The sequence below is a fragment of the Scomber japonicus genome, chromosome 3, assembly GCF_027409825.1.
Source record: "Scomber japonicus isolate fScoJap1 chromosome 3, fScoJap1.pri, whole genome shotgun sequence".
In the NCBI taxonomy this organism is placed as follows: domain Eukaryota; kingdom Metazoa; phylum Chordata; class Actinopteri; order Scombriformes; family Scombridae; genus Scomber; species Scomber japonicus.
The window spans coordinates 4481635-4553723 of NC_070580.1; the positions used below are offsets into that span (position 1 = coordinate 4481635).

Here is a 72089-nt window from a genome sequence, read left to right on the forward strand (position 1 = left end):
TAATTTCTAATTAAATCTTGGTTATCAAGACAAATGGACTGGAACTGTGCTGTTCAAAAGCAGTACAAATAAAACCTGTTTAGTTTGTTCTAACCTAAAGGCGAATTAAGTGACTCATAATAGAGCAGGTGAGCCGAGGGATAAGCTGAGTGAATGTGCTGAAATTTTAGATGGTGGTAGTTTTAATCACAACGGCTGCCATCTGCCTCAACCGGTTGGGGTTGAGAGGAGAGAGAGGAAGAATACAGAGAAAACCAGAGAAAATGTACTCTTTTTCCAAGACCTTTCTCTTTTTCAGCAACACGTGTCACAAGACATGGCGACACATATGTTTTCTGTATGTCATTTAAGTTATGTTAAAATAAAACTGATTGCCACAGTTATGTGTGCAGATTTGTATCTGTGTTGTTTGCGTATTTTTGTATCATTTTGTTATCATGAACTTCTGTTTTACTCCTGGTTCTCTCAACATAATGCAACTTAATTAAAGATTAAACACATCAAGGTTGATTAAGTTGATATGATTTTTGTATTAAATGACTACAGATGACCCGTTTGGTTACATTCAGATCAAGCATTGTACCTCAGAGGCTACGATCAGGCAACTAAAACTGCTTAGGTTTAAGTTTGAATCCATAAAGGAAAAGTTGGGAATTTTGCAACAAATGATTATTCAGTTTCTTGCTAGGGGAGAAGAAAATACCACTCATACATCTGTGTGCTAAATATGAAGCTATAGTACTGTCAGCAGCTGACTAACCTAGTTTAACAATAACTAGTGCAGTGCCTGTTCAAAATGTGCCTTTTCAGAATGGGAACATTTCATTATTACTTCTCAAGAACTGCATATGTATGTATATACTGACAAACATATAATTTCATACAATAAAGAATTGATTCAATGGGTTTAATCCAAAAAGAAACTCCACCAGTGAGACTAAACTGAGTTTGAGTAAAGTTACAATTGCCTTAAAATGGTAGCCTACTTAAGTACAGTACTGAAGTAAGAATATTCTACCTCAATCTAGTGATCTAGGCCCATTCACCACAGGTTCACAATCTTTCAGTCTGTCTTAAAACAGGAATTAAGAATCCTACCAAATAAAGCAATCATTTTTTAATGTGCGACTGAACACTGACTTAGACCTCAGCACAGGCACATTAAGAACTATTACTTACTATGCCTGTTTTATGAGTTTACATTATCATGCCTGTGTGTATGAACAGGAGGAATGATAACACGGAAGAAAATCTCTTTTGTGTTTATATTTAGACTACAGGAGCAGGTTTATAATGCAGTAATTGCTTCGACTGTCAGGAATATGCAGTATCACAAGGAAGTTATTTTAAGCTAAGATTTTTCCCATTGCATATACAGTATGTGACACACAGAGGGAGGTTACATAAGGACAGCACATTGCCTATCATTTTAACCTGACGCTGATGCAAAATATGTGAAATGAACTTTGGTTAGACCAGCTCTCCCGGTAATCATCACAGGGCGAGTCTCCATATAAAGGTCGGTGATAGGTGAGAGGTTCCAGCAGTGCCCCGGTGCAGAGAAGGGTTCTGTTTGCCTTCAAGGTGAAACCTCAAAATTGAGAGTCCACCTGATGCTGCACGATGAGCCAAGTCTCACGTTAACTGGACCAGAGTTATCCGCGATATTCCAGCCTCTGTAAACCCCTTCCTGTTTGAATGTCTTGGAACTACTGCTGAGCTGCTCACACACGTCAACGGTAATTATCATTAATATTGTTGATATTATTATTATTATTATTATTATTATTATTATTATCATAATAATATCACATGTATCATTATTAGTAGTAGTTGTTATAGTATTAGTACTTTACTTTTGTTACTTGATGGACAGTTGGGTGTAGTTGTTTTTTTAACTGGGCAACAGTCAGTAGTATTTTTTTTTGTCTTGATTGTTGCTGATTTGTAGGATGTGTATTTTACAATAGTAGAAAACTCTAGTTGAAAACTTTGCTTTAATATCAAACTCTGGTCATTTGAGCTATGTGTTACACTACCAGTATGTTATCATTAGACTGCTTGTCCTAATAGGCCAAAGAAACTTGGATAAACAAGTAAACTCTAATAAATTTGTTTGTTAGTTTGTTAGTTGGTTAGCCGGGCAACAATCATCAGTTTAATTTTTTTTGTTGATTGTTGCTGAAATGGAAGGAGTGTATTTTACAACTGTAGAAAACTCTGATCATTTGAGACATTTGTTCCACTGACTTCATTCTTAGTATTTGAAAATGCACAAGGCTGCCATCTAGTGGACATAAGATATAACCTCCAAGCAGCAGACAGTTCCAGCTTCAAATACATTCTGTAGTCATTTAGGATTACAAGGATGAGTGGAGTTCTTTTAATTTTTAGTTACTAAAACAAAATGCTTCCTCTCTATTTAACTCAATGGACTTGACAAAATTAAAGATGTCAAAATAATTTTGAAAGCAAAAATAGTGTTATTACTGGCTGCCAGGAGATGTCACACTCCTATAAACTAATAGTGGAATTGATTCATCAGTAGATAGTGCTGCAGGAGGCTGTTTTTTGTGATGTTTCAGTCAGCAGACCTGTAGCAAACACTATCACTAAGCTCATCAAGTGTCAGCGAAAACCTACTGAACCTACTGAATAATTTCAAATTGATTATTACATCAAGCAATTTTATGGTGTTCCAGGTCACATTCATTTATCAATCAACCCATTGGTATTTATATAGCATCAAATCACAGCAAAAGTTATCTCAAGGTACTTTTCACATACAGCAGGTCTAGACCATACTCAACATTCCCAATGAGCAAGCACTTGGCGACTGCAAAACTTTCCTTTAATGGAAAGAAACTTCAAGTAGAACCAGACCATCTGTCTTGACTAGAGAGAGAGAGAGTTTGAGGGACAGTGACACACACAGAGGTACAGAAACAACTTTGCTAATAATAACAGAAGTATGACTAATGATAAGAAGAAGACGAGCAGAATGGTCTTCAGAGTCTTCATATGTACAGGACATGTACAGGAAGGAGTTAGGTTAATAAATGCATTAATAGTACATGGATATGAACAGATAGTTTTTGTAGGAAAACATGTAGCTGCACACTGGACCAGCTGGAGAGTCTTAGTGCAGCCTAGAAGTAATGAATGCATGGACTAGTTTTTCTTGAAGTTTTTCTTGTCGTTGAAATGTGTTTTATGTGGGCGTTAAAAGACATATCTTGATCAAATATAACTCCTAGATTATTTACAGTGGTGCTGGAGGCCAGAGTAATTCCAGCTACACCAATTACTGATATCATTAATGATATCATTAGGGATTTTGTTGTATTTTACTAATAAGTAATGAATAATTCTGAACCACACTGTCCCTGTTTTCGATCATTCTTTCATACTTGAAAATTGCATTCTATGTGGTTTTAAATATGTCCTGAAAGTCTGAAATTCAGCTTAGTGAACCCTACAGGTACCCAATGCCAAGGTCACATGTCTGAAGTGCAACATGACCTTAGCAACAAGCAAGGTCACAAGTACTTCCTAGCACTCTAAACCTTTAATGTTGGTGTCATATTCTGCATCTTCAAGCTATGCAGATAAATAAACACAAATATTTGCCTATAAAGGGACTGTGAATGAATTAAACAGCATTCTTAAGCACAATTCTTATTTTACTTTTTTCTTTGTTGTTTCTCTTTCAGACACATTCTGGATGATTTTGGCCATTAGTTTTTTATAGATTCAGAGATTCCTTCATTTATGTCTAATCTGAGTCTATTTTAACTGCAACCAGGAAACATACTACTGAACCTCTGAGTCCACATTCCTACAATCCGCAGGGCCATACTTGAATATCCCGTATTCAAGTGCTGTCTTCAGCATTATGCATGTGTCACAATGTCAGCTGGGGGGTCCAAACTGGCTCTACTTTCATCAACACATGACCTCAAACTTGTATGCACTCAGTGCTCTGTCAAAGAGAAAGAAATTACATATTCCTTAAAATCAGTCCAGCACCAGTGTTCACATGATCTCCTGCTCTGCAGAGCCAAAGGTGGCAGCAAATGGAGGCCAGTTTCTAGACGTCCCACTTTTCCAAAGCCTAGTCAGTATATGAGATGTAAGTTCTTTGTGGAGGGCTCTAGTTGCACAAGGCACCAAAACCGATGCACCTTTGCAAGAAGTGCTGAGGAAGCAGCAGTGTGGAATTTTGAAAAGCGTCAGGGATTAGACCACGACCATCTCTGCTATCTTATATCTCAGTCTGAGAGAGGATCTGATCAGAGTAACACATCTAAACCTCTGGGTGACCTTGTAGATTTAGATTTGAAGACTGTGTGTGATCTGTGCTCTGTTAAGGAGAATGAAATAACATACACTGTTGAGTCAGTAATTCACAAGTGCAGTAGAAATCAGCTTTTAGTCAAAGCCAAAGCCACTTACCAATGGAGACCTGTCTCTGAGCGGCCTAAATGTGGAAACTTTGGTAAAAATGTCTTTTACAAAGCTTGTGACTTCTATGTTGAGGGCTCTGGATGCACACAACATGGAGAGAGCTGCACTTTTGCCAGAAGCTTCGAAGAGGCCACTGTATGGAACTATGTTAGAGGGAAAAAAATAGATAAAGATGAGTTAATCAGACATGTAGCTGAATCTGAGCATATTTCAATAACACCTGAAAGTGCAGCTGAAAGCATACTCCAAAAGTTTTCAGGGGAATTCATTGAGCTCTGTAAAGACTGCTTTCATGATTGTCCACAAAGATTAACAGTCAAAAGGTGGAACGCTACTTGCTCGGCAAATGAAGCACACACCTGGAACCCAATCTTAGTTTATCACTTATCAGAGAATAACAGAAAGCACATCTACAGTCAGGTGCGCTCACTTCCCCAAAACTGTCAGTTTAAGTACTGCAGTCATGTCAAGCAAGGCAAGCCCTGCTGGCATCAGGCCGGCCTCTGTTCGTCTGCCCAGAGTGAGGTGGAGATGGCGGTGTGGAAAGCAGAACAGAGTGGACTCTTAGTCCGGCCTCATCTCCTTCAGTTGAGCCAGCAGGAGCAGAAACAGTCCAGACAGGTCACCATGTACTGCAAAGTCTGCCTCCTGGCCCTTTCCTCCCCAGAGAGCTTCTTCAAGCACTGCTCCTCTTTGGAACATGCCCAGTTATTCTCTGATGACACCACCATCAGGTGGAAAGGTCGGCAGCCTCCACACAATCGCCGAGCTGAGTTTTGGCTGTGTGACAGGTAATCAACACACAAACATTTCTTTCTATTATTTTTATCTGTGCCAATGTCTGTTTGTGCTGAAATTTCCTTTTCATCTTAGACCACAAACATGTGAGTATGGCAACAATTGTCCAAAAGCTCATTCTATGGAAGAACTGAAGGAGTGGGTGATGCGTGCTGAAGAGGAAGAGGAGATCAGACATAACATTGAAGCCCAAGGTTACATGAGCTATAATGACAGGCTTTTGGAAGAATACAAAAACAGCAGCAATGAAGTGTGCATTGTGAGTATGAGGCTCAAATAGTTTTTGTCTGTTTGTCTTTTTCTGTTGAAGATGTTGTTGTGATGATCTTGAAGATGAGAAGATGAGGCAAATCAGGAGTTATTTCTTAATACATGTTTAATATGGGCCAGATCATCATATAGAGCAAACACTGTGATGGTTGACGAGAGCAGGCACTCAAAAGCAGACTCGTCCTCAGAGAAACAGACCATTTAATCAAGCCAAAGTCGGTACACAGGTGATCAGGCAGCAGAGGCAAAGATATAAAGATGACAGGCAAAAAGGCAGGGTCAAAAAGATGGTCAATAACACAAGAGACTCAAGGGAAAATACAAGAAAGGCTGGGCCGCTGTCACAGGGGAACAAGACGAACTGGCTCAGAGGGGAGAAAACAAACAGACTAAATACTCTACAGGGAGGGGAGACATAGGTGCAACACATTAGGGCGGGGCAGGTAATCACACAGGCGGAAAAAACATGAGGGCAGGAAGTGAAGGACCTGAAATGAAAAGAGGTGAGTTTAAAAATAAAACAGGAAACAAAAGACAAGACACTGGGAGAACCAAAAAGTAACTTGATTAACAGAGCAAGGTGTGACAAGCACAACATTCAAGAATACAGTTGATGATGATGATACAAAGCGGCTGAGAGACCAGCCTATATAGTAGTGCATGTGAGGTATTTGACAAGAGGTAACATAAACAGAATATGACATGGCATCTGATGCCCTGCCAAGTATTTTTACCCAATGTGTTGTCAGAACATGATCCATTGACCATACGGGGTATTCAGTATGGACGGTAGATACAAATAAAAATACAAACTAACAAAGATTGTTTATTTGGCAGGATGTCACACCATGTTATCAAAGAATCTTTAATCTGGCCTTCATAGCATACACATTCTCCCAATCTTTCTAAAGGTCCTAGCAAACTTAATCCTCCACTTAAAGAGGTTTTGTCAGTCCTGACATTTATCAGGTAACAAAGGCAGTTACAACTAGTTACTATCACTACTATTACTAATAATATAATTACTGTCAGTTTGATAAACTTACTCTTCAGTTCCTACCAATTCAAAGTATTTAAATTCTCCATTTCATATTTCAACAGATGTCAGAACAAGTTGATGATGTCACCATCTCTTGTGATAAAGATTTAACTTTGGAGTGTGAACACATCAATGAAACACTTCAGTGGATCTTTCAAGTTGAAACAGAGGTAAGGGCCTGGACACACAGGAAGTGTCACCAGTGTGTTGCGGTTGCAGAACTTCTTTTTTATTTTGGTGCTCACGTTAACAGAGCGGCCGAAGTGCATTTCCTCTTTTTCTGTGATTTAGTTTAAACTGGGACTTTGTTGTCGTTTTCCCTCCTGAAAATTAGCTTTGAGGTTTATTGTTTATTTGACTCTTTTGAGGAACTTTGTTTTATCTGGAAGGATTTTCTTCACTTTGAGAGGGTTAAACTGGCAGATAATCAATGTAATGAAAAAAAACCTGCCCTGTGTGAGGACTGTAGTTGGCTGACACATAAATAGCACCAACCAGACACATGTCCGACAGAAAGAAAGCTTTCACCTGGAAACTTATTGACTTTGTGTTCTATGAGAGAAGTTGACACTTCCGGTGACTGTCAGTAGTACTGCACTTTGAGATTTACACTTCAGAATTGCCTTCAATTTCAAGCTGTGCTTATTGCTGGTTGATACCAGCAGCATTACATTGCCAGCAAGAGTTAAATGCCACCTTTTAGTATTAGCCTAGTTACAGTGCCATGTGTCAGTGTAGTATACACACAGTCTTCAAATCAATCTTCAAATAATTTTATCTTTAATGTCCTCATCATAGTATGCTAAATTATTACTTTTGTGGTTGTACAGAGACAGCTTGTGCATGTGGCGCTGCTGAAACAAGAACCAGGAGCATCATTTACACTTGATGCCTTCAGTTTAGCGCCCTGCAGTCACTCCCCAGGTGAACACTTTCTCAGTGATGACATGACCTATGACATCACTGTGTCTTTCACATGCACCAACCCAGGTCTGTATGAACAGTGGTTAGTGCTAGATTTTGACATGAGACCAGTGCTCTTGAAAAAGCTCAGAGTGAGAGTGGGCCAGCCATCATTGGATGACATCGAACAACCAACTATGACCCATGGAGATGCCTTTCAAAGTGTTGAGCGTTGGCATCGAGGGAACAGGGTTATCATCCCATGTTCCACCAGGAAAGAAGAACAGGAGGAGCTGTTAAAGGAGTACAAGCCTCCTCAGATTAACTTTCTATTTGAGTCCACCTATAAGAGCCAAACACCTTTGAATCATGAGAACTACAAAGAAAGCATGCACCACTTTTTGTACAAAGAGGAGCAAGCAGAGGACCAGGTTGTTTCAAGGTAATGATATTCTGTATCTGTGCACTATTCCTTTTATGATGTTTGGAATTAGCACATATTTTCAAAACAATACCTAAGCTTTTTTTCCTATTTAGGCTAAATGTTTGTGGAGAAATTCAAACACTGGATATGTTGAACAGTCCAGAGTTTGGCAAGATATTTGCTCCTTCAGGACAACTGTTCTGTTCTGTCTCAACACCCTGTAATCTCACACTGGACACGCCTGAGGGACAGGTACTGAAACGAAGCATCACATCTGGCTTGATAGCCCCTTTAAATTCAAGTGGTCAAAAACCCAAGGTCTATGAGGCCAACATCCTGCAGTGGAGTGAAAACAAAATGTATTTGCAACTGTCTAAAAGATGTTGCTCAGATCTTATGCTCAAAAGAAATGAATCATATCAAATGGAAGTGCAGTTTCAGCTGGACCGCTACAGCTTCTGCAACATGCACAAGGCTGTAGACCTCTTTCATGATATGAAAAGAGTGCTACCAGATCTTAAAATCTGCAGTGTTCCTGTAAATGACATTCACTATGAGAAGCTGAACATGAAGCAACAGTCAGCAGTTGACTATATTACTGGGAATTCCAGTATCAAAGAAAGCGTGGCACCACTCCTCATTTATGGACCATTTGGAACTGGGAAAACATCTACCCTTGCTACAGCAGCCAGAGAGCTTTGTAAGCATCCTCACAACAAAGTGCTAATTTGCACCCACACCAACAGGTAATACATAATATTGAAAATGTATTGAAATGCTTAGTGATTGCTTTATGTGGACATATAATCCCCAAGTAATTTTTAGAATCTTGCACATGCTCCACTCTCTACTCTAAGCTGTTGTTGCAAATACATTCAATATGATGACACAACTATAATTTTGTCTTTGACATTTTTGTTTCCTTTCAGTTCTGCAGATCTGTATGCCAGAGATCACTTCCATCCATTCATTATCAAGAAAAATGATGGGATTAGGCCAATTCGAATAAAGGCAAACACCAAAAGTGCTTTGTCTGCCACAGATAAGATCACTTTGAAGTACTGCTTTCTTTCGAAAGACAGCATGGATTTTCTACCACCATCAAAAGCTATTCTAGATTGCCACAACATAGTCATAACCACCACAACAATGGCAATGCATTTTCATGACCTAAAGCTCCCAGAGGGATACTTCACCCACATCTTAATTGATGAAGCCTCTCAGATGCTGGAATGTGAAGCCTTGATTCCCCTTGGTTTAGTTGGGCCAAGCACAAGAGTTGTTTTAGCAGGAGATCACATGCAAATGGGGCCAAAACTTTTCTCAGTGGATGATCATCACCGTTCAAATCACACACTCCTTAATCGCTTGTTCCATTACTATCAAGATCAAAAGTGTGATGCAGCCCAAAAATGCAGAATCATTTTCAGTGAAAACTATCGTTCAACCAAGGAAATTGTGGAGTTTGTATCCACTCATTTCTATGTTGGTAAGAATGATATTATCAAAGCTAGTGGAAATGTTCCATCTCCGGCCAATGGCCCTGCTCTAAACTTCTACCATGTTAGGGGAGAGTGTCTCTTGGACCCTGTGTCTATGTCTTGGTATAACAAAGAAGAGGTTTCCACAGTGGTTGAAGCAGTAAACGAAATTCTCAAACACTGGCCATCAACATGGGGACCCAAGGACCAAAGTTCAATCTGTGTTCTATCAGAGGGATGTCAGGTAAATTAAAACAAATTAATTAATTCCATCAATGATAGAGGGTTTGGTCAGAGTTGTAGACTAATATTTTAATTCTCTTAATTGTTCCTTAGGTTCGACTAATTCGGACAGCACTTAAGAGAAAAGGCCTATCAGATATCCCTGTCCAGAATCTTGCAAATGTACAAGGTAATTTTGATTTAGCTTTAAGAAATCCAGTATGTTTATCCCAGTTTGTTAAACATAAAGGATGACTAGACTCAAACTGAACACCTGTCTGCCTATTCAAACATTAAATTACACTAATATCACATTTCATATATGTTATTGTCTTTTTACATGTTCTCATTGTAAGTACTCTTTATGTGTCGACAGGCAAACAGTTCAGGGCTGTCATAATGACAGCTGTGAAAACACGTGATAGCCTAAGAACATCACATCTGCCTGGTCTGGAGCTGTTCAATGATGCTCGTGTGTTAAACACAGCAATGACGAGGGCTCAGTCCCAGGTGGTTGTGATTGGAGATGCTGCTGCCCTCTGTTGCTTTGGGAAATGCTCAGGAATCTTGAAGAGCTACATAGAACACTGCATCAACAACAGTGGTGTTGCACCACATCATTTCACCAGAGATTTTTTTGAAAAAGATGTCATGGAAACTGCAAAGTTTCAGAAGTCTGAACATGTGGATGAGAGCAGCATTCTTACTGATTCAATTCTTCAAGAACTGAAAGATGAATATGAACAACTGAAAACAGAATATAGTTCAGACGAAGACTATTCAGAAGGCTTCAATCACCACAAGTCAAGTTCATCATACAATATCGCTGATGATCATACAGATGCTTTAAAGTTATGTAAAAAACAACCAGAGATGTACAAGAAAGGAACGTTGTTCAGGGAATCACATAACAGAGGTTATGTCATACCATATAATAGCCCCACCAGACATATAAGTATAACGGGATGGGCAAACCTGGGCAAGGCCTTCTCTGGAGATGAAGTGCTTTTACAAGAATCAAGAGTGGTCAGCATCACCAAGAAAGATGAATCAGCCCGCAAACTAGTGTGTGTGCTTGAGGATGAAGATTACAGCCAACAAAGACAGAATTCTGATGACAAATTTGTCAAAAAATTGATCTTACCTATTACAAAAACTGCACCCAAAATACGCATACTGATCAGCAAGAAAAAACGTAACTTACTTCCAATATGGGGGCAAATTAATGGACAGTGGAAAGTTAAAAAATATGAATGTCTTGATGAAAAGCTGAAACAGAACAATGTATTTATGGTGCAAGTGATTTGCTGGAAAGAAGATTGTCCATTTCCATTGGGGAAAGTGATAAATATTCTTCCCACTGGAAGATCTTTGGTTAATGGACTAAGGGTCCTGAATGAAGAATTCAACATTGCACCCACTCCATATTACTCAGATAAGATTGTGACCTTGGTAGATGAAGACAGCAAACACAGACAGGATATACGTGAGATAATCACTTTCACTGTGGATCCAGAAAAAGCAACAGACCTGGATGATGCCATCAGTGTCAAGGATATAGGAGACCAATATGTGCTAGGAATCCATATTGCAGATGTGGCAAGCTTTGTGAGTCGAGGAAGTAAATTAGATGAGGATGCAAAACAACGTGGTGCGACATATTACTGCAGTAGGGAAGAACCCATTCATATGTTCCCCAAAGACTTGAGCACTGAACGCTTTAGTCTTCTGGAAGATCAAGATCGTAGGGTGGTTTCATTGATGTTCAAAGTAAACAAGAAAACACATGAAGTCATTGGAAAGCCTGAATTCCAGCTGTCACTGATCAAGTCCAACAGCAAGTTGTCTTATAAAGCTGCAGAGGCCATGATCTCCAAAAGATATAGAAAGACACCTGAATTTGATTCAGTAGAAAATTGTGTTGCTGTGGCTTATTGTTTCGCAAAAGCACAAAGGAAAAGAAGACTTCAGGACTGGGCTTATGCTCAACCTGATGATGACAGAATGCCCGGGAGGCGCAAGGCCCGTCTGATGATTGAAGAGCTGAGTGTGTTATTCAACAAACATGCATCTGAGACTTTGATTGGTTCAGAAAAAGCAAGGGATTGCACACCCCTTCGCTGTCAGGCAGGACCAGATCCTGAAAAAGTTAAAAATTTCAAGAAGAAATATGGAGAACTCATACCACTGTCTTTACATCTTCATCTTCAGCACAAAGTTACCCATGAAGAACTAGTCCCAAACTGTGGAAACTTCCACATACTCACAGAAGTGTGGGACGATATCCAGTCAGCTGCAAGAACAGATGATATTGACCAAATGGTTGATCTCATCGCAACAGATGACATCCACCCTCTGCTCCAGCCAGTCATTAATCAGTTCAGAGAGTGCTCTAGCAAAGCTTATGTCATCCGTTCCAAATCCTCCCCTGAGGCAGAAGTTGGGCATTATTCTCTGAACGTTAGGTATTACACACATGCATCCTCACCAATACGGCGGTATATGGACATTGTCTTGCAAAGACTTTTGCACTCCATCATATGTGACAGGAATGTCCAGCACACTCGAACAGAGATTACAGTTTTGTGCAATCAATTTGAGCACAACCTCAAGCAAGCCAAGGAGTATGAACAAAAGGCTGAGGAAATCTCCTACGCAGTTAGCATGAAAGAACAAAGTGCTACAAAGCTAGCATTTGTTGTTAGTGCAGATCCTAACACAGAAAGTTTTGCAGTGTCATTTCCTTTTAACACAAACATATTTGCAAGGAGTTTATCAGTTATGTACAAAGATTTACAGCTGAAGGACCAACCATCTTTTGATGAAGAAAATCACTGCATCACTCTTAAGTGGAAAAGGCGGATCTATGCAGCTGACACCATGCAAATCCACCAGGAGATGAAAATGCTTTCAGACTGTGCTCCCTTTGTTGAGCTTTCACTGAAAATATGGAAAGACATTGTTGATGCAATTGTTGAAGAAAATTTGGATCATGCAAAGTCACTCATAATCAACGCTGAAACAAAGCCACCGGAAAATGAAAAGAGTCAGCCAGAATCTTCTCAGGTGCCTCAAGCCAAGACTAGCACACATACCTCTAAGGCAAATCACTATGTTGACTTTGACCTTCAGTTAAAGCCAGGGGACACTCTTAAGATCCAAATGACCTCAGAGTTTATAAGAGGTTATCCCATACCTGCTGTTCAGTTGGTTCACATTCGCCCCAAGTTTGAAGTTTGTGTGGAACATGTACGCAACTCAATCACATGCTTCTCCAGGTGTACAGATAATCCATCAATGATTGATTATAGTGATACCAAGGAGTATGTCCAGATCTGGAAACCATTGTGTGAGATGGAATCTGCTGCCACTGCAGTGAGTGAAAGTGACAGCATTATCATTGAGAACCTGGCAGTAAACTTTAAAAAGGAGCAGGAACATAGACTAACAGGAAGCTTCTTCTTACCTCTCGAATGGATCAATGAATGGGCCATTGAATGCAACCTTTCAAAGTGCTTCCTGTGCATTCGAAAAAGAGGTTTGAAGTTGACTTCAACTCTGGAACATTCTGCACAAGTGGACCCAAAAGAGTTCACATGGGTGGCGCATGCTGTCACAAACCCAGTAGAACAATGTAAAAACTCTTCAAATGATGGAAGTACAGTGAAGTTCTATGTCCATCACCTGCCTATGGAGAACATTCCTGACTGTGTGTTTCAGGAAAACACAGGTTTCACAGTTGAAATAATCCCAAAGCTCCTGCCTGACATGTAAGTTCCAGTGTAGCTCACTTTTACAATGTAACTAATTAATGTAATGCTGTTTATAGCCTAATTTGGTTACATTATTATTTTATGATTTTTTTGCAGACGGAAAGAATATGCTGTGGTCAACATTCGCTCTGCATGTGATCTTGTCAAGAGCATAGCACTTGGGAAACCCATTCCAAAAGGTATGTCCATCAGACAGAAAATAGTTGCCTAGAGTTTAATTATTCATATCCACTTGTCTCACTTTCAAAACGAAACACAGACAACATATTGCACTTTGTCATTTAAAACATCTGTCTTTGCAGTAAAAACAAGGAGGCCCATCATGAGGGAACAGCTTCCTTACGGAATGCCAGAGCTAAACCAAAGTCAGCGTAATGCTGTGGACAAAGCTCTAAATGATACATTTACAGTAATACAGGGACCACCTGGTAAGACCTAGAAATGGTATTCACCTTGATGCTTCATAATTTCTGCTATGGATTAAGACTTTTCCCCCACATGTCTCTTAGGAACTGGGAAGACAGTAGTAGGTGTCTACATAGCGTACTGGTTCATCGAGCTGAACTCTAAGAACCCAAGGAAATGTGTTGACCCAAAAGATGAGAACAAGAAACAAGTCATTCTCTACTGTGGACCATCGGACAAGTCTGTTGATGTTGTTGCAGGCAAGCTACTATATATCTCATGTGTTCTCTGGTGAAGTTTTACTTCCTTTCTGTTACTATAATCCATGGTGTGTGTGTGTGTGTGTGTGTGTGTGTGTGTGTGTGTGTGTGTGTGTGTGTGTCTTATGCTGTTTAAATACAGAGTACCTGTTGAGGTTTGGGGACAGACTGAAACCCCTCAGAGTCTACAGCCAACAAGTGGAGATGCTTGACTACCCTTATCCAGACTGCACCCTTCAGTTGTACTGTAGGACATTCCGCCAAGAACGTACCAAACCAGAACTTCGGTATTGTAATCACACCAGTTAATAAAATTCAGTTTTTAAATGCTTTCTTATTCATTTTCACTGGCATATGTTACATCATTTTTAGGAGTATCACTCTTCACCACCGGATACGGCAAAAAGAAAACCCTTATTCAGATCAAATACAAGATTTTGATGAACGCATTGAACAGCTGACTCCTCAAGAGGTGAAAGAGTAAGTTCAAATGCACACATGTATGGAATTAAGAGTTTTCTGATTAATGTTACTCACCCATTATTCACATGTATGAATGACAATAAACTTAACTGAACTGAGCTGAACTGAACAAAACTCTTTGCAGTTTTAAATATGTTGAATGCATGTTTCCTTCCTTATGGAACATAACCGAGATATTATGTCATTAAAAATAATTCAGTTGTACCTCTCTTATCCCCTTTAAAATACTCTCCTTCAGAAGCAACACGTTTGTTCCATACCTCTCCCATTCCTACCTGCATGTTATTTAGTCATCTTTTGTCACTGTGTCAGGAGCCTCCTTCATCTCTTCTTGGATTTCTTCTACAGTGACAAATCTTCTCTCTTTCAGTCCATATTCATAGGCCTAGGTTACCTTGAGGCAAATCAGAGCAGATCTACTATCAATGCACTTTATCTATGTTATGTTTACAACCTTCTTGACAAAGACTGTGGGAAAATGTGTAAATCGTTTTTTTAAACTAGCTTCACTGCATGATGAGTCAAGCTTTCATTAGTTAACATTTCTGCATTGTCAGCATTTACTCTGGGCTGTCATTGCCTTCACAGTTGAACTAGTCCTTTTTAAAAACCCTGTTCAAGGTGTAAAAGATTTTTTTAAATAGAAAAAAAAGGAGTGAGTAAGAATAGAAAAGGCAAAAAGACCAGGTCAGCTTGATTTTGAAGAATTTTATTTGTAACACTAACTGATTGTTTTTCCTCATAGATACAAAAAGCTTCTCAGAGATGCTCGGACATATGAACTTGAACGGCATGACATCATACTGTGCACATGTACACAGTCTTCCTCACCAAGCCTGACTAAGACAGTCACTGCACGTCAGATCCTCATTGATGAATGTGCAATGGCCACTGAACCCCAGGCCATGATTCCATTAGTCTGCAACAATCCAGAAAAGGTGTGCTTTTTATTTAATGATCAATAATGACCACTTTTGTCAAATTGACCAACCCTTAACAAAAAGAGTAATATGGCACTGACTAACTTGAGCTATGTTTATAGCTATTGTTACACACCGGCTCAGTTCACTACAGAAATGGGAATCACACATGACAACACGTACAGTATGTTATGTTCAAGAAAGTGCGGACGACTTCTCTGTGCTCACTGTAGTTTATTTTACATGTGCGACTACCATGTTACCTGTTGTTACATTGAATACTTTACGGCAGTGACGTCAACCTGCCGTGACTTCAGGTACTGTGGCTTAAAGTCATATGCCACATTCACCCCCCCCCCCCTTTCTAAAGTGCTGAACATACTCAAACAAGTGCGACATAACATCCTTAGGCCTGAACATAGCCAACCTGACTGGATAAACTCAAACAAGTTAGTGCAACATAACTGGGTAAACAGGGTAGACTGCTAGTTTACCCGCATAGCCTTGTGGATTATTCTGCCACGTGACAGGCCATGCACTAATCTAAAACATAGTCTCTGAGGTAAGAGGGCCTCTGGCGAGCCCGGACAGGACGGGGCCCAGGCTCCCGGGCGCCATCCGGTGCGTCAGGTTCTGGTGGGTTTTCGGGCTGCAGAGAAGAAAAGTCCCAGTCCCCGTCAGTGTGACGTGGATCAGCTGCAGCGGCCTGGTCCTGGGCGGATGGTGGCATGACCTGTCTAAGACGGCTAGCATGCCAACGGGAGCCGTCAGCCAGACAGAAAGTAGCCGGGCCCAACTGTGCTGTGATCTGCTGTGGTGAGGACCAGAAGGAAAGCAGCTTATGGGACCGATTGGGCCGGCGGATACGGACCCAGTCGGACACTGTGAGTGTGGGACATCTCACCCGACGCACCCTGTCGTAGCGCTGCTTCATCCGGCGTTGCCTCCCTGCTACAGTGTCGCTGGTAGGGGACTTCACTGGTAGAGTGTCTTCTCTGGGAGGCCGAAGTCGATCTAGGGGAAGCTGGAGTTCACGTCCCAGCATCAGGAGGGCCGGAGAGCTGCCTGTTGTGGCGTGTGGTGTAGCCCTGTAGTGTAGCAAGGTGTTCTGTAGCGCAGCAACAAACGGGAAGCCCTCAGCCAGGTGTGCTCTCAACCCATTCTTGAGGGTCTGGTTAAACCTTTCCACCCCCCCCACCCCCCCCCCCCCGTTGGCCTGCGGGTGGTACAGGGCAGTTCTGATGTGTTTGATTCCTTTCCCCTCCATGAAGGAGGCGAAGTCGCCTGAGATGAACTGGGGGCCGTTATCGGTGGTAATGGCGTCTGGCACACCCCAGCGGGCAAACAGGGAGGAGAGAAAGTCAGTGACTGCCTTGGTGGTTACCGACCCCACCGGGAGGACTTCAGGCCATTTGGAGCGGAGGTCGTAGGCTACCAGGAGGAAGCGTTGGTGATGAGGGGTACCGTGAAGCTCCCCGCAGATGTCCACCTGGATGTGGGTCCATGGTGTCACTGGCCATGGTAGGGGCTGCAAAGGGGGTGTCGGTGGCGGGCCCGTCTTACCACTGGTGAGGCAAGCTGTACAGTCCTTTACCATTGTCTCAATGTCTCTGTCAATGCCTGGCCACCAAACCAGACCCCTGCAGCGTTGTTTAACCCTCACAATGCCTAGGTGACCCTCGTGAACCATGGCCAGGATGCGTGGTCTCAAGGCACTGGGGATCACAGCACACAGCCCTCTTGCGACGCAGTCATCATTCCAGCAAGAGAGGTCGCCTTTGACACGGTGGAAAGGCGCTAGCTCCTCCGGCACCTTGGTGGGCCAACCCTCCTGGATAAAAGTGCGGAGCTGAGTCAACAGGGGGTCCTGTGCGGACGCTGCCTGGAGCTCCTGCAGGGAGACAGCTGTCTGGAGGGGCTCATGCAACATGAGAATTAGCTTCGGCTCAGAGCAATCCTGGGTGGCGTCCGGTGCGGAGGTGAGCGTGGCCCTGGAGAGCAGGTCGGCCACAACATTGTCCCTGCCAGGTGTAAACATTGTGGTGAAGTTATAGGCCTGCAACCTCTCTGACCACCGGTACAGGCGTAGTGGCTTGTGTCCCGATCCAGTCGTGGCCAGGAGGGCTGTGAGTGCCTGGTGGTCGGTCCGGAGTGTGAAGTGCCGCCCGTATAGATACATGTGCCACCGCTCGCATGCCCAGACGCAGGCCAGAGCTTCCCTCTCCCCCACAGAGTACTTCTGTTCAGTAGGGGTAAGAGACCTCGAGGCAAACGCCACAGGACGTTCAGTCTCCCCGTGGAGCTGGGACAGGACAGCACCCACTGCGGTGTTGGACGCATCACAGGTCACTAACGTGGGGCTCTGCAGGTCAAAGTGGGCGAGCACAGGAGGAGAGGTGAGCTGAGCTTTTAGCTGACTGACTGCGGCAGAGCATGCAGGTGTCCAGGACCAGGGCACATCCTGTTTAAGGAGGGCACGTAGCGGTGCGGTGGTCTCCGAGTAGTGGGGAAGGAAACGTAGGTAAAACGCAGTCATACCCAGGAATGAGGACAGCTGCGCCGGGCAGGAGGGCTCGGGCAGCCGCAGGATAGCTTCAACGTTTGAGTGGAGTGGGCTGAGGCCGTCAGCAGTCAGACGGAACCCCACAAACTCAACGACTGGCACAGAAAAGATGCATTTCTCCCCGTTCAGCGTGAGGTTGTGGTGGGCGAGCACATCAAGCACCTTGGAGAGGCGGTCGTCGTGCAAGGCTGATGTCGCTCCATGCACCACTATGTCATCCAGGTACACGACCACACCTGGGATACCAGCGAAGATAGTGGACATGATCTTCTGGAAGTAGCTGGGGGCGGAGCTAAGTCCAAAAGGCATGCGGGTGTACCTGAAGACCCCCATGTGTGTCACAAAGGCAGTGAGGTTGCGGCTCTCTGGGTGCAGGGGAACCTGCAGGTAGCCCTGGCGGAGGTCGAGCTTGGAGAAGACCGTCGAGCCGTGAAATTTGGCCGAGAGCTCCTCTGTTGTGGGCAATGGGTACTTATCAGGAATCACCGCCTTGTTCACCTGCCTGAGGTCGATGCAGGGTCGCAGGCCGCCTGTCTTTTTCCGTGCCACCACCAGGTTGGAGATCCACGGTGATGCGTCCACCCGCTCAATGATGCCAGCGTCCAAGAGTTTCTGTAGCTCAGCTGTGACATCGTCACGTAGAGCAAGGGGCAGGCGGCGGAGGGGTTGGATGACCGGGGCCACAGCTGGGTTTAGGAGCGGTTGGTGGTTAAAGGAAGTGAGGCAGCCCAGCCCAGCGAACAGCGAAGGCCAGCGGTGCAGCCAGGGTGTGGCCACCGTGAGTATGGTGGCACCCACGTTGTCTGTGATGGAGAAGCCCAGGGCACAGAACAGGTCAAACCGAGGAGGTTGGCGCCATGAGTCCTTGAGCCATAGCGTACGGCAAAGGTCGCAGTACCAACCATGCCAATTCTAACGTGTCCATAGCCGTACAGATCATCCGCACCAGGCTTAATCATCAGCCGGGGAAAGAGCCGACAGACCGTTGCTTCGTTTAGCAGGGATCTGGAGGCTGCAGTGTCCAGCAGCAGCGACAGGGACACGCCATCCAGCTCCACAGTGCACCACTTAAATGGTTTAGTGCTGGAGTCCACAGAGTGGATGGTGGTCGGGTTTGAAGCAATGGATGAGTGAGACCTGGGGTTCGCAGGTGCGGGCGCAGAGCGGCACACTTTGGAGAAGTGGTTCAGCTTACCGCAGCGTTGGCACCTCTGTCCCATGGCTGGACAGGCGGGCGCGCGTGTGGAGTGTGATGAAGAGCCGCAATTCCCACAGCTTTGACGTGCCGTGGCGCCCCGGCGTCCCGCGACGTTAACCTCGAGCTCGTCGGGGAGAGAGGTGTGCTCGGAGAGCGGGGCAGTGAGAGCTACCGTCTGAGCCAGTGGAGCGAGGCGAGAGGGGGCAGGGTCCGAAGCAGCTAGCCGGGATGCTAACAGAGCAGCCGACTCGAGTTGGAAGGCTATCTCCACTGCTTTTGATAGCGTCATGTCGTCCGGTGCCATAAACAATTTCTCTCGCAGCTTAGGGTCCGTTGTGTGTTCCGCTAGCTGGTCCCTGATCATCTCCTCCTCCAAAGCGCCAAATTTGCAGAGGCTGGCCAAACACCGGAGGTCGGCGGTATAATGGTGGACCGACTCACCGGGTCGCTGTCGGCGCTGCCTGAAGACGATACGCCGTACCATGACGCTCTGTGGGGCAGCGAAATGTCCGGAGAGCAGGGCGACACAGTCGTCGTACGTCGTGGCTGGTCCAAGAGTCCAGAAGATCCGTTGTCCCTCGCTGCCCAGGCTGTGGATTAGCATCGCCCTTAGCCGCGCGTCGCTAGCATCGGCTAACCCGATGGCCTCAATAAATGTCCGAAAAGACTCGTACCAGCGGGGCCACGGGACTGGCGGCTACCCGGGTAGAGCGAGGAATGGAGGAAGAGGTGAGAATGGAAGCTCCATCTTCGTCGCCAATGTTATGTTCAAGAAAGTGCGGACGACTTCTCTGTGCTCACTGTAGTTTATTTTACATGTGCGACTACCATGTTACCTGTTGTTACATTGAATACTTTACGGCAGTGACGTCAACCTGCCGTGACTTCAGGTACTGTGGCTTAAAGTCATATGCCACACAGTATCTATCTAAAATAATAATTATTACAAACTTAAGTTAAAATAACAATGATAATCGGTTATATCAGTCGTGACTGTAGTGTGTGGATGAGTGAAATGTGTAGTCTGATATGTGCCAACAAAACCGAAACCAAAAGTCTCACCCATCTGGTTGGTGGAGGCCTGGACAGAAGAGAAGAGATGCAAGTAACTACAAAGCAGCTAGCTAAATAGGCTGAGGCCTAAACTACACAGGTGTAGGTAGGTTCCCTGACGTCCTCTCTAGTCCCACCCACTGGCTCCTGAGCCAAGAAGCCCGAGGAAAAGGGGACGAGAGGGACGTCACATTATGTGTATATACTGTATATATATATATATATGTATGTATACAGTATATATATATATATATATATAATTGCCAGAAGTGTGGTGTAGTATAATTTGTTTACTGGATTAGGAAATGTGACAACCATGGTTATTAAAAATTAAATAAATGGCACATTCTTTTAGAAAATAGGCCTACATTTGGTGAAATGTTCACCAGAGCTGAATTACATTTATTGCTAGGATGAAGAAGATGCCATTTTTGTCATGATAATTACATGCACATTGTTAGCCTTCTTTGTTGTGTTGTCTATATATCCCCCACAAGTCTTTGGTCATGTGTTCATGGGAAGGCACTGAAAACAGGATTCCTGATGAATAATGACTAATTACATTTAGAGAACTATTTCACTCAGTTGTCTTACAATTTGACTTTCAGATTGTTTTGATTGGTGACCACAAACAGTTACGACCTGTTGTGAGGAATGAGCGTGTGAGGAAGCTGGGGATGGCTAAGTCTCTGTTTGAACGCTACTTTACAATCCATGATGACAGGGCAGTGATGCTAGACACACAGTACAGAATGGTGAGAACATGAAATATACACTATGTATACACATATTGTGTATAGTGTGTAACTCATACAGCTTGTTGTATATTATTAATGTTTATATGAACTGGTTGCAATATTGTATTACTTTTATTAATTATAATCAACAATTATAAACCATGTGCCTTCATAGCATGAGGACATATGCAAGTTCCCATCAAATGCATATTATTATGGAAAGCTGAAAACTGGTGTGGAGCAGCCAAGCAGTGTCCTACGTGTTGGTGACAAAACGATGCCAATCGTGTTTGGGCACATCATAGGAAAGACCAACAGTCTGGTTGTGAACACAGTCAAGGGCAACCAGAACTCTAAAGCAAACTCGGAAGAGAGAGACAAAGTGGTACAGTATAAATCACCCTTGTTTTTCCTTGTGTTTAAACATTAATAATAAAACACAAGGGGGAAAGTTATCATAGTGTCATTGACCTACAGTAATTGTAATGTTTTGGTTCTTTTGCAGATTGAGATAGCTGAAAAGCTGGTGAAGCAAGCCAAAGTTGAACAGCAGAGTATTGTGATCCTGTCGCCCTATAATGCCCAAGTGTCAGAAATCAGAGAAAAGCTGAAGAAGAAGAAAATGGATCAAATCACTGTTACCACAATCACGAAAAGTCAAGGTAACAGTGTAGCTCTCTGCTTCCTCTGAATGACAAATCCTTTACTGAAAGTAAAGTAGCAACACCACATTGGCAAAGTATCCAGAGTAAAACTACTCATTGTGATGAATTCCTTGCAAATAAATAAAATGTATAACATGTAACCAGTATTTTCATGTTTGTCCTACTGGTGCTGTGTCTAACTGCTCCCTACACTGCTGTGTAGCTGAAAATAGCAGTGTGTCATATTTTATGACCAGATCTTACATTTAGTATATAAAATACTAATATGTGAAGTAGTTGACACTGATAGATGTCATAAAATAAAAAGTACAGTAAACCAGTGCAACACAGAAGAAGACAGAGAACATCCTTGTATAATGAAAGTTCATCATCTAACATGAAGCATTTTGCATTTTGTCTTCTAGGAAGTGAATGGCGTTATGTCATCTTATCGACTGTGTGCTCTTTGGCAAGTGAAGACATTCAGAGTGAACCAAACAGACCCTGGCTGTCCAAACACATTGGCTTTGTAGGTGATCCAAACCAGATCAATGTGGGCATCACCAGGGCCAAGGAAGGACTGTGCATCATTGGTGAGATCTCTTTTTTTCTACCTATTCTCCAGTCTGAAGGCTGAGTGATCAAATGACCTGAAGAGCATCAACATATCTGACCTCTGCTGTCACTTATGTCTGTGTTCTCAAAGGGAACCAAGAGTTGCTCAACTGCAGTGGAGCTTGGAGAAAGCTCCTGGAACACTACAGGCTTCACAACGCAGTGACAGATGCAGACAAGATTTCAGTGTGAGGTGCCACATAGCTGATCTCCTTTATCCATGTGAAGAGACTTGATTTCTACAAGCCATAGATCAGAACTCTTACACTGACTCAACAGCATGATTTCATAAAATATGTATATTTCATGTTTTTCTATGATACTGCAATAATTTATGCTGTTTGTTTGTTTTTACAGTTTTGTAGCAGTTTTGGGTTTTTTTATATTGTATTTGATCATAAACTACTGAAGCGTATTGCATTCACTTGAATTGAAAAAAAAAAATTCTGAGTAATTTAATTTTGGTCTGTTTTTCGAGGTAATTATTTCTGTTTTTCTGAGTATTTTTGTTTCTGTTTTCCAGAGTAATTTATTTTTATACTTGGTTTTTCGGGGGAATTTCTTTCTGATTTTCTGAGTAATTTCTTTCTTTTCTGTTTTTCGGGCTAAGTTTAGAGGGCATTCAAAACATTGGACACATCCACTCTTTATTGAGAGCTCGATGTAATGGAAGCAAACATGACCTGCTTGTTTAGTTTAATGAAGTTTTACTTTGATCTGGGTTTAAGACATTGGGAGATTGTCCTGTCTTTAAGTCATATAGATGGTATTACTATTATTATATATCTTTCTTCCTCTTTGCCTGTTCTCTCTCTAATTGCATATATTGGTCAAAAGACAAAGTCCCACCAAAAAGCTCAGAAACTGGGCATATGTGCAGAGCAGGAGTCACCATAGATGGGAGTCACTTGCAGGTTGGCTGTTCTCGCGAAGTATCTCAATAATTTTAGAGAAAAAAATTACCACGAAAAACAGAAAAATAATTACCCCGAAAAACAGGAAAAATTACTCCAAAAAACAGGGAAAAAAATAGCCACAGAAACAGGAAAAAAGATTAGTCAGAAGAACAGGAGAGAAAACATTATTCAGAAAAACAGAAATAATTACCTCAAAAAACAGACCAAAAAATAAATAACTCAGAAAAACTCAGATTTTTTAAATTTATTCAAGTGAATGCAATATGCTTCTGTAATAAACTGTATGTATTTGACACAGTTCTTTTTGTTTTCTGATTTACACACCCCTTTCTTTTTTTAAAAATAAAAAAATATGTAGAAATCTGTAAATATTTAATCTTACAACAATCACACAGTGCTGATATTAACTGTGGACAGTTTATGAAAGATAGGAGTTTAGTTTATATTGTTTAGATTTGTTTTAATTCATATTCGTTTTAGTTGAAATGTAGAGAATTACCAGTGTATGGCATCACCTTCAAGTGAGTCATTGTTTCTGTATACTGATGAGTGAGTTAGTGTTATATTCAGGGAGTAGCTTTGACTACAGAATTGCTTTTCTATAATCTATAATCCTATAATATTGTTATTGATATATTTTAATGTTGTATTTTCAGGGATTCGTTTGGCTACAGAAATGTTTATAAAAACATTTTGTATTGTGTTACATTTTTATTGTTTTATTGATTTATGCATCTAATGATTTGAATAAATGTGTGTATAATCATACAAAAATATTCAATCATTTTGTGTTGGCCCTGTGTGAATGGAATTCATGAGATTTTCACAGTATTCATTTCAGTAATTTAGTGTAGGTGTAAAAGAGGTGATGGTTTACTGAGTCCCAAACGTGTGACACCAGGAAGGATAGATGAATGAATTCTTAACTGCTAATTCTGTATATTACTGCACTCTCCATAGGTTGTCCGGTAAGAACAGTAATGGCATGAATATGTCAATTACTCCAGTTATGACACACACACACACACAGACACACACACACACACATACTGACATGCCACTCATTTATTGCTGGTCTTTGATGCTCCTTTGCAGATGTATGTGTGTGGTTAATTCTGATGTATGCACAGAACAAAATAAACCAGCAAAGGTGAGGAATGAGTCCAAAAACTGTGGCATTAAGTTAACGTCCAGAACTCGGGACATTGTGGATTGGTGGAAGAAATACTTCGAAGACCTCCTCAATCCCACCGACATGCCTTCCGGTAAGGAAGCAGGGCCTGGGGACCCGGGTGTGAGCTCTCTTATCTCTGGGGTTGAGGTCACCATGGTGGTCAAAAAGTTCCTTGATGGCAGGGCCCCTGGGATGGATGAGATCTGCCCGGAGTTCCTCAAGGCCCTGGATGTTGTGGGGCTGTCATGGTTGACACGACTCTGCAACATCGCATGGACTTCGGGGGCAGTGCCTCTGGATTGGCAGACTGGGGTGGTGGTCCCTCATTTTAAGAAGGGGGACCAGAGGTTGTGTTCCAACTATAGGGGGATCACACTCCTCAGACTCCCTGGTAAGGTCTATTCGGGGGTACTTGAGAGGAAGGTCCGTCTGATAGTCGAACCTCGGATTCAGGATGAGCAATGGGGTTTTCGTCTGGGTCGTGGAACAGTGGACCAGCTCTGCACCCTCTGCAGGATCCTTGAGGGTGCATGGAAGTTTGCCCAACCAGTCCACATGTGTTTTGTGGACTTGGAGAAGGCATTCTACCGTGTCCCTCAGGGAGTCCTGTGGGGGGTTCTCCGGGAGTACGGGGTATCGGACCCCCTGATACGGGCCGTCCGTTCCCAGTACGACCGGTGTCAGAGCTTGGTCCGCATTACTGATAATAAGTTGGACTCGTTTCCAGTGAGGGTTGGACTCCGCCAGGGCTGCCCTTTGTCACCGCCGGAAAAGGGTTAAGTGCACTCTGCACTGGACGAAGTGGGTGAGAACAGGGAAGTCTGCGCTTCCCTGCTTAGGTTGCTGCCCCCGCGACCCGACCCCGGATAAGTGGCAGAGGATGGATGGATGGATATTTTGTTAACTGATCATCATGGTGTGTCTCCCTTTTGTTGAGGCAGCTTGAGACAGGTCATGACTTTATACAACACTCAACATAGTGTGTGCAGAAACATCCACTGTCCGCCATTCTCTCCACATAATTATTAGTTTTGTGCTCTAAGAGGGACGCTATCAATTTCCATCATGGGAACTGTAGTGTTTCAGAGTTTGACTTATAATAGTCATTATAAATCAGGATACCTCAGCCTATAGTGTACCAATATAATTATTTTTTCAGATATTTCTGAAGTGCAATACTAAATCACTGGAGTATCCCTAATATGCATTTGAGGATGGAGTACTTGTACAGTGTATAGAATTCTCAGATAGCCCTATAAAATATTTCAAATGACAAATTTTTAAGGAAATTATTTTTACTTTTTTGTCTTTTAAACCATGGGGTCCCAAACATCAACTTTAAGAACCTTCTTCCTTGTACAATAAATAGAATTCAGTGTAATCTCACTAAAATGAATGAAGTTCCATTGAGGAACACAAGGGTGCATGTGGCTCCTGTGAAAGAATGAGCAGCATGTTTTTATGTGTTAGACAGAAATTATTATTGCAGTTTTGATGTTTAACTACACCAACTACCTTCTGGATCCTCATGGAATTTAATAAATAGCCCTAGGAAACATAAGGATAAAGAAGGGGGAATTCTAAATAAGTAATCAAAGGCTTTTAGAGTTTCTGAGGTGATAGATTAATCTGGAAATGAAGTCATTAACATTACATCCCAGACATTCCGTCACCAGTGACACAACAGACAGATGAAGTCATTGAAGTCATTGATGTGGCCATCAAATATTTTGTTTTATAAGGGGCTGATGTAAGCAGAGGAAAAACAAAAGACTGTTGTGTCACTACATGAGGCCCAAACAAATATTGCCCACAGCACCTCCAACTGACGTCAGTCAGACTCCCTGAGGTTGCTACTACTCAGGAAGAGGAAAGTGACTTGACTTAGCGTGATATAACTGACTGACAAAACGCAAGATTTTTCTGCTCTGACAGCACAAAACAAGTCTGCAGTGACTTCCCCTGGGCTGGGACTTATGGTTTCCTGTCATTAGGCTGTGCAGCTGTGACAAAGAGTAACTAAGTACATTTATTCAAGTACTGTGATGTGTAGTGCAGTTTTGTGGTAGACTACTTGTAGTTTACTTACAGCTGTTAAACCCCTGAATTATTATTATTATTATTATTGTTAAGTCGAATTTATGTGCACTTTGATTTTCTTTTTAAATGATGTTGATTAATGAAGCCATATAATATATTTCAGAATAAATCTCCATGGTAACTTATTCTTCTCTGCTTTCATGCAACCAAGTCATGGCTAAATACAGCCAGGATAACCGGAAAATCCTGGTTTAACCGCTATCTAGCTTTTGTGAAACAGCCCTCTAGTGTAACGTTTTCAGTTTATCAACAAACATAAAATAATCATGTTTGAACCCCCCTAAAGAAAACATGTTTCTGTGAAAGAGCAGCAACACCTGGAACCATATAGCTATGTCTGTGCCTGTAGCCTAACATTCACAGCTGCGCGACACACAGGGCCTGTTTCAGAAAGCAGGTTTAGTGAAAACTCTGAGTTAGTTAACCCTAAGATGATGGAAACTCTGGTTTTTCGGTTTCACAAAGCCATTTCAGCTGAACTCTGAGTCAGTTACCCTGGCAACATACTCCGTGAACCTAACCTGCTCGCTGGTAGGTTTTCTTCAACTAACCCTGAGTTTCTCCTCCTTTTTAGTTGAAGCCCGCAGACTCACTGAAGGAGCTGTCAGACATGGTGTGTCCTTTTCTTAAAGAGTCAGTTAATATTGAAGCACAAATACGAAGCCCAAATCTCCGTCGGGATGATCAGACCCCGCTGGGATGTTTTATCATTCTCTGGTGATGTTCTGTTTGAGTGTTTCCATTTTTCTGTACAATCGATAATTTATCTGAACAATATTCTCAGCCCTCGTATCGTCTGTACGACACCACATGGACATGCTCTCAGTTCAGAATAAGTTCTCTGTTCAAGTTCATGTTTCCAAGGCAACCGTCTGTTGGGCTGTCACAAAAGCAATATTTGAAGGTGATTGATAGCCAAGTGGTTACTGCTCATGCTTCATGGTGACCGTGTTGCTGGTTCAATACCAGTGAGGAACTTTCTCTCTCTCTCCATACCAGCTACTGTTAAATTAAGGTGAAAGTGCCCAAACATAAAACTAAACTTGACTATTGCACTTAAACGTTTACATTTTTGTAATGTTGTATGTATAAAGACATGTAGGCGTTGCTTTCAAATAGACAATATTAAATACTGGCAGTGTTGGGATGGCTGAAAAATTGACTTTCTTTTTTGCTTAGAAGATTTCATCAACTACTGAAATATATATAACATGTTGAATGTAGCATTTAAATACTGTTTAATGAGGTAGGGCAGGCTAAACAACACCACACTTGCTTGTAATCAATACCTTACTTGTTTGAGCTATATTTTTATATTTCATATTCAGTTGCTGGCTGCCAAGTAGGCCTACGTTTTGTACCTGTTGGGGTCTGCATGAATGTTAAATGTGCCACACACACACACACACATACACAGAATATAAATGTTGAATAAGTCGACCACTCGAGACAAAATGTTTCTCTTTTTTTCATTAATACTCACTGTTGACTGTCTTTTCTTAAATATACACATCATCTGCATGTATTCATTAATATTTCTAACTCCTTTGGGGAGTAGTAGGAGGACTGAGCCCTTTGTTTCTCCTGTTGTCATGGTGAATCATGTTATCTGTGCTCCATTGATGAGGGCTTGGTATCTCCTCATGCACGAGCTTCACTCAGAGTTACATTGACTCAGAGTTGATTGAACTAACTGTTAACACTTGTTCTGAAACAGAAAACTCTGAGTTTGACAGCTCAGAGTTGGTCAACCTAGAGTTAAGGTTTTAACTCAGAGTTAGTTAAACCTGCTTCCTGAAACAGGCCTCTGGACACTAGACAATTCAAATATTCATATGTCAGCAAAAACAAAACAACAACAGCTACATTTAAAAATGTTTCGGCGTGTGTGTGATTAAAGTCTTAATTCTATTCATTTAAACGTGAGACTTCACGTCATCTCCCAGCTACGCTACTCTCTCCGCGTGCTGCAACACGTGTTCTCGCGGGGTATGGACTCGGGCACGTGAAGTACCATGCTGGACAAGAGTTTAGAGGAAGAAACCATCTGGGAAAATCCGACGGGGGAGCAAATGTAAACACAATCCTGTAAAAGAATAAGAGAGTCGCAAATGACGAATATATTTCTAATGCCAATGGAATTTGAGTGTTAACCACATTACAGCAAACATCTAAAGGGCCACTAGTACTACGCTTTGTTTGGCGTCTAATTCAAGCAGGCATGTGAGACACTAACAATAAAGCGTAACTAGGACGAAATAAAACACATTTCTGACATTTCCACAAACTGTAGCAAGTTGTATGTATTTAACATACCCGTTACAGTCTATTGTAAATTCAGCGACACATAGCCAACAGCCCTTCTTTGTTGTACTAAATGTACTTCGGTACCCCGTGTTCTTTGGAAATGGTACAACTGAACTCTGCAACCCCACGTCCCGCAGCTCGGTCAAGCTGCACGCACTGCGCGAACAAAGGCCGGAAGTGTCTATATTTTTACATTCAGAAATAAAAGTATTCCATTTGAACTGATAAAGAAATACAGGACAGTACGGTTGTACTAAAATATGTTCAAATAAATGGGAAATACATCTGGGATTATTGTAGGTAGTCTTTGTTTATCAGATGTCTTAAATAAAATGAATGACTAAAAATGAATTCAATCTTTTTTCTTTTCTTTTTTTAATCAATTCTCGTGTTACTTATATGTCAACTAACCTTGAACATCACCAGAAAATTGTAATAGTTCTGCAATGAATGATAAGTAAGTCCTGGTATTATTGGATTTGTCATTCTGATTTGAATTTGGTGGTGAAGTGGTACTTTTGTGGGGGGGGTTTCAATCAAAGAGTTTTAGGCACTAACAATGATTTGTATTCCATTGATTTAAAGCTGCAACTACTGGTTGATTGATCAGTCAGTCAACAGAAAATTAACTGGCAACTATGTTGATATGTGATTCATTGTTTGGGCCACTTTTCTGGCAGAAACATCAAACAATTGATGGTTTTTGGTTCTAAAATGTGAGAATTTTGAACAATACACAATCACATGAAGAAACACCTCAACGCCATCTAAGTGCTGCTGGTAGTCTTTAAAGGAGGAAGACAGCACACAGACTTTTTCATTTAATCAACTTGTAGATTGAAACAGCATTGTGCATTTTCAGGGGCTGAACAGGAATACTGGGTCATCTGTGTTACTTTTTACATTATGATACCATCTTGTAATTAAATTAAATTGTTTATCCAGCCAAAAGAACAAACTAAAATAAAAAAGCAAACTGAAAAACTAAATAAAATGTAAAAAATAATATAAAATGTAAAAACTGTAATAACCCTGATCCAGACTGTCACCTCGCTTACTGAACACACAATACAAACAACTGAATAATAAGATTTTTATTTTGACGGTCCTAGCCGGAAATCAGTTCGTAAGTTGCAGTGGCTTCCTGCTCTTACTTCACGTCCTCCTCCTCCCTCCCTGTGGAGCGGAGTAGCTTTTTTCCTGGTTCTACACAGTGAGGAGGCTGAAGCACCAACCGCAAGAACAAAATGTGGACTTATTTTTATTTAGTGTTTGAATCGTAAAGGATTCGCCATGGATACACGCGGCGTCGACAACTGGCGAAGACGCACGAGGAGCGCGCGAGCATGCGGCAGACAACAGACCAGGGCGCGAGCCGACGAGTCCGGCGTGCTGCGGTGTCTCAGCGTGGGAAACACGGGAGAGGAGGACCATGACATGGAGGAAGACATATGCGTCTTTAAGCAGGACAGTCTGGAGCAGAGGGTCATGGCCCCTCGCTACAGCCTGCTGCGGGAGGTAGGGAGGGGGACGTACGGCGTGGTGTACGAGGCTGTGGCCCGGAGGTCCGGTGCTAAAGTCGCCGTGAAGAAACTACGATGCGACGCGCCGGAAAACGTGGAGCTAGCTCTGCAGGAGTTCTGGGCGCTGGCGAGTTTGGAGAAAAGGCATCTAAACGTGGTCCAGCTGGAGGAGTGTGTGCTGCAGAGGAATGGCATGGCCCAAAAAATGAGCCATGGGAACAAGAGGTCCAAACAGTACCTGCGTCTGGTGGAGACGTCACTAAAAGGTGAGGCTCGGTCAGCTCGCTAGCATCAGCTGTTTGAGCTCAGTTACTTTCTGTTACAGTGAAATCAGTGCTGCGGCTGCCTTTTAGTTTCACATGAAAGCCAGATTCAAATACTCTTTCTAAAGCGGTTTTACAGTAGTCAGCTGTTCACCACTTAAAAGCAATGTGACGTCAAAAGTTGTTGAACTGAATGCAGTTTGGAGGTTGTGTACAAAGCTTCCTCACATTTACACTTATTTACTGTATAAGGACAAACTAAGGAGACGTGTGTCGCAGATTTAGCTACTGGAGCCGATCAGTTGAGCTTGGATGAGTCACACTGATCATTAGCGTTAGATAACACAGAGGAGATTCTGGCTCTTGTTTCCTTTTTTCTTTTGTCTTGACATGCGTTGTGTTGCAGTTAGGTTTCATCGATTTTACGTTAAAAGAAGGAAAAAACCGAATGCTTGTGATGTTTAGTTGGTAGTGTCAGCTTTAACCTTATGAAACGTCCTTTCTAGTAGAGTTGTTGTTGTCGCCATGACAGGCTCACTGGGGGATGGGTAGGTTTTTTTTTTTGTAAGGGAGCTCCCGAAGCTCACACTCACTAAAATGGAGTCTGCTGTGTTGGCTGTGTTTACATAGGTATTTTGGCACATTCCAATGACACTTCTTCGACTTTTCCCCCCAAATTCTCCACATCAGCAAAGTAATTTGCTCGTCGTCTGTCTGTATGAGCTGTGCTGCTTTCCTAGGTGCAGATTTTGGCGTGTCTTTGTTAAAAAAATCATTATTGTGGTATTGTGAAAGACAGAATGACATAATACATCTCTATCAATCCACACAACCTAAAGATTTCTCAGCATTGATCAGTGTCTGGTTGTGTGCAGTTCCTTCCTGATCACAGTGGGATTCTTCCTGTCAGAGCTACTTCTTATATACATGTCCATTAGTGACTTGTTTGGAGTTATTCCAGCAGTATAATTGGACTTTATATAATGGATAGGTTTGGAAACATGCCAAAGCGTGTTAGAAATGCTTTGAACCGGTTTCGCCAAAGTTCGGCTCTTTTGTAGTTTAGGTAAATACCACACACACACAAACATACACACCCTTATGAGGAAATGCATGTTATTAAGTTACAGTAAGTTAGTTAGTGTTCACGTTCACTGGAATTAGTATAGCATCACATACAAGTAGAGTGCATGAAATGGCAATAAAACTACATCTATTAAACCATGTCTGTAGTTGGATGCCTCGTTTCTCAGTGACAGTGACAATCATATAAGCTGTGTTAAGCACAAAGTATCTTTTCATGTTTTCTTTGTTCCTTCTTGAAGTGTTGCGTATGATTACATCACTGTGTGACTGTGGGTCCATTGCAGGTGAGAGACTGCTCAGCCCCCCAGAGGAGCCCTGCTACCTCTGGTTCGTCATGGAGTTCTGCGAAGGCGGCGACCTCAACCAGTTCATCCTGTCCCGACGGCCCGACCCGCAAACCAACAACAGCTTCATGCTCCAGCTGACCAGCGCCATCGCCTTCCTGCACGAGAACAACATCGTCCACAGAGACCTCAAACCCGACAACATTCTCATCTCAGAGAAGTCGGGGACGCCCGTGCTCAAGGTGGCGGACTTTGGCCTGAGCAAAGTGTGCGCTGGTTTAGGAAACACCAGTGAGGGCAAAGAGGGCGAGGACAAGAACAAAAACGTCAACGTCAACAAGTTTTGGTTGTCGTCGGCGTGCGGATCGGACTTCTACATGGCTCCCGAGGTGTGGGAGGGTCACTACACGGCTAAGGCTGACATATTCGCCCTGGGGATCATCATCTGGGCCATGCTGGAGAGAATTACTTTCATCGACGCCGAGTCCAAGCGGGAGCTGCTGGGAACGTACGTGAGACAAGGGACAGACATTGTGCCGGTGGGTGAGGCACTTCTAGAGAATCCAAAGATGGTTCTGAACATCCCACAGAAACGCAGGTCATGCATGTCCGACGGAGTGAGCAAGCTGCTGCAGGACATGCTCGCCGTCAACCCTCAGGACCGGCCCGACGCTTTTGAGCTGCAGGCCAGAATGGACCAGGTCACATGTGCTGCATGACGCTCAACCACATTGATTTACAGGTACGTGCGACTTCGTCTTCTGTAATCACTCCATGACCGCCGTCAAGATTTCAGAACAAGCTATCTGTCACTTTATGAATGAAACCGAAGCTCCAGTTCTCTCTGCAGTGTGCTGTTCACCCTGCAGCTGACAGCAGGGCAGGGCAATTCATTAAATTGTATCCTTTAATTACGTTTTTTGGCTTCCAGCGCTTCTGAAAACAAGATCATGGCGATAAAACGGTTATTGTTCCACATTCCATTTCAAAGTGATGCTTTGGTTCTGTCTTGTGTTATAAATCCTGTGTGTGTGTGTGTGTGTGTGTGTGTGTGTGTGTGTGTGTGTGTGTGTGTGTGTGTGTGTGTGTGTGTGTGTGTGTGTGTGTGTGTGTGTGTGTGTGCGTGCGTGTGTGTACGCGTGCGTATATATGTATAGCAGAGACATTGGCGTTCCTCAGAGAGTAACACCAGGTTAGTCTAATCTCTCACTCTGATTACACAAACACAGGGTTCTCTTTCACATGACTGTTAATTAATCAACTTAGTGGAGAAAACAAGTGTAACCTGTTTATTTAAATGTGTGTAAACAGCCTGCAGGTTAATACAAGTCAGTGACGTCTGTCACAGCTCTTTCAGTATTGATCACTCTCCACACAGCATGCATCTCATTAATCATACAATAATATGATCTCAATTATTCAGGTCTAACTTATTTTTATTTATAATGTTGTTGTATTGAATATATGTGTAGTAGTTTTCAGTAGGTTGTGGAAGTGAAGTACAGCATAGTTGATCTCATTTATTTGAATTTATTTATTTTTCCTAAAGGAGCTGCATGACTCTCATAACAGTACCTTTCAGGTAGATGTGCTTTGAGGAATGAGGAAAGGATGCTAGCATTAGATGCGCTAGTCAGTGACTCAATGTTGGGTGTTATCATGCTCGCTACGTGATATTTATTGAATTTTGATAATGATATATCAGCCAAAATATCGTTATCGGCCGAGATATTCACCTTGTTGACTAACATCGGTCAGTGTTTCCCATTAATGATACAGACTGTGACGGCCCATCATAGTCTAATTTGTGTCTCCACAGTCACAGTGAGCTGAACACATCTGTACACTTTCCAAAACGTTACGTTGTTTTAGGGCTGAGCGGTAGATTAGCTGAATGAAGTTGTGACAACTTTTTACTGTCTCTGTCTCTGCTGCACGGAGACAGAGGAGAGGAGCAGCTAACGTTAGCCTCTGCTGCTGTTTGTTGTCACCTCTGCTCTCAGAGAGTCTGTTCAATGCGGGAATATTACTACTGTATTCATCCTCACTGTTCTGTATGAAAGGTCCGGACATTGAATGGAGGACAGAGTTGCTCCGTCAGTAAGCGGCTACAGGACGCTGTTATTAGCAGCTGTGGTCAAACGAGCTAGAGAGTGAATAAAGTGAGGGAGCGCTGACAGTAAGAAAGCCGTTGAATCAGATCAATAAAACTTTATTTTCTGATTGTTTCACAGCGGTTACGTTCAACAGCACTAATAAACTTCCCCACACACTTCCACTCAACCCTGCAGCTCAGCCTCAAACCTCTGAATGTGAAACACCTGCGTGCTGTTTAAAACACAGCAGCAGCTTTATGCTGCTTTACTTGGTTCAGTTTAAAAAAGTCTTAATGAGAGATCTTCTTTATTTCCATCTGTACAATAAATCAACTCTGATCCTGATCCACATCTGGAAGTCTTTTATTGATCAGCAGACAGTTAGTTTAGTTATTTAAAGAAACACAATGTTGAAGAAGATATTTACTGAAACAGTATTTTATATGTTCATAAGAAATTAACTAGTTGAGTTCAGATAATCACTTCTGCTTTCTTAGTTTCAGAGATGATAGTTTGTTTCAAACATTTATTAACAGGTAAAATGTCTTTCTTGTGATTTGTGGGTGTGACATTTTATTCCCCTAGAGGGTCACAGTGAGACCCCTCCACCATAGTCTCTCAAAATTGTGTGGGAAACACTGTTGGTCTATCAGTACATAACATTGTATACAATTTGCTGTATCCTGGTTATTGTTGGTTGGACAGTCAGTCCCTAATAATATAATGGATCAGTCCTAATGGTTCATCTCTTATGTAACATAAATTCATCTTATCAAAAAAACAAAGCTGCTTGAATTCAGTTTGAAATGATGTGAAACACATTTAGTCAGTGTGCAGCACTGGAATGTCAAACATGTGACTGAAGGCTTTGATGAAGTGCATAAATCAAATGACTTGAAGTCAGCCAACATCTTTTACTAACTTCCTGTAGTCATTCAGTGCCAAGATAACCGAGACAACTGCATTTCTTTATCTCAGTAATATGTTTAAGTCTTAGGAAGACCTGAGACCATTTCAATAATATAAGCCCCGTTTCCACTGCAGGAACTTGGGGTCATTTTATGGGGCCGAGGCCGTTGGTGCGTGTCTCCATAGCAGGAACCTCCTCTGAAGGACAATCTCCTGGAACTTTTACGGGGGCTAAACGAGTCCCTGCCTCAGGGTAGGTTCTCCAAGCAGCCATGAAAAACTCCTGGGTGGGGCTTGAGGTTAACTCGGTGCTGATTGGGTGTACTCAAAGCGTGTGGTCAAAATAAGTGCCATTTTTAAAGCCCAGTAGAAGAAGAACAGTAGCAGAAAGCGTGTACACTGCCGGAAAAAAGTTCATAACGTCCACCGTCATGTACACGAACACACAAACCAGAAACGCAGCAACCAGCTCAGCTCCTTCCATGTTCACCTCCTCGTCGTCGTTTTCTTTGTTGTGCTTTTTGCGCGTCGCCTTGGTGACGTCACGGTCAGATTCCTGTGGGTCCTATTACAGTCCTACTCTGCTATGGAGACACAACGGTCTAGAGTACCGAGTGAAAGGACGTTCCTGTAAAGGTCCCGCTTCCTTAATTTTACCAGGAACATGTGACGGATAAACTTGATTGGTCGTTAGTCTAGCAGCATCCTTGGATACCGTGGAAATCGCTGACCTGACCTTTTCAGTTTGGCCAACAGCTGATCAGAATGCATGATCTAATATTTTTCTTAGGATCATGATGAATTTGCTGAGTCATCATGTCTGGAGCTAAACTGTCAAAATACATTGAGACTACACATATGAATATACTAGCTGCATCAACACACGTCATCCAACCTTCCTCTATGTGACCCTTCTCCTGACTCAGGCTGTACTGTACTGTTACTGAAATAAAGCAGCATCTGTGAACCAAAAAAAATGGCCTAAAAATAGGAACTGAAGAGAGATGAACAAAGGGATGAGCAAAAACGGAGAGAAAGAAACTGACAGCAGCAAACTGACAGCAGTCTCTTAAGAAGAGGGTGAAAAACTGTAATAATTCATGATGCTCTCCCATGCATTATCTGGATATAGCCGCCGTAGCCATTAGCCACAGAGAAATAAGCAATCCTCGTCTCTTCCCTTTAAATTAAATTTCCGGCCTGTGTTTCCTGTAAGTAGCCAGTGAGTCAGATGCTTCACTGTGTACATTTAGAAAGAGTAGTACTACCTGTAAACTCCATCTTGCAATGGCTTAGAGGCCTAATGACTCATTTTGCATCCAAATTTTAACCATTTCTTCTCTTCTCAATAAAATCAGAGCTCAGACAAGTCATCCACACATCTATAAATCAGTTCAAATGTATCTCTCCTGATTGTTTCCTGTGGTATTAGTTGTGCCTGGAGCAGTGACTGCCTGGCAGAATAATCAATATAATGAAATCTAATGAAAATAGATAGATAATAGATAATAGATAATATAATCCTCTAATATATTCTCTCAAAATGGATTAAAAGCAGAAATTTGATGCGGGGTCCACAAAAAAGGAATGTATCCAAGTTATTCATACGTTTATTTTCACATTTTGACCCCTTTAAATCTAAACTAAACCACATCAACACAAAAAAAACCTCATTGACCTAAATATAAATATATATAAATAAGAGCAGCTGAGTGACACACACACTCAGGTAGAGGAGGGCTGTGTGTTCTGTGTGTGAGGATCATGTAGTGTGTTTACGTTAGCTGAGCTTCAGTGTAGTTTGGCTCTCTGGAGGAGTTTTACAGTCTTGGTCCATGTCATGATCTTTGTCCCCCGGGTGTGTTCTGGCCTGTCAGTCAGGTGTTGTAAATAACACACACACATGCACGCACGCACATACATACATACATACAGTGGGAGGTGTTGTGACATGTTCCACTCCCGCTATGCTATGCTATGCTATGCTATGCTATGCTGTGGGCGTCTGACCCCAGGCACATATTTAGAAAGTGCTGTGCTCAGTGTATGTGCTCTTATGTCTTCTGTTTGTGCTGCAGCTAACCAAGACTTATGCAACTAAAGCTGCAGCCAACCCCTTGGCCCCAGGGCCACACATCCACCAACACACAGATGCTTGTGTTTTTAAAAAAAAAGGCTGAGTGAGCATTTTCTCACTCTTCCTGTTGTTTTCTACATAGATAGTCGATGTAACATTTATGAATCTGCTTGTTATAAGTAGATTTTTCCCCATCTATGTCAGACATTATATCATATGTGTTTGCCTTTTGTTTGTTCTTCCCTGTGTGCCTGGCTGTGGTGGGGGAGGGGGAAGATTGCATATTATGTGAGCAGGGTGGGGTTATGAGAGTAGCAAACACCCCAGCTGACCTTCCTTCTCTTCCCGCTCTGCTTTCCGCCTATCAGTCTGCTGCGACCCCACCCCCCCACCAACCCCCACCTCCCCCAACTCCTCCATTCATCCTTTCCTCCATCTCCCAGTCAGCCCCCTGCACGTTCTCCACTCACTCCACTCAATATTTGTCAAGAAAAAAAGAAGGAAGAGTAGTTCACACTTTCACCATACGTCATAAAGCAATGAGTGATATTATATTGGTTTAAAATGGGTTGTAGTCTGTTTTTAAAGTGAAATAGTTAGGAATGACAAAAGCACCTGTGCACAGCTGGCCTATCACAGCATAATGTGGGTGTAAATGTGGGTCAGGTTGTTTGTGTCAAAGTGTCAGAAACGGACACAGTCTGGGCGGGGGTTTCTAAAGCTGTCCGACCAATCAGGAAGCAGTTCTGATTGACTGTGTCAATGATGGGGAAACCCTTTTGTTGATATTTGGGCTTTTAAAGGCTCAATGCTAATGAGGGTTTTTTTTTGTCTTTAATGGACAGTTAATAGTGTGTGTTTTAACCACTCATCCAGCAGGACACACCTCCTTCTTTACATTATGAAGAGCAATGTATAAATCATTCATATGATGTCGTCTGGCATCTAATTATAATAATAATTATTGTTCATTTATTTTATTTATTGGCCAATGTGACCTTCAGTTAAATGTGATTGTCTGGTTAGATTTTAAACATTTTCATTAGTTTACACATATAGAAATAATGCAGATTATATACCAGGGCCTGACTCATACTTGATTTTATACCTTTAGTATGGAGCAAAACAATTCTGATGTTGATATATCAGCTGATAATGTTATATGTACTGTATATTATATACGTAAGCATGATTTGTTTTTAATGTTCCCTCAATTGTGCTTATCAAACACTATCCAGGAATATTTGACAGTTTAAAACGTTATTGTACAAAATGGCATCAGAGCTCTGAAACAGTAAAAACACAGCTGGGAATTAAATCAACATAATTAGCTATGAATTAAAAAAATACACAGAACAAAAAAACATTCATATATAAGAAACATGAAATGCTTCCTTTTATAACTTTTTTTTTTTTTTTTTTTTTTTTTTTAAATATCAGCACATATCAGACAACATATTTACTGATACATATATCTGTGATAGGTCAATATCAGCCAATAAGTTCAGCTGAGCGATATATCGATATCGCTTAGTTATGAAATAGGTGACCGTAGTAATATAACTCATGATAGTTAGTGTTAGTGTGATCTCTTCAGGATAGCAGCTGTATTTAAGCCACACATGTTTTGTTTTAGAATAAGAAGCAAAAACTGCCAAATATTCACTGATGTCAGCTTCTGTGGCCAAAAACTGTCAATGAAACAAAAACAGTGACTCATAATGAAAAGAATCAGCTCTAATAGGATGGAACATACTCTCATATAGAAAGGACGTTAACGCAGTAAATTGTAGCTCAGATTCTCTCAGATTCCAGGAGCTCAGCGGGAGCCTCATGATTCATTCATAGATAACTGGACTAATGGTTTTGCGTCAGAGCCTTTTATTGTAGAGAAAGCAGACATGCCAGCGTCTGAACCACACTGTGCTAGACCATGATGCAATGCTGATGCAAGGTATGCTCAGACATTAGCTGCAGAGACTAAAGAACAGCTTTCTTTAGGAACTTTTTTTTTTAAATCAAAGGTTCTCGTTTAGTTTGGTTTAGTTTAGTTTAGTAAGATCACCATTAGCATTTTGCTGGGCAACAGCTACTCTTCCTGGGTTCCACAATTAACAGAAAAAAACAATACGGTTATATAAACCCACAATATAATACAAAAATACAATACAATATAAAAAAAGGAAAAAACTCACTAGAACACACAAGAAAGAGGAAAAAGAAATATAAAACCACACACAGCAAAACTCATTTTTATCTCCATTGTACTGCTGACAGAAGTCTCAACAATAGACATGACCAAACGCTCAGCCTAACTGAAATTTAATCCTGTGTGTGTGTGTGTGTGTGTGTGTGTGTGTGTGTGTGTGTGTGTGTGTGTGTGTGTGTGTGTGTGTGTGTGTGTGTGTGTGTGTGTGTGTGTGTGTGTGTGTGTGTGTGTGTGTGTGTGTAAATACCATAGGGGATAAGTGAGAAAATGTGTTTGTTTAGCATTAGTCAACACTGTAAATATTAGATCTTTTTGTAGTGTTTCAGGCTCAACCGTCACACAGTTTGGATAGAAGAAAGAACATCCTTCTCAAACATGACTGAATATTTAAGCTGTGTATCACAATGCTGCATCAGTAGTTAGAGCATGTTGACGTGACCAACAACCGTGTTCTTTGATGAATTTATAAAGCGCCAAACCCACAAACTCCGTCAGCCCGAATTCCCATGCTCCATAAAAATCGACAGCTCAGCTCTAATAAAACATGTTGTCTTTACATGCTGCTGCATTAGCCTCCAAATCCACGCTCCAAGCACTTTTAAGTCTGTTATGTAACCGAGGACGGGAGGGAAAATATATGACCACAGAGTGCAGCTGTGACTGCACATGTCATGTCAGACTGAACACAGGACTGCTGCAGCTTCTGTCAGACTAAGGCTGCTCAATTATTTGAAATTTGATCGTGATTACGATTTAGGGGCCAAACGAACTCAAAACTAATAAAATCGAGGGGAAACTATTTTTAATAATAATGAGATAGCGCTCAATAACAAAGGTTTTATTTTGAAAAGCTTAGACAGGAAGCCGCCGCAGCACCGTTAGTTTGACAGAAGCTGAAACACACAGTGAAATGTTTGAACTGTAAATAAAAGTGCAGAGTTTCCAGCCTGCGTCAGACGATGCTGAGTTTACTGACTAATTATTAAAAACCAGGATGTGATGTGTGAACTATCGTCATGGTAACTCTCTCAGTCTCAGCACTAATATCTCTGCACATGTTCTGCTGTGTGTTGCATTAAGCGGCAGATAAAAGGCTGCTGCTGGGAGAGAAAATTAATTAAGCTGAATGGACAATAATAAAGCATGTTCTAAAGTTTAAAAATTGTTTTAATATTTGTGATTTCAATTTTGACCCAAATAATCGTGATTATGATTTTTTTATCGAGCAGCCCTATGTCAGACTGAACACAGGACCGTTGCAGCCCCCCGGCTGCCGCACATTAGCTCAGGATAATCCTCAACATGGCCGGTCAACAAAGTGACATGTAGTCAGACATGTAAACAAGCTCCGGACCTCCCAGGCTATTTGAAAGCGTCTGTGGCTCCCTGGAGTCAGCTATCCTGGCTGTGTGATTGACAGTAGGCCCTGTGACCTCCAGTAAAAAAAGCTCCTAATGCTCCATCCCACCTCCACAGCTCCACAGCTCCACAGCTCAGGCTTCAGTTACACCCTGTCATCTCCACTTTACTCACTCTAGCTTCACATTACATCATCTATATCCAATCATGTTTCTTTATTCTCTAAAATATGGAGCAATCAGAAATGCATGTATAGAAAGGCATCTGTGCTGCTCTGTTGATCCTGTGTGTGTGTGTGTGTGTGTCTGTGTGTGTGTGCAGTAGGCAGGGTACACTGCAGTAAAAAAAAAACAGTCAGACATCATTTGCTGCAGCAGAGTGGCGTCGCTGCACTGACTCAGCACATCTCTGTGTTTCACATCCCTGCCGCCGTGCAGTGAGGTTCAGCGGTTAGGATGAAGCTGTTAGGGGTTAGTGGAGTGTCTGCATCTCTTATTATGCCACACACACACACACACACACACACACACACACACACACACACACACACACACACACACACACACACACACACACACACACACACACACACACACACACACACAAACAAACACACAGACATGGTTTTCAGGGTGTGTGTGAAGCAGCCGGCTGTTAGGTGAAATCCTCCAGGGCTCCTCACTGTCTCCTGGAGGAATACACAGTTAGTTTGTTCCACAGCTGCTGACAGATGTTCTCCTGTCAGGGGAGCAGCACTGTTGTATTAGAGCTTAAAGGCTCCTTCCACTCAAACATGTTTTTTTTCTTCTTCTTGTTCCTACAGCTGGATGTTGTTTTCTTATCTGTACACAGTTTGTTTTTTACATTCATCTGCTGAAGGAGGAGAGTGTTTCTGTGCTCATGTTAAATCTCAGGATTTGTGACTGTAGTAGTAGAGTCTGGAGCCAATCACGGTCCAGTATTCAATTTACAGAGGTATGATGGTGAAACTTGAAGCCAAATACCAAACTAAATAACACACTTATTTTTTTTCAAAGCAGTATTTTTATGTGTGGAATAGATATTTAAATGATTTATCTATTTATTTTATTTATTTATATATTTATTTATCTTTTTTTATACATGTTTTTATTCTTTATGTATTTTATCTATCTATGTAATTATGTATTAATATTTATTTTATCTTTTTTTAAAAATGTGATTTATCTAAATGATTTATTTATAATAGTTGCAGGGGAGGTTTCAGATAGTAACTCAATGAATGGACAAGTCATTCCTCAAGTATTTCTTACATTTTCAAGACAATCTTAGCATCAGATTTCATGTGGTAGTTTTGGGCTGAAGTTGGTTGTGTGAAGAAGGTCAGAGGTCACCAGAAACATTAAACCTGAGAGTCATTAACGTGCGTGAGGCCAGTGGGAGCAGCTGGTCTTATTGACAGAAGCTGTTTGCAGACGACATTCGACTGTGTTTACACGCACACAAGAGAGCGGGTTGTGCAGCTGATCAGAGAACACAGTTTCATGCTGTTGTGCTGTGTGTACTCTACATGGAGTGTGTCACTAATCCCATTTCTCTCCTATTTATTGCAACAAGCCTCAAGCTCCCTCCTCTCGACTTTCCCACATGTGCAGTCAGACTTTAAAATATCAGTTGTGTGCCTGTTTCTCTTGTTCTCTTGTTTCTAATGACTGTTCTCTTGTGTTTCTCTGTAGATACGTGTTGGTACCTGGAGCTGCTACATCACAGAGGGTTTCCCCATTTTAATCTGAAGACTGTGAAGATAAAGGAGAAGTGAGGAAAGCAGTTAAACCTGCAGTTTGGATGCTGAAATGGGATTTTTTTTTTTGTAGTTTTCTTTGAACTTGTTTACAGTGAGGTCACCTGCCAATCATGATACAGAATGTTTCTCGCCCCGAATATTGTAACAAAAAAAACAAAAAAAACCCTTACGTCTTATGAAAGTGACGTAGCCAACTCCTCCATCAAATGTCTGGAGAAGTTCCCATCAGAAAACACACACATGACATCATGCTGAACTAAAGGGACTGTTTGCTGATTTGGCTCCACATAGGAATCTGTCTTTACTGCAGCAAGCTAATCTTGTAGCTCTGGTTGGTTTTCAATGTTCACAATTTTCACATCCTGCACTTTGATCATATTCAATGAAACACTGTGACATCACACACACACACACACACACACAAACAAACACACTCCTGCTTCATGCTATTCACTTCTGCTATTTTTTGTCCCAAAATCGCAACGAAGTCTGGTTCTGTCTCGTGTTGTATCTCCCGTTGGTGTGTTTCAGCATCAGCACCACGTGTAACCCCCGGCGACGCTTGACACAAAACTCTGTCAGCGCCCTTTTTTTCTATTGTCGGGTTGACATTTATTATTGTCTAGTTTACACTGAGGTATGCTACATGAGTCATGCTGAGTCATCAGGAGTGGATAATGTCATGACATTTGTGATGTTATATTGCTATATTAACATATATGGTGATGTAGTGTATACCCCAGATATTCAATTCAAACAGTTTTTGGCTAATGCACTGACTTAATGCAGTGACCAGTGAGTGTAAATTGTATATAATATATACACAGCATTACTCACAACATCCTGATGCAACCAGATCTTTTAAAGGGACAATTACCTCGTTATAAACAGCACAGCAGAATGATCTCACAGTAAAAACTAGTCATCATTTCCTGTTAGATATTTTTGAAACAGGGTTTAGTTCCTCTCTTCGTACTGCGATCATGTTTTCATCAGTGTGTCAGCCTGCAGGCAGCGCTGCTCTTCAGTCCAAAGGGATCAGTGGAAAACTCAGTCACACCACAGAATCAATCCAGACCTCTCTGCCTGTTTCTGACACAGCGCCACACATATTTTTTAAATTATTATTATTATTATTATTATTATTATTGTTATGATTTCCAAACCATTTCTAAAGTTCAAGTGTTGCAAACTGCGCGTCACAGTCAGCAGAGCAGGTTTCACTAAAGATGGAGTGTTTTCAGTTTCAATTCATTTGCAGTTCATTGAATGTTATTTGTGTTAGTCGGCATGGAAGCAAAAGCCAGGACAGTAAAGCCCCCCCCCCCCCCCAAACAGTCTTTACATTCATAAATGTGAAATGTGACAACAGCTCTGTGTATGGATCCAGATTGGAAAAAGCTACACACACACACAATAGAGTGAATGTTATGTTTTATATAGGGATTATATCTGGAGACGTATAAGCTTTTTAAACTGAAGTATTTTTGCATGCCCCATGTTTTTCTGTTTTTCTGTTTTTTTTGCCCTACTTTTTTGCCTTTGACTAGAAACTGCGTGTTGAAAGCAGATTATTTGGCAAATGAAATTTCGACTCCATGGTCATTTTTACACCTTTTGATTCTGCTCTAGTCTAATTCTTAAACCTTTGGTGCCTTGAAATCACTGATCAGATGGAAAGATTTGGCTCCAGATTAACTGGTGGGTTTTTCTTTCAATTTGGCAATCTAAATATTTATTCAGGTTATATGCTCGTCATTATTTATTTGACCCCCAAGATAAATATGTTTTTCTGAAATTCACATGAATTCGGAATAAGACGTGGATCAATATTATTTTAATGGGGGTTTTTTGTGTTTTTGTTTTTTTAAAATTAAGTAAAACAACATATTTAAAGAGAACTGAGGATCTGATGTTTGAACAGGTGCCATTCATGTTCAATTCTGCAGTTATTTCATAAAGTTTAAGACGCATTAAAGTTTATTTCTGGGTAGAAAAATGAAAATGTGTTTTAACAGCAGGATTTAGAGAGTTGTAACTGCACCTGTGATCAAAATCAGAATGTGAAAAACAAGTCAAGAAGCATAAAAAAAGAATAAATAAAAAGAAGCAGAATATTTGAAGCCAGTTTTTGTTTAGTTTTTTTGCCCTGGAACCAAAGATGGGAACACAGCAGAATCCTGAAATGTGAGATGAAAGAACCCTGAATGACTCAAAAGAATCCTGTTTTGTTTTTTTTTCTTTTAATTTTTTTTTTCTTTTAATTATTGTACTACCTCGTGTCTCTGCACATTTTCTTTTACTGAGCCATTGCTTTTTTTTTTTCTTCCAACAAACACACATTCCTCAGTTTTGAGACAAAACCCTGGCAGACTTCAAGAAGCTTTGAATTGAAAGTCATCACAGTATTTGTCGGGTGTGTGCAGGTTTTCCTTTTTATTTTGTCTTGACGAGAATAGGATTGTAAATGTGGGGGGATGCGGGGGGGTGGAGTAAGTGATACTGCTTTCATCTTCAGTTATTTTCCAGATGCATAGTGAACTCCGCGTTTACAATGATACAGATGTTTACACGTCTTTTTTAGATCAACACAGATCATGATGGACTTGGTTAAATTTCTTGAGCTTCTTTTGAATAATGTACCTCAGTTCCAACTTTTATGTTTTCACTAATGTATGACTATTGTATTGTGCAGGGTAGATTATGATGATCATGAGCTGGAGGTGAGCTAACAGTGGAGTAGAGCTTGTAATGAACAGCTCACATAGTTTGTTTGTTTTTTTAAAGATGTATTCAGATTTCTGAGGAATTGTTATTTTTAGAGGAATGTACGTCACCAATATCAAAAGAGATTGAAGCAAACCCCTTTCTGATGCCCCCCCCCCCCCCCCCTTCATGTCCATGTAGCTGCCTCTGGATGCTTTCCTTTGGTGTTGGGGGACGCTGGTACCTGCCTGTTTTTTTCGGGGATGTATGGTCATAATGTAGCTGTTAATGTGTGTGCGGGAACACCATGTTTTGACTAAACGCTATTTTACATGTAACACTCTTCTATGCAACTTTGCCTCCCTCATCCTGACAGGAAGTGTACTTGTTTGGACTGGACCTGGTTGCGTTCAGGTGGATGTACGAACCCTTTTTATTTCACTATATTTTCAATCCTCGGTTGTACATGTTACTAAAGCGGATTTGCTTGAATGAAAAACATGTTGTTTTTTTTAAATGCTGACTTTGTACATATCAGAGCTGTTTCAATAAAGGTTGGAAATACCTCAAATCAGTGTGTTGTTTGGGTTTGAATTCTTGAAGTATAAGTTCACAAATGTGTGTTAAAGCAGCAGTCAGGTGTTGAGATGAACATTCCTCCTGTTCATACTGACTATTAAAAGATATGTGCTTTCAGTGGAAGTGATGGAGGACTAAATCCATCAGCTTCTATTGAGCTTCATCAGTGTGAGATAATCATATCAAGTGATATCTGACACATTTACAGTCTTTTTAACATCAAATTCCCTCTTAGTGTTTCCTGTTGAGCTGTGGTGGAAGTATAGTAACAAAAAAAACTATTAAAATGTTTATTTGGGATCCTGACTGTTGTTTTAAGATAGACCTAAAAAAAAATGATGAGCTAGCCCTTTAACATTTTAAAGCCATACTTACAGAGATGACATTGTTGATTTGTCAGTGTACTGTTTTCATCAAGAGATGGATTATGAGGAAATGTTCTACAGACTTTTATGGTCCCCAAATAATGTAACTTCTTTAACACAACATCTATCTATCTCTAACTACTGGATGCATTTCTGTTCAATTTGGTTTAAATGTGGCTATTATAACTTGTTAAATTGACAGCATTAGCATCAGCCTCAGATGCTCTTTGTGTTTAGTGCTAATTAGCATGTTACAGACCTGCTGGTTAGTAGTTTAGTTTGTTATTGACAGTGACTGAAGTGTGTAGGAGGCTCAGGAGGGAATTCAATCCAGCTAGAAAGAGTGAAGAAAGGAAATAAACATGTTTTCTATGGCGGTTAGCAGGGTGTGCCTCCTCCACCCTTCGTTGTGCCCAATGGACATGTGGGAATAACTGATTCCTCACACATGACTTGTTTACTGATGAACATGAATGATGATTTCACTGTTGACTCACTGTTAAGAGCTGAAATGTGTAATCAAGGTGTCTGTTTGAACACTTCTATGATACATCTAAAATACAAAGATTTTAAGGAAGACAAATCTATGAAAGCAGCTCACAAGCACATATTTTCTTTCTTTTTTTTTTTTTTTAAAGAATGCTCTGTAAATTCCTAAAAACAGTGTTTCTATTGAATCAAACTGAAACTAATGGAGCAACAGCAAGAGAAAAACGGAAGAATTTGAAATACTTTGATGTAGGACTGGGCAATATATCGATATTATATCAACATCGTGATATGATACTAGATATTGTCTTAGAATTTGGTGTTGAAGTGTTTCTTCCTGGTCCTTAGGTTGCTTTTTTCCCACTTTGTCATTATTCTGCCTCCCTAGGTGTAACTGACTGGCTAATTTGGCATATTGTAATATGGTGATATGGCATAAGAGTCTTTTCCTGGTTTTAAAGGCGGCATTAAAGTAATTCATTATCATTTGTCATTATCTGAACTTACCAGATTGTTCTAGCTGTTCTATTATTTGCTTTTAACCCACTTAGTCAATATATCCACAATGCTGATGATTATTTATTAAAAATCGCATTGTGTAAATATTTTGTGAAAGCACCAACAGTCATCTGTACAATATCGTTGCAATATCGATATCGAAGTATTTGTTCAAAAATATCGTGATATTTGGTTTTATCCATATCGCCCAGCCCTACTTTGATGTGTGGATGTTAATGGAAGTGCTCTGATTATGTTTTCAGCTAAAACATAAAAGAAAATATAATAAAATGAGAGTGTGTCAGTTGCCTTATTGTGAAAGACAGTTCACTCTGCACTGGGCTCATGTTAAGGTTTTGGCAGGAACTCATGATGAAGATTGAAATTTCTCCAAATCATTGGCACAAAAATACAAAGTTTTACTCCTCATGTTTAAATGTGCCAGCATGACTGACTGAAACACAGCATACAGACTCTGCCTGCCACAGTGTAATCAATCCATGGCTGCAGGCATGGATCAACCTGACAAACAGACTGACTAATCCCAGAGCCCTTGACCCAGGTTCAGTAGGTCAGCCACTGCATCATCATCATCATCATCATCATCATCACCTAATACTGAAGCCATGTGTACAAAAATAGTTTTAAAACCTTAATTATTTCATTTTATACTGTACTGAAATTATCCATATTAATAATGTTTTATTCTTCAAATCATATTACTATGAGTTAATTGACGTGCAACCAACAAACAACTGAGTGTGTTAATCCAACCCTGATTAGACAATGGATGAAGTGATTAGACACATTGTGTGATGCAGCTTTAGCTGCTTTGTTACTACTCACAGATGCATCTTTAGTTTAGTTTATTAGGATCCCCATTAGCTGTATAAAAGAAAAATGCATGATGAGGTTAGCAATAAAATAATATAAAACACGTATTGATCTCCTCTCTATTTACACTATACACTAAGGGAGGAGTTAGATGGATATGATCAATAATTTATGTTTATGGCAACAGATTATTTAATTATTCATCATGTTTTTAAGATGCATTTTAGTTCATTCTACCTTTAATTTCTGTGATGTCTAATGATATATAGTTCCAAAATAGCAGTTCTATAGAATTAAAAATGTATCATTCATAAACAAAATAAGTAGAATTATGATTATTATTATTATCACCAAATTGATTTTTTTTATTCTTATATATACACAGAGATTGTTTATTTTATTTTATTTATTTATTTTTTTTAACACTTAGACTGTTGTGTACATTTTGAATTTCTCCCTAGGGGAATCAATAAAGATACCATACCATACCATACTGTTATGCAGCCCATACATCAATGGAGAGAGTAGACAGGAGTCCAGGATGTCTTGTATTGAAAAGGTTTATTTACTTGATCAAGGAGAAGCGAACGAATGAATGATCAGTACATGTTATGTTCTGATGCTTCCTTCAATTCTGAAGCTTCTCTCCTCCTGGGATAGACTTTAAACCACACAGATAATGCCCATGGTTGAGCCATGCCCAAATATGGGCAGATCCAACACATCTACAACATACAGAATTTAGTCTACTGGTCTACAGACAAAACATTGCTTAGACCTCAGTCAGGACCTTTGTCCTCCATGCAACACTATATCAAACCTCTGACTCCAGTTACCTCTAGTCAGTCAAACACATATCTGACCTCGGCTGCTATAGCACCTGTATCATAATGCCTCCTGTTTTCCCCAAAAGGAGCAGACTCACTGTTTACCACCATCTCAAGGGGAGACAGTGTCTAAACCTATCATTTGGTGAGGCCTTGCCTTTACAGCAAAGCCTAGTTTGACCCAGTGCACATTAATGATGGAAAATTCCCTAACAATCCCCTCTTATTGATCAGGAGATCAATACTGACTACCCATACTCTAGTCTAGACATTACAGTGGCAAGACTACCCACGGAGTACCAGAACAGAAGCAGCATCTACAGTACAAATCCACAAAAGTCACATAAGACAAAATCACATGGTATTGAAAACATAAACTCACACAGTAACATTCAGTTACAATGAATGTCCTTAGGGAAAAATAAAAATGAATTGAAAAACATTTCATGAAAATCATACCATTCCCCTCTTATGTACCACATATACCTATTCTGTCACATGACACATGAGTTCCACCTTCCCACCAACAAGAGCAGTTGTGAGGCTCACCCTCAAAGGAATGAAGAACCCCTGAAACACTGAAGTATTAAAGGAGCTCAGGACAGACAACATAAGTCATCTGAAAAAGCAAACAAGAACCCTGTGTTAACTACTCCTAGTCTAGCAAGGTGCTTAAGGCCACGCCTTGATGGTATGGAGGAAACAAGACCTATACGTTTACCCTATCTCATCTCAAAAGGAAACCTTTTTACTCTTTAAAAGGTGGTACATACACATAGATGTGATTACAGCAATACAGCAAAATACTCATTTCATCCCTGAAAAGCAGGCTGCTGAAAATGGATTTTCATCCCTGAAAAGCCTCCCTGCTCTCCATCTCCTGAAACTTCCAGGCCTTTAACTTGGCCCAGCCCACCTAGCAGGAGTGAAAAGATGAGTAATTGTCGATTACCTGTCAATGACCTGCACATCCTCTCTGGTGGCTGCGGGGGCAAGTCTGAATCCATTCTGCCTTGCCTTCAACATTTAAAGCTGTCCTGGTTGTCAGCAGCATCTGGTACGATCCTTTCCACCTAGGAGACAAATACACTTTTTCCAGAGATTTGATTAGTACATAGTCACCCTCCTTAAAAGGATGAATTGGTTCCTCTGATGGTTTGGAGAGCCTCTTGGATACCTGCAAATGATCTTTTCTCAAAATCTCTGTTAGTTTTTTCACATAATAATTCGTGAACTCATCAGTAAAGACCAAGGTAGTTTTGTGTGGAGTTAAAGGGGGGCTTGTCCCTGTGGACATTGGCCTCCCCATCAACACTTCATGAAGACTAAGTCCTGTGGTTGCACTTTGAATTGATTACAACACCAGAGGTAGGGCATCAGGCCATTTCAGAACCGTCGCCAGTACCGTTTTAGTCAGTCTTTCTTTGATAGTTGCATTCATCCTTTCAACTTGTCCTGAACTTTGTGGGTGATAAGGAACATATAACTGCCACTCGAATCCTAAGATAGCTGACAGTCCCTGTGTGATTTGTGATACAAAAGCTGGACCTCTGTCACTATCTATTCCCTGTGGCACCCCGAATCTTGGAATTACTTATCTTAGAAGACACTTTACAACAGTTCTGGCATCTCCTTTCCTGGTTGGGAAGCATTCAATCCACTTTGAAAATCAATATGTTATGACTAACAAATACTTGTAGCCTTGACAACTGGGCATATGTGCAAAATCTATTTGCAAATGCATTTATAAATGGACCTGATGGGGGTTCCAAATGGTCATGTCGCACAGTGCTGTGGCATATCAAGCCACTTTCAACAAGAGTTTGTGAGACCTGTGTGATACCCTGTGCAAACCGTTGTGAGCGAATAACATTGATCACCCCTCTTCCATGAGCCAGTACAATGGGAGCGGACTTATCAAGCAGAATAGCAACTGTGGCCACCGCTCTCAGGCAACCTGGCATACCAAGAACTACAGGGGACATTCGAGACGAGTAGTATGCCACAGGACGGTAGTGAGACCCATGTTTTTGTACTAGAATGCCTGTAGCAATGCCTTCTCTCTCATGTACATGTAGACGGAATGGCTGATCTGGCAATCCTAATGCTGGAGCCATGGTGAGAGCATGCTTTAAGTTCTGAAAAGCTTTGTGCATGTCATCAGTCCATTGAACTGCAAGTGGAGCTGACTGCAGTGTGGCTGCTCGCAATACAGAGTCCATAGCCACATACTCAAAAATCCAGTGTCTGCAATAGTTCGCCATCCCTAAGAATGAAAGCATGCCCTTCTTAGTTCTGGGGGGAGGCATGTTGACCAGCAGTTTCACCCTTTCTGGTGATAGGAGGCGCTGTCCATCCTTCAGGAGGTGACCTAAATATGTGACATATGTACACTGTTGGACTCTCGACATAACCCTGTGACAAACGCCGCCATGTATACTGCTTGCCTTTGAACGAGAATGCAAACAGATACTGGCTATCTGGATGCAACAATAGAGAAGAAAGCTGGACATAGATCAATGACTGTGTAGTGTGTTGAATTGGATGGTAATGAGGCTAAAATCAAATGAGTGTCTGCCACAATGGGAGCTGTGGGCACGACAATATTATTAATAGACTAAAATCTCCATTTGTCTGGACAATATGGTTTTGGGATGGGCAAAATGGGTGTGTTGCATGGACTGGTAGTTTGCACCAGTACATTTTGATCCAATAGAGATTGCATAACTCTTTCAATTCCAGCAATAGCTCTGTGAGGCAAGTTGTACTGTCTGATAGTTTGCAATGTGATATTTGGTTTCAGTGTGACTTTATGAGGTGGAGCCGAATTCACAAAACCTACATGATTTTTGTGTTTTGCCCATAAAAATGAAGGAATCTCTTAAAGCTCTGACGGAGGCCCATATTCTGCAGGGTGAGGTGGCCGAAATAAAACAAATGTGCTCTCTGGTAACTGAGTGTTCTCACTTAATGATAACAAATACAGTTCCTCGCCCAAGTGTATTATTGTTTGGTTTTGAGAGGCTGTTACAGCTCCTCTCAGTGCTTGCCATCGAACCACCATTTTACCAAGATGTTTTGCCTCTTTTCCAGGTGCAACAGCTACAGTGGTGTGTGGAAATGAATCTTTAACATGAAACAGTGTATGTTGTGTGTCAGACAGTCGAATTGGAATAGCGCACCCTTGCGGACCAACAAACAAACATTGCTCACTCTCCAACCCCTCTTATGTGTTTAGGAAATCATTAGCCAATACCTTATACTGCTCCAAAGGGTTAAAGGCTGCTGTGCAATGACAAATCAGTAGAGGCCTCATGGCAGACATCAATGACGCACATGCTCTGAATGTTGGGCACTGTGAACATAGAAGACATGTTAAAATTTGGCAATATCCAACAATACAAACAATCAACAGTGGATTGCAAAAACTGAAATGCTTGGGCTGCTCTGTGATCAGGTAGGGTTAAAAACAACCCTTCAGGGGTGCAGTGAATTGTTGCATGAAGCTTACAAAGCAAATCTCGCCCCATGAGGTTAATTGGGCTCTTTTCAGATATCAGAAAAGAGTGCTGTACATTTGTGCCTTCTACACTTGGGGAATGCCGCAGACTCTGTGATAAATCTAGGAGGTCGGAGTGCACACATGCTCAGAGATTTTTACTGTGGAGATAGTTGCTCCACTGTCCACCAAAACATCAACATTATTACCATTAACGTGAACTGATGTCATTGGCTCCTCAGAGGGATTATTGGAAATCTGAATAGTTGCTCCTCGAATGTGAAGTGGTTGTTCTGATCCTATCTCTCCACAGCCTCCCTGTGTTTGATTGTAATATGTCTGCGATGCGTGCGCAACTGGCTGAGTTGTGTGTGAGCCAGGAGGAGGAGGAGGTGGGGGAGGAGAGTAAGAGTTCGGCTCTTGAGAGTATTGGGGCGCCTGTTGGGGTTCGTATGTGAGGCGAAGCTGGTTCGGATTTGTAGGATATCTCTCCTGTCTAGGATTGCTTTGACACTCTTTGGCCCAGTGTCCCTTTTTCCCACATCTGTGACAATTTAATCTCTTTTTGTTGTATTTTCTGTAGGTGGGCTGCTCGCCACTCTGATATGGTGCCTGTTGCATCATCTTTTTAGACCTAGAAGTGGATTTTTCAGTAGTGAAAATATCACTCCTGTACATATTTTGTTGTTTTCCAATCTAGTCTTTGCCAATCTGGGGCTGACAGTTTGTATGCTGTGGAAATTTGCGGTTTCAAATTTTGCAGCAAAGTGTGAATGGCAAGGAGAGCATTCTCCTCTCGTTTCATTCCAGCATTATTATCCCACACTTGCATAAATCGCTAAATAAATTCAGGCACACTCTCATCAGGACCTTGAACACAGTCAACCACTTCTGAGAAATCACAACGCTTTTTAGCACATTTTGTTATTGCTGTTTTAGCTTCATTGTTCATCCTCATAGGTTTGACTTGCGGCCACCGGCCATCCTCCGTTGCAGCAGGGAAAACAAACTCATCCTTACACAGAGGCCAGTGAGTGTGATACGTACATTCAAGCAACATTTGGACATCAGGCATCAGACTGTTATACACCTTACATGTTTGAGACAACCACACCCAGTACTCCTCACCCTGTATTATCGGATTTAGAGACTTTCTGGCCAAATCCAAAATTTCAGCAGGTGTCCATGGTTTGCAAACAGCTGTCTCTCCAATCATTAATTTAGGAGCATTTAAGAAACCTGGCTCTGTGTTAGCACTTTGTGTCCGTCTGGTGACTCTGGGTGTTGAATTTGTACTCCCAGGTTTTCTGTCTGTGCCACCGCGACGGGAACTTTTAGCACCTCTTGGAGCTTGTGGTCCTCTTGGTTTCTCAATTAACTCTTCGTCTGTGTTAAATTCTGATTCACCTTCACAGCTCTCATCTGATGCATTTGAGTTTCCAGCCTCAGTTAAGAGAGCTGTCTTCAGACTGTTTAAGGCAGTCTTTTGATTTCTTTCTTTCTGATCCTGATTTTACAATGCTATCCTTTTCTTTTGGCCTCACAGCCTGTCCTGTGCTATCTCTCTTTTCCCTTTCTTCGGCCTCCAGCTTCTCTCTTTCCTGCTTGCCCCTAGCTTCTGCTAGCTCTCTGTCCAGTTTGTACCTGTCTGCTAGCTCTCTCTCCTGTCTAACTCTATCTGCAGCTTCTGCTAGCTCTCTCTTCTGTCTGTATCTATCTGCAGCTTCTGCTATCTCTCTCTCCTGTCTAGCCCTATCTGCAACTTCTGCTAGCTCTCTCTCCTGTCTAGCCCTTTCTGCAGCTTCTACTCTTTGTCCCTCCATCACTGCAGCGGCATGCAGGAGAAAATCTGTATCAGCTGTGGCTTGCTGTAAGCTGGCCTGTTCATCTGTGTTACTGTGTCGGACAGGATTTGTTTTAGTGAGCTTGGGATAGTTGGAGACTGAATTTCTACTTTTCTGTAGCTCTGGTCGTAAAAATACAACATCTTTCAAAGCACTTAGCAGTTCACTGGTGTTTCTTACTGCTTGACAGTCTCTCTGTCTTCTATATTTTGGTGAATCAATTTGTGTAGTTCTAGATTCCAAACTACTACCTGTGCTGGATGTGTCGTTGCCCATTTTTATCACTTTACAACATCAGATACACATACAATTCCAACAACATCTAGGACTCCAACTCCTCTTTTACAATAGCAGCAGTGTTGGTTTGAAGCTTAGAATAAACGTGTATACACAAAATTACCGGCGCCTAGGCTCAAACAGAGCAGATAATCTGCAATCTTGGTTTAAGCGAGCCAATTACTATCCCCGAAAACGTCTTTTCTTACTGTTTAAACCTCATACGGGTCCCCCTGTGCCAAGTGCAGCCCAAAGCCACCCCCCACCCTACGAGGGGTCGGAAACACCCACTCGCAGTCTGACCCTCCAAAACCACACACTCTGTTATTACAACCAATCGTTGTCAATCACATTGATTCTGATACAGTATCCATGTTTTAGTAAAATGGATATTTCATTTTGATCAATTTATGGGCTTTATTACTTTTGCCTTTGCCAATTTGCAAAATAAAAATCAAAAGGTTCTTTTCTAGTCAAACACCGACATGGTAAGGCATAACATTTAAAATTAGCACTTACCCAGTCGTTGTCATGTTCAGATCCTGCTTCGTGCCATCATTTGTTAGAGATACATCAATGGAGAGAGTAGACAGGAGTCCAGGATGTCTCACGTTGAAAAGGTTTATTTACTTGATCAAGGAGAAATGAATGAATGATCAGTACACGTTATGTTCTGATGCTTCCTTCAATTCTGAAGTTTCTCTCCTCCGGGTATAGACTTTAAACCATACAGATAATGCCACAGGTTGAGCCATGCCCAAATATGGGATGATTCAACACATTTACAATATACAGAATTTAGTCTACTGGTCTACAGACAAAACATTGCTTAGACCTCACTCAGGACCTTTGTCCTCCATCCAACACTATATTATAAAACCTCTGACTCCAGTTACCTCTACCCCATTCAGGGAAAATATCCAACCATGGCTGCTATCGCAACTATCAGAATGCCTCTTGTTTTCCCCAAAAGGAGTAGACTCACTGCTTACCACTATCTCAAGAGGAGACAGTGTCTAAACCCATCATTTGGTGAGGCCTTGCTATGTCCGCAAAGCCTAGTTTGACCCAGTGCATATTAATGATGGAAAATTCACTAACACCATACCATACCACACCACACCACGCCACGCCACGCCACGCCACACCACACCACGCCACACCATGTCATGCCATGCCATAGCATACCATACCATATGTTTTATTAATTAAATTATTTTTTTTAATCATCAATAAAAAATTTTGACACCATACGGGTCTGCATGGGTCATCCTGTCACACCAAATACACTGTGCCTTCTACAGTATGTTACATTTACTACATAATATTTACTACATTCATTTAATCATGGAGTAAATTATATGTTGAGTTTATCAAAGTGTTATGTTGTCTGCAGCTTGAGTGTAACGTCTGACTGGACTTTGCTTTGAGCTGAATACAATATGAAGTTGATGAGCCTTGATGTGTTTAATTAACCACCAACAATAGCACACTTATTCTCCATTCACAGTCTCTCAGTACTGGAAGGATGCACAGTTGGAATGTGACAGGTTAAACATTGTCAGGCAGTCAGTATGCAAAAGCTGAATCCCTCTGTTAGTGAATCTGCACTGCAGATGTCATGTTATTGATATGTAGCACTATGTGCAGTATATCCCTCAGGGCTGTTAAACCAGGAAGCAACGGATATAGCCACATGGAAATTTGTTTTCAGTGTACTTCAGTTAGACTGAGGCTCTCTGCAGCCTCTCAAAACAGGTCAGACTAGAATGGAGTGAGAAAAGGATCATACAGTTAATGCGCTATGACTGTTTCTTGTATGTATATTTCAATTATTGACATTCATCCTACTATAGCTTCCACAGTTTGCATTGGTGTAACTGAACTAAATCCTCCCTCTAACCAGTCATCTAGCAAGTGTTAAATTAATCAACTGGTGCATCATCAGTTTGAGTTGGAGTGGATTATATTCATTTCACCAACTAGAAAGAAATCTCTGCAAGTTGTCATAAAGAATCAATCAGCCACTGATTTCAAACCAGCCAATCAATCATCGCTGATAAGAAAAGCTGGGTCATTGTGAAAGTGACTTAAAAATCAGCTTTAGTGAAATCCATACATACTGTAACAAGACAAAAACATTATGATGACAAAACTTGAGAGCACAAAGCACTGCATGATATTAGTAGATATTATCATCAAATTCTGAAATATTTATTGGATTTTTAAATGATACAATATTATTAAAGGAAACAATCAACTGATTGGCACAGAGGAATGCAATATGTCAGACCTTGGATACATACGCACAATACTTGTTAGTATAATAAATTAATTCTTGGTTTGGATCTAAACATGAGTATTTGTTGACAATACTACACTTTAGTATGCTCTCAAATATGTACTTTATTTAATCTGTTGATCCACTGATTCAAAGGTTGTGTATTGCCCAACTGATTAGTTTCTGTTTGTCTGGAGCTTGTGTCTGGTAAAAAAATAAAAAATAAATCATGCCGCCTGTTTTTTGGATAATCTGCAGTTCAGGAGGGATTTTGGAGATTTACATACAAGTGATGTCAATTTAATATCCTGAATGCTCTGCAGTGCAGGGTGACACTGAAATGAAATGTCACACACAGCAGTCCCCTGAGAGTTCATCACTGAGGTCTGAAATACCAACAGGAGGACAAAATTGAAATGACCGTTACACCTCCTCAACCACACACACACACACACACACTACCAGATGCCAAAAGTCCAAATTATTCTTCAGTTGAATTCTGTTAAAGATGAAATGTGGTGACAGCTTTATCGTCAGTTTATGTCAGAAATAATGAAATGTTAGTATGTAAACATATAAATCACCTCTTCAGACACATGAACACAGTTTGATAGAGATGTAATAGCTTGATTATATCTCTGAAACTGATAAAACATTCAGTGAAGGGAGATCCAGTCAATCAGCTTTCTGTTTACAGATGTTTTCCTTTAAATGTGATCGGTGTGGATTTCCTCATTTATGACTGACGGGACTTCCTTATTATCAGCAGAAAATCACAGTCTGATAGTGCAATTAAATTCATTTCTCAGCTGAAATGTCCCCTCCATTTTTCTAAACCTCTTCCTGAATAGTTCAAAGTGCAGCCTGTTGTAGTGTTGGAAAGCAAAATATGTTCAACACTGCCCTCAAGTGACAGAATATCAGAATTACAGTACATTAACTTCCACTGTTGCTGACTCCAAGCTACCAAATAGAGATATAGTTCAAACCTCAAAATAAATACAAAAATAAAACATTGCTAAATAAAAACATTAAAAGCAACTATTTTTTTTGGTATTGTTTGTTAAATTTGGGTGATGTTATGACATCAGGAGTTCAAATTATACTGACTAGGTGTCTGAATAGGTGTTATAGAATTTAAAATACACTTATATTATATTATATACAAATATATTTTATAATTTAGGTTACTTTATCTATAGTTTAACCCTAACAAGACACAAAGACACATGATGCATCAGAGTAGTAAAAAAGGATTTTCAAAAATCCAAAAGAGCTTATGGCGTCTCACCAAAAAAGGGAAAATAAAACCTAATGATATTTAATATTGTTTTTAATAAAATATTTTTTTTTCTTGATATACATGCATGTTTATTTATTTTATATATACACTAGCACATACCACCAACACCACAGCTCACAGTACCTCCCACTTCCACTAATGTATTGTATATTTATTGTCACTTTTCAAGAATACTGTCAATTTTGAACTTTAAATTTACCCTAAACCGAAACCCTAAACAGGAGAAAACAGAAAAAAGACTTTAGAAAAACTAAATAACCAGTAATGATATGTACCAACAATAAAACAAATACATATACAAATCACTAATAACATACTATTAGCATACCATACAACTGATAGACAATATACAAGGAGAATGAAAAAATTCCACACCATTAAAACATCACGTAGTTCAGCTCATCAAATAAGCTGTAAGTTTGTGACAGAGGAAGATAGTGCTGTAACATGTTGGTATTTATTCCACAGCTGCTCCCCACAACCTGCACCTGACACATAATTGACACAGTTGTTGAGTTGAGCTCTTAGGACTTAGTTTTAGTTTTACCATCCAGTATTATAATCAGCAATCATTCCCTCAGTGAGGGTCAGCAGCATAAACGCTTCACTGGGGTCATCAGGTGGGCATCCTCCTTCCTTGGTATCTTTTCGATTGGCCCACAACACATCCAGAGTTTCAGTGATGTCAACTGGTGTCCCAGGTGCACCCCCCTCCGCTTTTATCCCTCCTGCTTGCTGATGGTCAACTTGCTGCCCAGTTCTTGTCTAAGAATTATTATATAAGGTAAACATATGGATCACTGAATTTGTATGAAAAACAAAAACAGAACTATTTATAGGGTTTGGTTGGATTTTCTATTCTACTTGAACTTGAACTAATTCCATACATAACAACACAAAAACATTATGATAAAAACAATCACAATAGTGAATATTATCATCAAATTCATGCATTGGATAAGGTTGGTGATATTCTATATTTTTCTTATTGTCAACAAATCTCATGTGCTGAGCCAGACCAACAATGAACTCATCCTACTATCAAGTATTGTGTGTGTATCAAAGTCTCACATATATCTCATTCTTCTATGCTGCATACTTCCATTGATGTCTAAAAACTGTTGAAAGCATATCATTGACTGATAACGTAATCAAGATGGTGGAGTAGAACTTCCTCTGCTGAAAACTATCTTTGTTGCAGAAAACCTTTTGATAAGTCAGCTCAAATTGACACGTTAGCATATCGTAGCAGGAAAAGCACAGCTGTAGTTAATAATAGTGCTTATTCACAAGAGTATCAGTAGGTGGAGACAAATACCCATCTTTGTTTCTGCCAGTTTTACTGAAAATAAAAACAACTTCATGCACATCATGACATGTATTTGACTGTAAATGTAGACACACACATTAGTGGGCCTGAATGAAATCTGCAACAAATATTGATATTAACACTGAATGAAATGGTGTGAAAGCAGTTACTCTGCTCTCTTGAGTTTTCTGTTTTCTTTAAAACAACATTTATGTTGATGTTTATGCATATTTTGGCAACCAATCAGCAGAACAAACTGTAAAGACATCTTGGACATGTTATCACCTAAATGCTCACTAGCCAGATGCTATGCTTTGTCTGCCAGCTGTTTGGTGGTGGTGCAGGTAGTGTACATCTGTCTGCCGCTGCTGCTGCTGGAAACAAGGTTGATGAGAGCAGTGAAAGTGAACCAAAGTTGCAAGTCATAGAATGAAAATGAGCTGAAAGAAGCTAAAATGCTCTGTAGAGCTGAAGGGAACTGCAGATTTGGGTGATGATTCTTTGTAGGTTTAACCCTTTCTTATAACAAATAGTCTTATGATCCATTGCTAATATGAAAAATTTTGATTTGTGTAGCTTTACTGTTAAATACCATAAATGAGAGACTATTCAACTAACATTTGTCAAGTGGCCAGAGGCATATTATTGCTAATGGTGCTCTGAGTCTCATGCATTTGGAAATTAGATGCTGTTTCCTAAGATTTTGACTATAAGCTTTCATATGTGGACAAAGTCTATCTGTCAACTTCTTTTGGTGTTTTTCTGCCCCCCAGTGTTTAAAAGTCAATTGCTGCAGCTTTAAGCCATTTAAGCCTATTAGGGTTCCAATGGATATTTTGATAGAGAGATGATGTTAAACAAAGGAAAGCAAGACAAAGAAAAAAGAAATAGAAGGCACAACAATGTTAATGAACTTTCCAATAAAATAAAATCCATCTCTTGCCCACAAATGACCATGTTGGCTGACTAAGCTGATACTGCAGGTAAAAAGTGTCCAGGGCATTGTGTGGCAGTGGAAAAGATTCACTGTGGGAATGTGGAGATAGTCCTGGGAGTTTTCATTCTTCTCCTGTAACTATTTACTTTGCAGTCCACTGCCTATGACATCAGAACCTAGACTATATAAATGAATGGAGGGTAGGCAGCTTTAATAAATACATCTACGCTCCTCTAGAGGAGGGGAAGAAGAAGAAGAAGAAGAAGAAGAAGGGAGGAAGGCTAGAGGAAAAAAAGAAGAGCAAAGGGGACATTGGTGATGAAGATGGACAGAAGAGACTTCCAGCTGGTTTGCTCTGTGCTGCTGTGCATCATCACTCAGGTGAGACGTGCCAAAATAAAGCTGTAAAATGATTTATGTTAATATCTGTTGCATCAGTTAAAACATTACTGAAAGACATTATTTTAGCATTAAATCTGTAGAGTGACGTGGTGAACTATGGTGACCGTGATCTGCTCTTGCTTGTTGTACGTATCACAATGATGGCTGGCTTCATTTATATTTATTCTGATTATTGGAGGCAGAAATACAAAGTCATTAATCATCACACCATGAAGAGACTTACAACAGTAATATTCTAGGAGACAGGATGGGATTTCTAGCCTAGCTGTCCTAAACTATGTATATTCCCTTATGATACCAAGGCCTCTATGTTAATGAACCATACACTGCTAAACAGTGTTATTAATATTTTCTTGGTGCATACGAATATGCACCAAAGTTGGCTTAACTGAGAACCATGAAAGGTTCACTACAGGATATGTGTAGCTTAAGTAACTAGTTACTTAATATGGAAAACAGGTGCTGACTAGGTTAGCTAGTCATAAGAAGAAGCAGTTTGTTTTATAACTATTGGTCCTGTGAGTTACCATTTGTCAGTCAAGAGAAGCAATGTATTAAATTTAGGGCAATATAACATATGGTACAGATCATTATCTAAGAAGTATAGACCCTTATAATCCCAGTTGAGATCTCAAAGTATAAACTGGAAAACCTTTGAGATAAAAAAAAACGTTATCAAGATAAATCTTAGACTTGCAGCATGCAGCATTTTCTCTTTTTTTGCTATTTGGCACACAATGTTATTGATTCTAAGTGTATATAATGTTATAGTTCATGTTTTGTAACTTTTGATGCTAGACATACAGTTTGTTGTTGTCTTGTAATCCCATGCATGATAAATCCAGACTCGTCTCCCTGATAAATCCAGAGAGACAGTCAAATAAGCAGTCAGACAGAAGAATCTCTCCAAATGCAGTACTTATTCTCAGAGAACAAAGCATATTTGTGAATATTTATTTTGAATTGTGACTCATGTTTTCCTGTAATAACTGATAAATGAAAAGCTCACTTCGCATATAAAGACCAAAATAAGTTAATCAAATATCTGAAACCCTCTGTTTCTTAGGAAATGCCACATACTGGAAATGTGATGAGAGTTTTACATGGGGCTGCCCCTTGAAAACACCCTGGGGGCTCTTGTTCTCACTACCCACTCATACTAGTGTCAGACTTCCCCTTTCTGTTTGTCTGTTGTGTACGTGCTTGTTTTGTTGTGTTGCTTTTTTCTCTACAGTCCTCGGAATGGAAAACACTATAATGAAAGTGAAACACAAAGTCAAAACACTCAAACATGTGAGTGAATATGACCAATTTATAGCATTCCTGTCTTTTATTTGGTCTTTTTTTTTGCTACTTCAAGATTTTACAAATTCTATTTTCTTTAAGTCTTTTTTAAGTCTCGTAACCTTGTAACAACTGACACTAATGTCACATCTGTACAGAACACATGCAGAGGCTTACCCTCAACTAGATGTAAGCCTGAGAAGGGCTACAAGTTTGTAGTTGTGGTAATGACCTGTGGTGTGCTACCTCATAGGTGTGAGTGTGAGTAAGTAAGTAATGCATTTTTCTGGGGGCTCTGTCTGTTTGTGGTTAAATGTGCAAATGGAAGATAGCAGGGTTCAAGAGTTTCAACAGTACGAATATATCTTACTGTCGCACTTGAAGAATAGATACGGGTTCAATTGATGCAAGTTGAACATCAGTATAAGACGATCTGCCAAGATTTATAGTATTTCAGATGTTTCTTGCATTTGCAGCATATGAAGAGTACATTCAACCAAATTACAATAAAGCAATAGTGTCATGTGACCTGAATGGTATGGCCAAGCAAATAGTCTCAGTGATATATAGGTTGTTTGTTTTTTTTGATTTATCAAGCTGTTGATGTTTCCTCCTGTACAACAGATATGATTTGAAATGTGTATGTACTGCTCTAAACATTTAAATAAGTCAACAGCAACATGTTTTCCAGGAACAAATACATGGTTACTCAGTGTAACGAACAAACACATTCTTGCTCAGTGTACATCACAGACCTTGTTGTGAACAGTTTTCTTCATTAGAAAGTAGTTCCAGAGAAGATTGTTTATAATGTGGAGTGTGGATTATCTTTATGTAACATCTCTTAGTGCCAAATTCATTCCACCTTTGTTATAATACCAGATACAAGCTAATTTATCAGAAAGCACAACTGTGTGACAGCTGCAGATAATTTGTAACTCTCACTTTAGGTGTGGTGTCAGCTGTGTACCGGACCATGTCAGTGCCCACACACCATGCCACACTGCCCTGCCGGAGTTCCTCTCACACTAGACAGCTGTGGGTGCTGCCAGGTGTGTGCCAGACAGGAGGGGGAGGCCTGCACTGAACGGCTGCCCTGTGACACCCAACGAGGGCTGCAGTGTGACTACAGCGCCAGCTACCCTGGAGGACCAGGACAGTGTGTCGGTGCGAGCAGAACACTATTCTGTTTTTCAAACCTAAAACAGATTCATTTGGATTAGCGCTGCAAATACCTGGGGAGTACTCAGTATCTTCAGCTACTTAGAAAATGTAACAAATGAAAAATTGCAGGAAAATGTTACTTATATTGTAACATTAACATTGCTACAACTGCCACTGTTAATATTGCACCTATTTGTGAAGCCTTTAGATGCATTTCACATTCTTTATCAAAGTATGGAGTTGTTTGTGTTTCTGTTTGGACATTACATAGAACAAATACTGTTGTTCAAATTTGGCCATATTTCCTCTGACTGTATACTTATGGCTTCTACAGGTATAGATCATAGTTTGCAAAAGCAACATGTGACATTTTTGCCAGACGCAAGCATTGAGGTTTGTGGTAGATCCGTCTAGCATATCCTGCCTTTAAGGCCATGGTTGTAGTGTGTGAGAAAGCATGGGTTTGTCAAGGTGTTAATTCTCATGCATTGTGTGAAGTGTGTTAACCTCGATACCTATCACCTCGTGAACCTTGAGAACCTGGTGAATGAAGGTCTAGTCAAGTTTAAATGTAATACAATACCAGTAAGGACGTGTATCAAATCCCATCTTTGTTGAAATTTCAACATTGTGAAATGATGATGTGCTGGAACAAAAATTCAAAATATGGAAGCCACAACTTATTGTTCCTACCACCAACTACTGTATGTTTTATGTTACTGTGTTAATATAGCCTCAGCTACTGCCATCGTGCTACTGTGTTAACACTCTACAAGTAGTTGTGATGTTACAAAACTAGACTGTGTCATTCATCATGATAAGAATAGGAAGCATGTACTCACTAGCCTTCTTTACGCAATACTTTCCCATAATCAGTCATAAAGCATCCTGTTCACCATTTCAAAAGTGAACATTACTGAGCAGAAGGGGTTTCTCCAGAGAAATATGCCAGTACTGGCTGCAACAGTTACCTCTGATTTCTGACTACAGAGTTGATGCCTACATTTCCCGTAGTCCTATCAATAAATCTCATGTGTTTGGGAAGTAATTTGTCTGCACATGTTTCACATAACTCACCTCCAACTTGGCAGAGCAGTGCTGTAGTGAGCCTATGACTTATATATCCACTTAACACTCCTTCCCCTCCCTCTCTTCCTGCCAATGCCGCAATCAGGTCAGAATGAACTGGGCTGTGAGCTGAATGGCAGACGGTTGGAGGAGGGGCAGGTATTTCAACCTTCCTGTGCCCAGTTGTGCCATTGTCTGGGAGGAGGGGTGACCTGCGTACCCCTGTGTACTGATGATCTGCAGAGGCCTGCTGATAAGTGCCCAAACCCTCAGTTGGTGCGACTGCCAGGGCGCTGCTGTAAAGAGTGGGTGTGTGACGGCCTGGACAACAGTATTTCCTCAAGTCCATCGGCAGGTAATTAGGTTGATGATGTGAAAGACTACAAAAAAAGCTGGAAACAGAGTTCACCACATTATCGTAAGGTATTTTTGTCTCATCTCTGCCAGGGTGTGAGCATGAAGCATTTGGATGTGTTTCAGCTATTTCCTGTATGACTTCAAAGCTGCTGTTAATAATTCACGTCAGCAGTCAACAACGAGACTGGTTCATAGCATTTTTTGGTACCGACGAAATAAACAGATTTCAAGGGGTGTAGGAGGATAAAACATCTGTGTCAAACATCTGTGGACAGTATTCTTAACAAACTGACCTCAGCCAAGCAGCAGTTTACAATAGTTCAGACTGCATATGTCCTACATGTTCTGCCTCATGAGCTCCCATCAAAGCCATCCACTTCAAACAAGCATGCAGCAAATATTTTCCTCTCTGGCGTTCCTTTCCAGCAGAGCAGACACGTCAGGACTACAGGGGTGGGCTCTCTGGCCTGTCGCTCGGCCCCATCCCAAACTGTGTCGAGTGGCGCACTGAATGGAGCCCCTGCTCCCACAGCTGTGGCCCAGGTGTCTCCACCCGCAGCTCAAACAGGAACTGGGCTTGTCGTCTGCAGACTGAGACCAGACTGTGCCAGGTCAGGCCATGCCAGACTCTGCTACCGGGGCTCCGAAGACGGCAGCCGGTCAGTGCACACACAACATGCATTTATCCAGTCACAGTCCCAGTGGTGGTGATTTGCATTCATAACCTGCCACTTTGTACCATTGTAGCATCTATGTGGTTTACTTGAACTATATGGAATTCAAAAAATATAACATTATCAACATAAAAAGTACTGTTCAGGTCAAATTTGACCTGTTTTGACATGTGGCAGTTGTAAAAAAAAAAAAAAACCCAAATGTCTTTATCCTTATTATTTGATGACTATTACTAAAGTGGCCCAAAATGCACAAAAATTAAACTATTTTAAAATGTTATAATTTTGTATAGGGCTGTTATGGGTCAAATTTTACCCGTATCTATTGCCATGTCTTTTAGTGAAATGAATAGTTAATAGTTTGAATAAGATAGTAGTTATGAGGATTTCTTTTTATGATGTAGCAGTGAAGACTGATGGCTCTAATGGTTATACAATAAACCCCACACTTCCATAAAGTTCTGCTCATTTTCACTTTACATAAAATACATTTACATCATTATTGCTATGTTATATTTTCATGTCTTAGGTAAAATAGGACATGATATTGTGTGATAGTAGATGTTTTGGTGTAAAAGCTAAAAAAAAATACACACTCTCTGCTTTCTTAAACATGAATCAAGGTTTAATCACACATTTATTGATGCTTTCTAAACACATATGTGGTTCAACATTTGGTAAAGACACTTTTTATGAAGGGATTCTTAAACCTGGAACATACTGCAAGGGTGTAAAATATGGACAGCATGTAAGGGTTAAATAAAGTACACAGAACAAATAACTAGTGAAACAATCTTTTTTATAGTAGCTATAGTTACAATAACCACGAGACACTTTTAATGGCAGAGTTGTTATCAGGCGCTATCTTTTCCACAGCAGATAGCAAGAAAAGCACAGGGGAACTAATAACACTGATGATGGCTCTGTTCCATTCAAGTGTCACGCTAGTCAGCAAGTATGCACCACAACAGAGTCCTGGAACAAAACACCCAAACAGAGCAATGACTAATATTATTAATCATACCGGCACTTTATTTACCCATAATGTGTATGTGTATGTATGGGTGGCTCACTGGCATGCCTTACCATTTTAGGACACAAGTCACTTGTAGGAAGTTCCTGTTTACTAGAATAGACAAAGAGAAAGAATTGTTATTTTGTGTTGGGACATTTTCCTGATGGGTTTCTGTGGAATAATGTCAAGGTTATTGTCAAATCCTCTGCTAGCTAGTTAGCATAGCAGCAAAGAGCTATAGCCTATCTCAACACTACGTCTAGGCTGAATGCTAAGTTTAAAAAGTAGTAGTAGTAGTGTTACTGTAATATTGTTTGTAAGATAATTCAAGCTGGGCAAATATTCCTAAGAGTGATGTGTGTGTGTGACAGAAATACTATGCTAGGTTAGCTTAATCGATACAACATGGTTGAAGTCAGGCTAACTGAAGGTGATGTTGCATGTTGGAAAAGCAGATACAATCATGTGGGTTTAATATATTGTTTAATAAAACTGTCACTGTCAGCGTCCATACCGTCTTAAAATCTCATACATACACTGTAAAATTTCTAAAACATATTTTTCAATATTTTCCAAGTTTCTCCTGCTCAAGACAAGATGGACATGTATTGTAACTTTGGTGACAAATACAATACAATGACATTACCATTAATAACATCCATGTTAACTTGATCAACAGGCTAATGACCTATATTTGGACCTATATTTAGTTGTTTATTGATTATTTCTCACCCAACAAACACACTACAAGAAACAATATTTTTTGGGGGATTGGGATTGGGGAAAAAATATTAAGTTAATAGGACATACAGTCTTGTGTGGGAAAAGTCATACTAGGTTCATGTTTTTAGAGGGGCGACTAAAGGAAGTAATCTGCATCACAAACCTAAGGTTCCCACCTGTGAGGTCTGCAGTTGAATTTGCATTTGATTTTGACTTGGTACCAATATATAATATTTATTGTTGCAATTTTATTTCCATGACTCATGACAAGAATGGATCAAATGATAACGGGACTAGATCAAAATCTCATATATGATTGGATGGTGTAAAGTAGTCCATACTAGTGTCTATAATGTGAATTCCTGGATATTAAACATTCATCTGTAATTTTCTGTAGTAGTCCCAGTCATATTTGTTGTTAAAGTGTACTGAAGTAGCATCACATGACATAGTTAAGCCAAGTTTGAGGTCATTAATAGGTCATTAATTCAATTGGAAGAACAATACTTTTCACTCATACCACTGGATGTTTGATTTGAAAGAGAACTTATTTTAATTTTAAATATAAATATTGTAATAATCTGCTACCTCACTTTGGTTGGTAAATGTGGGGTTTTTCTAATTATGTTGGGGCTGAACTCAGGGGCTCTGCTGTAAACGCTCCCTGAGGACATAATTAAAACTGTTTGCACCAATTCATCTTAAAAGAGCAATGGCCAATGGGGAAATGCCAACAGTCACCAATGGTGTAACTTTATCACTCAGTCATCAAAAAATGTACCAGCCCACAAATGGTGACTACTGATGCAACAAGTGTATATGTCAACAATATAATAGTATGCCTGTCACTGCTTATTTCAGGGGTCTGGGATGTGCGAGAGCAGCTACAGTTCACCTCTGTCCGTTCAGCTTGAACATCAAGGCTGTTGGACCACCAGAGCCTACCGCCTTAAGTTCTGTGCCTTGACTTGTCCAGAGGGACGCTGCTGCAGCCCCTCCCATTCTAGAACAGTGTGGATGGTATTCCGCTGCCCCCAGGGCAGTATCACCCACCAGCAGGTGATGATGATTGAGTCCTGCTCCTGCAGCAGCTCCAACTGCCAGCAGTACCCAGTGACACCTAGCCGGACCCTCCTGCCCTGGCTGTGAGGTGTGACCACACCTTTGAGAAAGACAGGCAGGTCCTGTCTGTGAGGAAATTAGAGGATGAAAATGAATGGACACACAAGAATGTGTCAATGCAGAAAGTTGAGCCAGTGCTCCAAACTTATGGAAATGCTATCATCAGGATGTGAAACTTAACTTTGGAACAAAACTCATGAGATTTCAGATTGTATATTGTGTACAAAATGTGCATTCATATTTGAAAATATGTACTAATAGTTGTGCAATCTATATCCAGATTTAAAACAATTCACATTTCATATTAACATTGCAGTGTTTTCTACAAACTTTAATATAAACATATATAACCATTTGAATCCTGTCCACTCTTCGACAAACTCTTTCTGAAACAGGCTGTTTTAGCTGTTGTCTCTTTAAGGCCCATCTGCTGATGAACCTTCTCTATTCTGATTGGCCAGCTTCAGGAAGCGTTTTTCTCTCAGTTGTTTTAAATGGAAACTTCTGAAATACATCCGTACAAGTTCGAGCCCAGTATGCAAGTGAGACAATGTGAACAACACATGGAACAACCTTAACAACAAAGGTTATAGAATCAACATGGACATCTGAAACCATAACACTGTAAAACATAACAGACATTTACATAAAGCATGATATGTCCTCTTTAAAATGTGGTTTGTGTCCATCCCTGAACTGGGGGGGAATTAACATGCTTAAGTGCCAGTCATAGAAAAATATGGCATCAGTAACTATGAAAACAGCCATAGGTTTCTGAATAAATGTATTGGATTCTGGAGATGAATATGTTTGCATAATAAATATTTTCTTATTAACAATGGATATGTGTAGTGTGAAAGGGATCACTACACACTCATAGGGAATTGTCACTAGCTCTGCAGTTCAGACTTTTTAGTGTCTACAAGCTCATTGCTTTGCTTTCATGGTTGCAACTTTACACTTTTGATCTCACCATGCTCATCAACCTCATATCCGGCAGCGACAGCAGACAGTTGTTTTACATCAAAAGACTTTGATAAGCCTACTCTACCTACACTACCTGCCCAGCACAAAACAAAAGACAGATGAAGAAACCAAAATGGAGCGAATAACAACTCGAGAGATTATTCTCAGAATTGATGGAAACCAAAAGAGCGGTACTGTGAAAGAAGAGTGACTCATTCATCTTGTCACCTGTAGTGCAACTCCAAATGAACACTAATGATACTCTGTGTCTGCTGAATGTGTAAATAACTGTGTAAAAAACTGTTTATTATCACATTAGCTACAACAACCTGTATAGGATGATAACGCAATGGTGTTAAGTTAAAGTCCAACTGATATTAAATTGCATGTTCTTTGTAAAACACAGTGGAGAAATGTATATTTTACCAGTTTTGGTCTTGTGATAGCAGCCCTCAGTCTGTGCATTAAACGACAGAATGCTGAATACTGAGAAATTGTTTTTATATAGTCAATCCAAACATTTCATTTTATTTGCATAAAGCCATAAAGAGTTAAAAAAAAAAAAAAAGAAAAAGAAAAAAGCCCCGATTTTGAACCCCAACCTGTCTCCTTATCTAACGTATAGTAACAAAAAGAGGGACTTTGGCACTAAAAAGAGTGTAATGTTGAAACATAGAAGCCTTGATTTGACTAATTTGAACAGCTGAAGCTTCATATTAGCTTCAGATCAACTTTCAAATACATTTTTACACAGAAAGAAGACTGTGGATTTTGTCCTCCATCACTTCCATTGTAACAGCATATTTCAGTTGACATTTGGGCTCCTGACTGTTGCGGACAGACTTGAAACATTGTGAACCCATCCTTTAACTTTACTGTAGCTTTCAGATGTGGTTTCTGCTGGGTGTCACTGTTCTTTCCTGCAAATGTTTGTAAGGTTTAGAGTCAAACCGCAACTACTGCACCTTTTCCTGGATAAACATCTCAAGAGGCAGCGCTCAGACTCACAGCACCACATTGCAGATTGCAAACCTAAGTTTACCAAAGACTAGACAAAATATTTGAAATGCCTGAAGACTGACTGCTTTGAGTGGAGACATAGGAGTTATATCAATCAATATTTATTTAAATAGCGCCGAAAGTCAGCAAAAGCTATCTCAAGGCAGGTCTAGACCGTACTGTTTAATTTATATGGACCTCATCACACAATTCATACATTGTTTTTCTATTATACAAATTCAAAAAATCTTACAGCACTTTGTCAAATCTGCATGTGTATTAGCCTGCTCAGTATTTCTTTGTAGCTTGAATGGTAACATGCAGTTGATGATCAATGGTCGTAATGTCACATTTACAAGCTACAGGCTGGAACATAATTTTATAATTCATCATTTTATCATATTTATAATCATTAAGAAATTATTTGCAGAACATAATTGTAATTGAAGGGATGCAAGTTAGGTAAATCAGTACCTTCCTGTACCAGTAAATTAGTAAGTCAGATAAGTAATGATAATCTCATGTGTGAAGAAATAATTAATGATGAACACTTATTTTTAGATAGATAGATAGATAGATAGATAGATAGATAGATAGATAGATAGATAGACCTTAATATATGAGGCCACATCACACATATGTAAGTTGCATTCTGGACCACAATTGGCTCCAAACTGGTCATGATGTCACAAGTCCTGCTTGTAGCTACACAACCACTCCTCGTCTCACATGTAAGTGGAGCACAGAGAAGCTTTCCTCCTTCAGCATTTGGATTTGAAAGCAAACTCTGCAGAGAGAGACAGAGAGAAGAACACTCAACTGAAGTGATATTAAACAAAACACATTTTTAGTGGCAGTGGACTTTATACAAACACCTGCCAGACATCGCTGGTTTTAGACTAGTGCACAGTTCTCTACCTGTTACACTCTACTTCTTTAACAACACCAAATATGATAAAATGATACTAATGATACTACTTTTCTTTTTTTTATGCTCCACAGTAAGACCGTTGGGTCATGGAGCAACATGTAGAGGTCTGCACGACCAATTTGACTACACAAATAAATAAATACAAAAAAACGGGCTTTCAGAGATGTACTGTATTCCAGTCAATAAACATATCATTTGTGTGAGTGTGGGTTTTTGTTATATATGCATGTTCAATTTTCAAAAAACTTAAAATGCAAAAATGTTCCTTTAGCCAAACAGATGAATACATTTGAATAAAATGAGACTCATTCATGGTTTGTCACGGATGTATAGTCCAACTGAACAGCTTAAAACTGGCATTCGGGTTTAAACGGGGTTGGCACACATTCCACATTGTTGTAAAAAGTTACACAATCAATGTTGGCTGAGACAGAGGGCGTGTGTAAGTGTCTGAACATGCAGGGTTGATTGCTAAGACATTGTTTTATTATTTATATCAACTTAGCTAGTTTGATAGTTTGTAGAACTGTTTGCTGAGCGCGCGGCGTGTCTTGTCAGGCAGGAATGGCGCAGCCTACATTGTTTTACAGTAATACTTCCTTTAATTTGTAATTGTCTGGTGTTGGTGTTTTTTCCTTGTTCAAACATGTATACGTCTCCACGTGCGCCACACCAGTCTGGCAAGTGGGCGGAGGTTTTCTTGGTTTCATTATTCACTTTTCACGACGCACAAGTGGTTCCCACAGGAGATGTTTGGTGTGAGCGAGCGAGACACTGGCTGCTGTTTTGTTTTCTCTGAATAAATCATTCTGAAACAAAAACCGATTTAAACACAATGGAACCTGAAGAGATGTCTGCAAATATCACAGGGGAAGACTACAACTGCAGCTCCATCAATCTGAGTTTTACGCACAGCTTCCTGCCGCCTGTATTCATCACTGTGTTCGTGGTCGGGATGGTGTCCAATATCTGGGGGCTGAGAAGCGTGTACACCAGCTGGAAAAACATCGGAAACATTAACATCTTCATGCTCAACCTCGGGGTGGCAGACCTGCTGTACCTGTTCACCTTGCCGTTCCTCGTGTACTATTACTCGGGTAACAGCCACTGGCAGTTCGGCCAGCCTTTCTGCAAGGTGACCCGCTTCTGTTTCAACCTCAACCTTTATGGCAGCATCGGCTTCCTCACCTGCATCAGCATCTACAGGTACCTGGGCATCGTGCACCCCATGAAAGTGATGGGGAAAATCACCAGCTGCCACTCTCTGGCTATAAGCGCCCTGGTCTGGATTGTGG

At 40.7% G+C, this 72089-nt stretch overlaps 4 protein-coding genes across 4 annotated transcripts in view; all 4 read left to right on the plus strand.

The window, feature by feature from the left end:
- Positions 1–3810: 3810 nt before the first annotated feature.
- LOC128355158 (helicase with zinc finger domain 2-like) lies at positions 3811–22575 on the plus strand. Its single transcript, XM_053315394.1, has 19 exons — positions 3811–5258; positions 5341–5524; positions 6637–6744; positions 7405–7919; positions 8015–8647; positions 8831–9626; positions 9719–9794; positions 9981–13374; positions 13474–13560; positions 13690–13805; positions 13887–14042; positions 14185–14329; positions 14415–14522; positions 15271–15463; positions 20868–21014; positions 21172–21381; positions 21502–21658; positions 22066–22233; positions 22347–22575. Exons 1-19 carry the CDS (start codon positions 3910–3912, stop codon positions 22445–22447), a joined length of 8643 nt encoding a protein of 2880 aa, XP_053171369.1. The 5' UTR covers positions 3811–3909; the 3' UTR covers positions 22448–22575.
- Positions 22576–30031: 7456 nt separating this feature from the next.
- On the plus strand, positions 30032–42770 carry LOC128355163 (serine/threonine-protein kinase 35-like). The gene is made up of 3 exons (XM_053315403.1): positions 30032–30542; positions 31910–32651; positions 42275–42770. Exons 1-2 carry the CDS (start codon positions 30047–30049, stop codon positions 32626–32628), a joined length of 1215 nt encoding a protein of 404 aa, XP_053171378.1. The 5' UTR covers positions 30032–30046; the 3' UTR covers positions 32629–32651; positions 42275–42770.
- Positions 42771–60407: 17637 nt separating this feature from the next.
- LOC128354964 (CCN family member 5-like) lies at positions 60408–67925 on the plus strand. The gene is made up of 5 exons (XM_053315087.1): positions 60408–60470; positions 62726–62942; positions 64114–64338; positions 64734–65023; positions 67638–67925. The coding sequence occupies exons 1-5, from the start codon at positions 60408–60410 to the stop codon at positions 67923–67925; spliced, it is 1083 nt and encodes a 360-aa protein (XP_053171062.1).
- Positions 67926–71629: 3704 nt separating this feature from the next.
- LOC128354965 (P2Y purinoceptor 1-like) overlaps positions 71630–72089 on the plus strand; it is a 1050-nt gene continuing 590 nt past the window's right edge. Inside the window, exon 1 of the mRNA XM_053315088.1 lies at positions 71630–72089. This exon is cut by the window's right edge and continues 590 nt beyond it. Within this exon, the coding sequence (XP_053171063.1) occupies positions 71630–72089 (460 nt within the window).

Excerpts from the sequence above, each read along its gene's own strand:
- LOC128355158 (XM_053315394.1), top strand. The coding sequence starts at position 3,910 with ATGTCAGCTGGGGGGTCCAAACTGGCTCTACTTTCATCAACACATGAC. Across the intron at positions 13,375-13,473 it reads CCAAAGCTCCTGCCTGACAT|ACGGAAAGAATATGCTGTGG; the intron begins GTAAGTTCCAGT and ends ATTTTTTTGCAG. Across the intron at positions 14,523-15,270 it reads ACTCCTCAAGAGGTGAAAGA|ATACAAAAAGCTTCTCAGAG; the intron begins GTAAGTTCAAAT and ends TTTTCCTCATAG.
- LOC128355163 (XM_053315403.1), top strand. The coding sequence starts at position 30,047 with ATGGATACACGCGGCGTCGACAACTGGCGAAGACGCACGAGGAGCGCG. Across the intron at positions 30,543-31,909 it reads GGTGGAGACGTCACTAAAAG|GTGAGAGACTGCTCAGCCCC; the intron begins GTGAGGCTCGGT and ends GGTCCATTGCAG.
- LOC128354964 (XM_053315087.1), top strand. The coding sequence starts at position 60,408 with ATGAAGATGGACAGAAGAGACTTCCAGCTGGTTTGCTCTGTGCTGCTG. Across the intron at positions 62,943-64,113 it reads AGGACCAGGACAGTGTGTCG|GTCAGAATGAACTGGGCTGT; the intron begins GTGCGAGCAGAA and ends TGCCGCAATCAG. Across the intron at positions 64,339-64,733 it reads GTGTGACGGCCTGGACAACA|CCATCCACTTCAAACAAGCA; the intron begins GTATTTCCTCAA and ends CTCCCATCAAAG.